The 72,089-nt window shown below is 40.9% G+C and overlaps 2 protein-coding genes across 3 annotated transcripts; both read left to right on the top strand.

Annotated features, from left to right (window-relative positions):
• Positions 1–14,154: 14,154 nt before the first annotated feature.
• Positions 14,155–29,933, top strand: LOC108430484 (interferon-induced protein 44-like). Its single transcript, XM_017702991.2, has 9 exons — positions 14,155–14,241; positions 16,817–16,855; positions 20,364–20,630; positions 21,447–21,477; positions 23,955–24,153; positions 25,782–25,916; positions 26,053–26,224; positions 27,035–27,135; positions 27,247–29,933. Exons 2-9 carry the CDS (start codon positions 16,831–16,833, stop codon positions 27,430–27,432), a joined length of 1,116 nt encoding a protein of 371 aa, XP_017558480.1. The 5' UTR covers positions 14,155–14,241; positions 16,817–16,830; the 3' UTR covers positions 27,433–29,933.
• Positions 29,934–38,729: 8,796 nt separating this feature from the next.
• On the top strand, positions 38,730–59,668 carry LOC108430464 (interferon-induced protein 44-like). 2 transcript variants are annotated; one of them, XM_037539224.1, is made up of 10 exons: positions 38,730–38,813; positions 41,232–41,339; positions 43,700–43,734; positions 45,215–45,481; positions 45,880–45,910; positions 47,586–47,781; positions 49,226–49,369; positions 49,518–49,689; positions 56,360–56,460; positions 56,581–59,668. In XM_037539224.1, exons 3-10 carry the CDS (start codon positions 43,710–43,712, stop codon positions 56,764–56,766), a joined length of 1,122 nt encoding a protein of 373 aa, XP_037395121.1. In that variant the 5' UTR covers positions 38,730–38,813; positions 41,232–41,339; positions 43,700–43,709; the 3' UTR covers positions 56,767–59,668. The 2 variants fall into 2 exon arrangements, with proteins under 2 accessions (XP_037395121.1, XP_017558455.1); XM_017702966.2 differs by lacking the exon at positions 41,232–41,339 and having other exon boundaries at positions 38,764–38,813.
• The last annotated feature ends 12,421 nt before the right edge of the window (positions 59,669–72,089 follow it).

Raw genomic sequence — 72,089 nt, 5'->3', positions numbered from 1 at the left:
CAGAGACTTTCTGGTCCGATTATATAAAAGACAAGCTCTTCATTTTAGACAGACGGACTGGGAACAGTTAGAAGCTAATTCTTCCATTTTGCAAGTTGTTAAAATAGACCACACTTTTTTCAAGTGGCTAAAATGAGAGTCACACCAAAGGACACACTTCTAATAATAAACACAATACCAAGTTATCGAAGCCTCCAATCAAGCTTTGCAAATATGCTGGAGATCACGTTGAATAATGTGTAACCTCATACTCCAGTAAAAGTATTGTTAAATCAATGAAATAATGACTGCAGGAAAAATTAAGTTTCCAAAAACAACTTAAGTAGAAATACAAATAGAAGCACCTCAAAGAACTACTTAAGTTACAGAGTAACTTATAGAATGGCAGTTCAAACTTCATGATTTCATTTCCAACTCTGGCACAATCTTTACTTTGAGTATTTGTGTAACACTGGAAAGAGTTTTAGGAAAGATGCAGAACTAATGATATTCTTTTTTTGTCTTCCAGACATTCAAACATGGGATCATCTTCAACGAAACCTGGTGAGTTTAAATGATGTAATCAGAATAGTACAGCGTTCATTAGACTACACAACACCTACATACACCTTTCATAACATTGTCTTGTTAAGATTAAACAGAATACTGTGTCCTGTAATGTGATGTCATTTTGTGGGTCTCACTTTCTTGAGTTTATCTCCATTTGTGCTGCCATCGCCATGTTTTGTTGATTTTCTAAGTGAATATTAATGAAGACATCTTGTACAAAGAACACATGTAATGCATAGAATTCAACATTATGGAAAAAATAGCAAATAAATAGTGCATTGAACTGTGCAGAAACGTGTTCTTTGTAGAAGCTGTGCTCTGGCCATGCAAAGAGGCTCTTGGGAGGTGCTGTGCTCCCTGATTAAAGTGGTACTGTTACTGTAGTTGCTGTTGTTGTTATGCTGGATGTTAGTGAATTAGAGAAAATGTGACCGAGGAGGGTGGCTTACAATGTGTTTGAGGTGTCCACCACATGTGTCTGCCTGCATTTCCCCTGGCATGTACTTCAACAAAGCATGTCAACAAAACATGTCATTTGACCATGAGCACTTAAACTTTTGCACTGCCTACAAAGTCAGTGGTTCCAACTATTTTACATGCTCCTACAATTTACTTATGTATCTCTTGCAGAACTCAATGAATGGAGGACTGTCCAGTAGAAGTAAGTCTACAGTCATATTTAAACATCATATCATTTGAGAGCAGCATACTGGATAGGCCAACATGGGCATCATGTTCATTTCCACAGGTTGCAGTTCACATTCACTTCACTTAAAAAACAGAAATCAAACACCAACATCAAGAAAGAATAATAATCGTATGATGGTTGACACCATATCGTATGATGGTTGAAACCTGTAAGCTCTGACAGCTGTATCACATATAGGTGAATTATAGTCTAATTAGTAGGTCAACAATTAAAAATTGATGGCTCTTATTTATTCTTAACTTACAGCTTGTACTTTTCAAAATCAATAATACAGATCAACAGTTCTTGGAGCTCCCATATGTGTTTAATTTGCATTGAGTGTTTTTTTTAGTGAAGCTGCATTTCCAAACATAGCATCTGAAAAGCCTTTTGGTGGCTGCTTACTTGCTCATTCTTAGTCAGTTCAGTTCATAGTGAATGAGTACGTACCAGTAAATCATTCCAAACGTCCAAGCTTTACACTTTTTTTGGGGCGTGTCTTTGTCATAGCACAATTTTGATATTTTGATATAAATTACAGTATGGTTGGTCAGTTTGTGTATCAGCGAAATGTCAGTGTACCCGACTCCTTGATAATAGCACCATGTCTGGCTTGTGGGACCAGACTGCAGTAACATTCCTTTTGACATGCTCTTGCACGTATTGCATACCTAGACACTATGCCAGTGGAACAGTGTATTAGGTACTCAGCCAACATGGCATTTCCAGATTATTCTGCCCAGCTCTGGTGATGAATGCATACTGACTGGCTTTAAATTAAGTGATACTTTTTTAATCCCACAAACGGGCAAATTCCACCTCTGCATTTAATCCGTGAAGTGTAACACCACGTACACACTAGTGAACACACACACACTAGGGGGCAGTGAGCACACTTGCCCGGAGCAGTGGGAAGCCCTATCCACGGCACCTGGGGAGCAACTGGGGGTTAGGTGTCTTGCTCAAGGACACCTCAGTCACAGACCGTCGGCACTGGTGACCGAACCAGCAACCTTCCGGTTGCTGGGGCAGTTCCCTAACCTCCAGCCCATGACTGCCCCCAAATTTAGACTTAAAGTTTAGGATTTGAGACTTACCTGTACTGACTTGGGGCTGAGGACTCACTTGATACTTACAATCCAATGACGTGTTTCCATCTCTGGAACTTTGAACTGAATATTTTGTTTTTCCTCCCAGACAAGATCCAATGATTACACCCCTAAAGAACTTCAAAGTTAGTAATGAGGAAGTCAGAGAGCTTCGCTTCCTTCTGTATGGACCAATTGGAGCAGGAAAATCCAGCATCATCAACACCATCAAAACCATTTTTGAAGGAAAACAGTTCATTAACTCTTTGGCTTCTTCAGAATTAAGTGGCGAGAGTTTTACAAAAACGGTGAGCGCATTGGTTGTACCTGCTTAATATAGTGAGAACACATTAATAAATCAATTTCTTATATAAATTTAGACACTGTAGTCCACAGTCAACTCAAATTTTTGCACTGCTCAAGCACGTACACACACATCTGACCTACAGTATCAAACTCTAATGAATTTATGATAATTCTTCTAAGATTTATGATAATTCTTATAAGATGAAAAGTTTCAAGACTGCTGCTAGGGCTGGATGACTAACTTATAATGTATTTTTACAAGTCTTGTCTGGAATTTTTAAACTATAAAGTGCTTCTATATGCATGTGGCAACCCTCAGGGTCCAAGCACTATGTGCCTTTTGAACTTAGTATAGGACTTATAGTTTTAGGATGTCTTCTGTTTATAAGAATTGTGGCGGTGTGTATCATAACAATAATACTAATACTAATAATAATACTAATACTAATAATAATATGTCCAGTGCCAGAAATACCCTGTTGATGTGGAATGTGAGCCCCCAAGGCAGCTACCCTATATGCTTCATAGTTCATTCTTATTTGTCTTTTTTTCAACATCTTTTTCATTTTCTTCTTCTTATTATTATTCATTTGCAGTATGAAAAGTTCTCTGTTGGTACCTTACCTTTCTCCTTCTATGATGTGATGGGTCTGGAAAAAGACCAGGCAGATGGACAAGGAGCATGCTCTGATGACATCATCAAGGCTTTAAAGGGCCACATAGCAAACAACTACAAAGTGAGAACACCACACACACACACACACACACACACACACACACTGAAATTTTCTGAAATGCAGAAAATAAATAAATATATGTACACCATGTATATTAATATTAACTATATATTATTATATATTATAGTATTTATGTTAACTATATACCTCTCCTTGGATCACCACCTTATCGTGGTGGAGGGGTTTGCGTGCTTGAATGATCTTAGGAGCTATGTTGTCTGGAGCAAAAGCTCCTGGTAGGGTCTCCCATGGCAAACTGGTCCTAGGTGACATGTCAGACAAAGTGTGATCCATAATAACCCCTATGAAGACACAAAAACAGGACTCGTGTACCCTGCCCGGAACAGGGTTACCGGGGCCCCACCCTGGAGCCAGGCCTGGGGGAGGGGCTCGCCAGCGAGCGTCTGGTGGCCGGGCATTTACTCATGGTGCCCGGCCGGGCCCAGCCCGAAGGAGTTACATGAGTCCCCCCTCCCATCGACCCACCACCAATGGGAGGGGCAGTAGTAGGGGTTCGGTGCGTTGTGGATCGGGCAGTGTCCGAAGGCATGGGCCTTGGCGTTCTGATCCTCGGTTGCTGAAACTGGCTTTTGGAACTTGGAACGTTACCTCACTGGCGGGGAAGGAGCCTGAGTTGGTGCGCGAGGTTGAGAGATACCGGCTAGATATAGTCGGGCTCACCTCAATACACAGCTTGGGCTCTGGGTCCAATCTCCTTGAGAGGGGCTGGACTTTATTCTTTTCTGGAGTTGCCCATGGTGAGAGGCGGCGGGCAGGTGTGGGCTTTCTCATAGCCCCTCGACTCGGTGCCTGTATGTTGGGGTTTTCTCCGGTGGACGAGAGGGTAGCTTCCCTACGCCTTCGGGTTGGGGAACGGGTCCTGACTGTTGTCTGTGCTTATGCACCGAACAGCAGTTCAGAGTACCCAGCCTTCTTAGAGTCCTTGGGAAGGGTGCTTGAAAGTGCTCCTCCTGGAGACTCTATTGTCCTACTGGGGGACTTCAACGCTCACGTGGGCAATGACAGTGAGACCTGGAGGGGTGTGATTGGGAGGAATGGCCTCTCTGATCTGAACCCGAGTGGTGTTCAGTTTTTGGACTTCTGCGCAAACCACAGTTTGTCCATCACGAACACCATGTTTGAACACAAGGATGTCCATAAGTGCACATGGCACCAGGACACCCTAGGCCGCAGTTCAATGATTGACTTTGTAGTCGTGTCATCGGACTTGCGGCCATGTGTTTTGGACACTCGGGTAAAGAGAGGAGCTGAGCTATCAACTGATCACCACCTGGTGGTGAGTTGGATCAGGTGGTGGGGGAAGATGCCGGTCAGACCAGGCAAGCCCAAACGCATAGTGAGGGTTTGCTGGGAACGTCTAGCAGAAGAACCTGTCAGATTGATCTTCAACTCACACCTCCGTCAGAACTTTGACCAGATATCGGGGGAGGTGGGGGACATTGACTCAGAATGGGCCATGTTCCGTTCCTCCATTGCTGAAGCGGCTGACTGTAGCTGTGGCCGTAAGGAGATTCTGGCAAACCGTCAGGCGACTCAGAAGGGGAAAGCAGTGTGCCACTAGCACTGTATATAGTGGAGATGGTGTGCTGCTGACTTCGACTGAAGACGTCATTGGGCGGTGGAAGGAATACTTTGAGGACCTTCTCAATCCCACCGACACGTTCTCCAGTGAGGAGGCTGAGTCTGGGGACATGGGAATAGGCTTGTCCATTACTGAGGCCGAAGTCGCTAAGGTAGTTAAGAAGCTCCTTGGTGGCAAGGCTCCAGGGGTGGATGAGATCCGCCCTGAGTTCCTCAAGGCTCTGGATGTTGTGGGGCTGTCTTGGCTGACACGCCTTTTCAACATTGCGTGGACATCGGGGGCGGTGCCACTGGATTGGCAGACTGGGGTGGTGGTGCCTCTTTTTAAAAAAGGGGACCGGAGGGTGTGTTCCAACTACAGGGGAATCACACTCCTCAGCCTCCCTGGCAAGGTCTATGCAGGGGTACTGGAGAAGAGAGTCCGGCTTATAGTCGAACCTCGGATCCAGGAGGAACAGTGCGGGTTCCGCCCTGGTCGTGGAACACTGGACCAACTCTTCACCCTCTCCAGGATTCTGGAGGGTTCATGGGAGTTTGCCCAACCAGTCCACATGTGCTTTGTGGATCTGGAGAAGGCATTCGACTGTGTTCCCCGGGGTATTCTGTGGGAGGTGCTTCGGGAGTACGGGGTACATGGCTCTTTGCTACGAGCCATTCAGGCCCTGTACAAACAAAGCTGGAGTTTGGTTCGCATAGCCGGCAGTAAGTCAGACTCGTTCCCAGTGAGAGTTGGACTCCGTCAGGGCTGCCCTTTGTCACCGATTCTATTCATAATTTTTATGGATAGAATTTCTAGGCGCAGTCAAGGGATGGAGGGTGTCCGGTTTGGTGACCTCAGGGTCACATCACTGCTGTTTGCAGATGATGTGGTCCTATTGGGGACATCAGGCCGCGAACTTCAGCTTTCGCTGGATCGGTTTGCTGCCGAGTGTGAAGCGGCTGGGATGAGAATCAGTACCTCTAAATCCGAGACCATGGTTCTCAGGCGGAAAAGGGTGGAGAGCCCTCTCTGGGTCAGGGATAGGCTCTTGCCTCAAGTGGAGGAGTTCAAGTATCTCGGGGTCTTGTTCACGAGTGATGGTACAAGGGAGCAGGAGATTGACAGGCGGATTGGTGCTGGGTCAGCAGTGATGCGGGCTCTTTACCGGTCTGTTGTGGTAAAGAAAGAGCTGAGCCATAAGGCAAGGCTCTCGATTTACCGGTCGATCTACGTTCCCACCCTCACCTATGGTCATGAGCTTTGGGTAATGACCGAAAGAATAAGATCGCGAATACAAGCGGCCGAAATGAGTTTCCTCCGCAGGGTGTCTGGACTCTCCCTTAGAGATAGGGTGAGAAGTTCAGTCATCCGGGAGGGACTCGGAGTAGAGCCGCTGCTTCTTCACGTCGAGAGGAGCCAGCTGAGGTGGTTCGGGCATCTGGTTAGGATGCCTCCTGGACGCCTCCCTTGGGAGGTGTCACAGGCGAGTCCACCTGGGAGGAGACCCCGGGGAAGACCCAGGACACGCTGGCGCGACTATATCGCCCAGCTGGCCTGGGAGCGCCTCGGAATCCCCCTTGGAGAGCTGGTGGAAGTGGCTAGGGAAAGGGAGGTCTGGGCTTCATTGCTTAGGATGCTGCCCCCGCGACCCGAACCCCGGACAAGCGGAAGATAATGGATGGATGGATGGATGTTAACTATATAACATTTTATTATTAGTCACTCATATGGTATCATTGCAGTCGCAGAGGGTATGAATGCTAATGTAATGAAGTGTAAAATGTAGTGTATTCTATTAAACATTAGAGAAGTTGTTACACTGCTGACCACAACACTGATGAAACGAAAAAAAAAAAAAAAAAAAAATATATATATATATATATATATATATATATACACACACACCAGTGCCAGTGTATCAGCCAAATTTGTCAGAAACATCAAAAGGTAAACACAACTAGAATCCTGATACATAACATTGACAATTTTATAAATATATTTTGGAGAAGATCATATGCTGTCAGAAATTGGGAACATGACACTGTTGAATTACTGAACAAAATCATCATTCATGACAGCTCAAGACAGCATATAACATCTGCCATGACATGTTTATGTCAAAATTGTCAGTGCTATTTAACAGGGTTCAAGTGAAGTGCTACTACAGTAAACATAACACAGGCGATGGTAACCTATTTAACACAAATACCAATCTATATCATCATAATAAGCCACCTAAGTGAAGTTATCCATTTCAATACATTTTAAACCTGTAAATTATGTTGCTTAACCCTTGTTTAACGTATTTAAAAAATCTGTCAAATTGACCCACACACAAAAACAAAATATCACAGTGCTAAAACTTTATGGATTCTCAGAATATTTAGAAAGATGAAATATGAGAATGTGGTATATTCACTCAACAGAGCTCAAAAGCTGATTGTATGAGGTGTAGCACGCGTATACGTAACGCAGTAACTGAATTAGCTAATTCACAGTCTTTGTGTAACAGTATATCACAATGGCTCTCACTATGGGGAAATGAAACCCATAGATTTTCTGAGTGTTAAATCTTAGGGGTTGGACCAGTATAAATCTTGTTCTAGGTACGCTAAGAGGAGGGCTTGGACAGAAACTGCTATAAAACACAAAGTATTGAGGTAAAGATTATTATAAATTATTTATTATAATTATTACAATTATAAATGTATTAACAAATGATTTGATGTGTGTAATTGTGCGTGTAGTTAGAAAAATAAAACAAAATAAAATATTAGAGTAAGTGCGGGGGTATGAAATGAGGAGGAACAGTAACAAACAATTCAACAGAAGCCAACAGTTCAACAGTTTTTCTTTCTTTCTTTAAAAGTCAATGTTCTGTTTCTTAGTCTTCGTTTCCTTTCTTTTGTGTGTAAAATTGTCCCAATGCGTCAGTTGCATGTGTTTTTATCTTCACTACCCGGGTAGGCTAGTGTTTTTTATGTGCGTGCGTCAAAGGTTTGCTCCTCTTATCTGTGGTCTCTCTCTCTCTCTCTCTCTCTCAGCGCTGCTGCTTGTGTGATCACGCAGGTGACGTCACTCGCACCGTATTCTGGGACATGTAGTCTCGAGGGACCTCGCCATCTGGGACTCAGACTTCGCGCGTTTTTCCCAGCAATAAAAAAAACAACCTGTACGACACAGTACTAACTTCAGTAAAACTGTATGGAAACCATATGAATCTTAACTCGACTCTGACTCAATAAACAGCAGTATTTTACACTTTATATCGTATATTTACACATCTAAACCAATCGCTAATGCTAATCGCTACTAGCCTCTGCCTGTTAGCCTGCAACTCGGTTAAACGAACTCCTTAACATCTTATAACTCACACATCTCATACTCCGATTGTTTCAATAACCTTTTAACTCTCTTATCAACATTTTAAACATTTTATAACACAAAAATATACACTTTATCACTCATAAGCTCTCTTTATCTGGCACTATCAGAACTCACCAGAGTTTCTCTTCACAATAGAGCAGCACAGACGAGAGTTTATCCAACTCACGGCTCATATACACTGGAAAACACTGAAATAAGGGTTCTTTATGTCCCTTTTGGAAGGTTTAACAGCATTTTTAACTTTTAATCGGCTCTAGAAAATGGCAACTCTGCACGAGCTCAGAACACACACTCACTCTGGAAGAGTGCAAGGTAGGGAGGCGGGGAGATGGAAATGTGGGAGGAGTCAATGCACAGGCTCTACAGAATGGCTCAGCAAAAGATGCTTATTTCTACAGGGTTACAGAGGTAAATATAGTGACATCATGTAGCCCCTGGAACCATTTTCATGAAATTAGAAGCTGACAGTCTGCCGTGGCTTTGTTGTGGTGAAGATTAACATGATACATTAGCATCTTTAGAATTCCATGGCTCAACTCCTCTTGACGGTAGAGTCCTTTTCACCTAAAGCAAATTCAATATCTGGATCTTCAACTATATTGTCCTCTGCATCAGAAGCATCTCTTCGTCCATTTTAGTATCACTGGTCAAAATTTATGATGAGACTTCTTGGACTGTCAGTCTTTTAGATCTTATTTTTTAGCACATCTGAGAATGACTGTTGTAGCACTGACAAGAAATGTGAGGAAGCTCCTTTTTCAGCCTTCTTGGAGAATCAGAACCAGTCATGACATCAGTATACATCAAAGACATGTTGTTATCTTAGGCCTGTGAAAGCATCTTTATCAATGATAGCAGGGTGAAAATACCCTAATCATCATCTTTGTATACAAATATTGTACAGACCTTCCACAACACATCAGTTAGAGCACATTTTGCATGCACACTAAAGTTAAAGAATTTCATGGCGATAAAGAGAAGGCAACCAGTATTTCTAACTTTTGGCTTCAGTAGTAGTCCACAACAGGTTACCTGCCCAAGACCCATGAGATTTTGCCAATCACTGGCCAGTACATGGCCCTCGATGTTGGCGCAGCATTAGTGTGTGGCATATGTGTGGGTATTATATAGCATTTCCCATGCCTACAAAACAGTGGATCTCATTCTGGTGGTATGGGTCAGATGCAGGATAGCCTACGCAGGGCGAATGGTCGATTTCTGTGTCTTTGCCCAAACTCACTCTGCCCACAGTCGGGCCAGTAGGGGCGTGGTTGATAGGTGGTGTTCTGCTTGAAACTCACAAATAAAACACTATAATTTTTTTAATATATGCATAATCTATTCAATCTCCATGCATCACTGCTGTCTGTGCTGCAGGAATCCCTCAGCTGGTTTTCATGACAAGAGTGGACCAGGTGTGCAAGATGATACAGGAGGATTTGACCAAGATCTACCAAAGCAAGAAGATCAAGTAGAAAATGAGTTACTGCTAGTTCATAGGGATGTTGTGCTAGAAAAGAAAAAAAAAAAACAAAAAAAAAAACATGGATGTCCGTGAAATTTAACGGTGCTATGTGTTTCCAGATGGAAGAGTGCAGTGCAAGACTGGGAGTCCCTATGAACTGTATCTTCCCTCTGAAGAACTATCATGAGGAGACCAACATGAACGAGAAGCTAAACTGCCTGGTCCTGGAAGCCTTCACGCTGGCTGTGCACTCAGCTAATGACTATGTGGCAAAATTTTCATCCAAACAGAAATGTGTAGAATGATTTGTCTTTATGTAAACCTTGTATTAAGAAGATCAGCATAAATAGACAGGGTGAGTCAGAAAGCACCCAAATATCTGTAAGACAATTAATGATAGAATTGATCTCATTATTATATTTGTGCATTAGATCAATGGGAGTACCTGGGATGCATGTTGCCCTATTCCTCTAGTAACTTCCACTAACTGGTGTGCAATTTAAGACTGCATCTATTTTCATGGACAGTTTATCTATCTATTACCCCATTCATTATAGGTCCCTTTCTGATCACAAAACCACTGTTGCACAGATATTATTTAGGTGATGGACCATTCCCAGCGGTGGCATGGTACTCTGTGCAGTGTGCTGGTATGAGTGTTAGGTTAGGAGTGCTCCAAAACCAAGGTACAAACTGTTTGTTGCTCTAGTGTCAACACATATCTAGTGTTGACGTTTTAATATTTGTTGCATTAAGAAAGGCACCTTTGGATTAACTGGAGGTCTTAAAAAAACTTTTTAAACCTCATTTAAAATCTTGAATTCTTAATTGCATAAAGCATGAGAAATGTGCATTTTTCATATAGGTGCTTGTATTTTAAACGAGCTTCTAGAAATTTCAATCAAAATCTTTTTCATTAATCCAGTAGTTTGCTGATTTTTAATATTTAATAATAGCAAGTTGAAATTAAATTGAACATATATGCAGAAGTGAAATTTTGGAACTCTTGGTTATGACAATAAATGATTTATTTCTACTGAACCAACCAAATAAAGATTTTAGCAACAATAGGACTACATATTTGATGGCTGCCTACTTGAGCCTTGCTGGCATAAGCTGGTCATAAATAATGAAATATTTCTTTATACATACACTGACACACCAAAAGTCATGGGACAGGAGCTAGCATCATGTAGGATCCCCTCTAGCCTGGCGAAATGCAGCAACCCGACATGGCATTGATTCCACAAGTGGACAGAAGACATCTGAAGGGAAGTTAAGCCATGTCATCTGGATAGCCACGCACAGCACCATGGTATTTGTAAGTGCAGGATCTCTGGTGTGAATGGACTTCTCCACCACATCCAATAAAGGCTCTATTGGGCTAATCTCAGGAGAATGTGACCACACCACTTTTCAGAACTGTTGCACCACTCTCATCATGACAAGAAAAAGTGAAGCACACAATGAATAAATTAAAAAAATATTTTAATAAGAAATAAACTTAAATATTTGGTGCAAACATCTCAAGGACAAAAGCTGCAGGGCAAAATAACTCCAAAATAAACCAATAAACTGAAGCATAATGCCCAATAGAACATAAGAAAACCGGCCTGAAACCCAAACTGCCAGGGACAAAGAAACAACTAACTAAAGAGAAGCTCCCACCACAAGCACACCACACAGGTGTAATCCACAGTCACAGTATATTTTAATATACATTTTTTGCTAATTTTATAAAGCAGCTAAAAGTTTTACTACTACTACTATTACTGCTAATAGTGATTATAATAACTGCAAGTGGCAATCTGTGGGGTCCAAGCAAGTAGGCTCAACACTGCTATTATGGCTGTGCCCCCTTCAGGTACATATCAGTAAAGTTCTATACATACATTTGGTCAGTTCTAAGGCTCCCTGCTGAGCTCTGATTAACCATGTTTTTTTTTCCTGATATGATGTCAACTTCATAGAACCTGAATCAAGATAGGAGGCATTAAATAGAATGAGAATTCTAGGATAGAAAGTACAATTTCACATCGGTCTGACAATCTTTTGTGGCATAACTTTCTTGTTTGTTATAGTGTCCCTAGCAAAACAGCGGCACCACAATTTGCCACCTTCCTAAACTACATGCACTGAATGTGCATTGTTTACAGTATAAGCTCCATCGCTATATTTGATTGATGTCTGACATTTATATTGTATTGAAATATAAACTTTTTTGAATGCTTATTATAGTTCTGTCTGTTTTGATTTTGTGATCTAATTACTGGTAATGGTCATTTTATACTGTTTTATATTTAGGACTGACTGTTTTGAATCATTTTGGTCATTACGGCAGCCAGTAAAATGCTATGGCTTCAGCATCTTGCCCACGCCGTATTGCCCCATGCTAGCCACCCCATGCACCATCCCCAGCACCAGCCTGTGCAACACAAGCAGCTGCCATGTATATGTCCCAGGCACTAGCTACCTCACATGTGGTAAAGCAACTTGTTGTGCATCCAGAGCCTGTCCCAGCCAGCACAAAGCACCTTGCAGGCCTGTGTGGTGCCACATCTGCCTAATCCTGTTTATGTCTTCCCTAGAGTCATCTGCATGCCCTGTATCCTCCTCCGTGGTGCAGTGAACTTCATCAAGGTTCACAGTGTCAAGTCCGGTGCTACTGGGGGTGATGAAAGAAACAGCAGCAGCTCTCTTGGTTGGCTTCTGCTTTTATTTTGGTCACCTGTTGAATAATCAGAGCTGAAAGATGCTGTTTGTGTGAGCCATCCATGACCCTTGGGGATCCATCCACCAGCACTGACATTGCATGTTCAGCTTTTTCAGCACCTTTGGCTTCAACCACAAAATGTGTGCTGCCCTCGACCTGACTGTGTACCCTGCCACCAGAGATCCCACAACTGGCTCTGACTAGGCACTAGACATCTGGTGGCTTCACTGTCAGCCATCCCCTTCCCCTTATCAGTGCTGGTTGTCCGGCCACAGTAAGATGGTGAACTGTTGTGTCTTTCAGCTTGAACCCTGCAGGTACCACTTCTGGTCAGGCCATTGTGACTGTTGACCCCATGTCCACCACAGCAGTGCATGGAACTATTTTAATATTCATGGAAATGTGGCAGAAGCCGATACGGACATTCCCCCCACTACGGCCGCTGTTTGCTTGCTGCCAGTGCTGTTTTTTATGCTTAGAGCAGCATTCATTTGAGACATGCAGGACATCACTGTGACCCCAGCATGTTTCCTGCTGACTTCACCTCTGCAGGACTGGCAACATCGGGGAACTGTAAAACTGGTCTTGGGCTAGCTCGCTCTGTACAGAAGGTGGTAGTGAGCTCAAGCCCATCTAGCTAACCTTTCAGTATCATTAGCTAGTGATTAGATATCAAATGGTTCCTTTGCCTGTCTCTGGCAGTTACAAAGTTAGTGCATCATTAGTCAAAGCAAAGCAAAGCATCAGCTGTTCATTGGACCATTCACACAACTTAGCTATTGGTTCAAATAGTTCATGGAAATCCTTCTAGTTTCAACATGTGAAATTATTATGTAAGCATTCCGTTTTGACATACGTTCGCCAGTCTTTGCACCCTATCACAGGACTAAGCACTGAACATGTATATGCAAATCTGTCTTTTTTTGTTTACTCGGTTTAGTGTTGTGAAATATGAGTAATGCCCTCCAGTGGCTGATACCTTTGATACTTCAATGAGTAGTAGACTGTCTGTACCTGCAGATAAACATGACGTTTCTTGGCAATTAACCAATTCTAAGGCTTTGGAAAAGTCTGCACACTACAGTGCATTTTGTGAAAAAATTTGAACACCCCCAGTCAACTTACTATACATATGGCATTTTTCTGCAAATATACTGGAGAGAAAAAAAAAGGAAATTTAATGGGCCACATTTTAGGTTTCATTGTTTTTTGTCCGATCTGTTAAATTCTGCAAATAAGCAGTAATTGTGCATTAAATTGTGTACAGGTGTGTTTTCTGTAGAAAATGTGTCAATTTACTGACCATTACAAAATCTATAAAACATGTTATTTGACCAGGGATGCACAAAATCAATTGACCAGTGCATTCCATTCCAAATGTTTTTCAGAGAATGAATGATGTCCACGCTTGTTTACATAGTGAGCCTCAAGGCATTATTCATATAAGTGTTTGAAGTTGCAGATCTTAGGTTTGCAAGTAATAACTGTGTGAAAACGGACAAAAGCCACAGAATCAACAACATAAGCAGTGACCACAAAGATGCTTTCAGTTTCAATTTCCAAGAAACTGGCTGTTTACAACAGCGCTGCGAGCACAACCCCCTCCCCCTCCGAGTTGAAATTGAAAGTAAAATGAGAGTGTATATATAGTCAGGAAGTGCTGCAGACGCAGCAGTAGACAAAGAAGGAGAAGGAGACACAGACCTCAGCATTACTTCTTATAAAGGTAAGAAAAGCTGCGAGATCTTCATTCATTATTTATGAATTACTATAATAGCACATGTGCTGTGTTAGGCATGGCTAAACCTGCCACACTTCCAAACCTCATGATTGTAGTTTTGTGTAATTCTGGCTTTATCTTTGGTATGGAGTTACCATTTGCAATCATTTATTCAACAAGATGCAATAAATGCAAATGTTCACTGTGTGAGGTTTGTTGGCTTGCTTACACGTGCGGTCACAGGCAAACGTTTGACCATACCTAGGTCAAATCGGCAATAAATGGAGATGTTAACACATCTTTTAGATACTTACGGATGCCATTGGCCTGCTAATGTTAGAGCACGTGTCCATTTTGTGTGTTGAACATATGGGGGAAAAAATAATAGGTTTGCACACATTTGGCACATTTGATGTTTTCTTTTTCCTAAAATATTCAATTCAGCAACACTAACTGTGCATTAAAATGTGCAGAAGTGTGTTCTCTGTATTAAATTTGATTATTTTCATAGCTTAGCAAAATGTCGTTTGACCAGGAGTGGCCAAATCTTTGCGCATGACTGTATGTACCACTTTAAGCACCCCCCCAGCCCCCCCCCCTTTTTTTTTTTGTCTACAGTTCAGGTTTTAATTTACCTCATGTTCCTTTAAGTTCTGGCAGTCTGGTACAATACAAACTTTATGGTTGGCTACAGTGGTAAAAACACAGCCTCAAAACTTTATACTTTTTACTTTACTATATTTTGTGATTTTTTTTTTTTTGTATGATATTGTAAACGTTTTTTTTTTTTTTTTAGTTTTTCTCTTACATCATCAGTCAATAAAAGTGCCAAAAACATTCCCTGGAGTGATACAGCTTTTGGTTTCTTGAAGAACCTTTGGTGCCACTTTATATTAAGTATCTCTAATAACTGAAGTAAGGCTTCCCAAGGAATCTTTCAGTTGAGGTTTCTTTAAAAACCCCATGAAAAGGTTGTGCAGGGGACCAAAAGTAATGCGTTCCTGCCAGTGGTTTCCAAACTGTGGTATGTGTACCCCCAGAGGTACATCGAATAACTTTGGGTATGTCAAAGAATTCTGACATTTATCTTTCGTTTTATCAGCTGGCTGCACAAACTTCCTGATACAGGTGACACAAAGAGCTTCCAGCCCAGGGCGAAGTCTCGCTCTAATAGAGCAACAGAGCTAAAACAAACAAAAGCACACAAATGTCTGCAACACAGAGGACGAAACAGTCACACTCAGAGGAGCATTGGGGACACTGTGACAGCTCCAAAGAACAGTCCATTTCATGAGAGGGGTGGCAAATTGTTATGCTAATTTGACAGTTTCATGTCAAAAAATCACAGTCAATAAAATATACAGCAAAATCTGCAAAAGAACAATTATAACTCCATCACACTGAACTTGTGACAGAGAGGAATGTGATGGGATTGAATATTTCAGGCTAAACTAGCTGCCATAAGGCCTGTTACCATTTGATGATTGCCTGACATTTTCTTTGAGCACTGTAAAAAAACAAAAACAACAACAACAACAAAAAAAAACACACCTCACATCGTCTATTTTGTATTGATGGACCCTGTCAAGAATGAAGAAAATGAGTGGAATAAGAACAAATTTAAAAGAACAGATTTAAAATGAATGTTTCCATGTTAAATCTATGTACGTACTGTTAAGGTATAGGAAACAGAAACCCATCTGAGCCTTACACTGCAAAGGTATGATGTTAAAACCACATTTTGTTAGTGAGATCTCAGATGCAACTTCAATGGATGGAACTACATGGACATGTAAAGATGCTAACATTCAAAAACATTCCAGCTGTAGTAGAGACAGTAAAGTATGGTGGTGGAAGCATTACGATTTCAGGCTTTGTTAGAGGCAACAGAAAGGCAGTCTTAGAGACCCTCTGGTACAGCTATTTAAAACAAAACACCTTTATTATTTTGGACAGATCATTTTCTCCATTGTTATTATAAACCATAGTCACACCAATGGACAGGCTTCACCTACAAAATTGCAGTGGAACTTCTCATCCGGCACCCATCAGCATAGGAACTAAACTTTGTAGGTGCTTATCGTCTCTTTTTTCGTCCTTTTGGTCTAGAAGAAAATGAGAAACCTCAAAAGCTGGCAGTGTGACCAATCACAAAGTATTACAGATGCTGCCATCAACATAATGAATGAAATTAAATAAAGAAAAATAAACAAAATGACAGTGACTAAAATGTTAGTGGACAACAAATACATTCATTTCCTCTGTAATATGTTTCAGTAGAAGTCATTAAAATGAACAGTTATCTGAAAATAGGGCAGTTCCTGTGTAATTATAGAGTGATATTGATCAACGTGACGTGATTGGGTGGCCTTGTTACAACACAGGAAGGTACAAAAGCATAGAACATTTTACTGAACTGAAGGTAAGTGTATACACTGATTTCTGAATGTGGTTTTTTACTAAGTGTGTATAAAAAAGACCCCCAAGTCTGATTCCAATTCCATTTCTGTCACCTCTGTCTTGCTGAAAAACCGGTTAGTGTTATAGATTCTAATCATTCTAATCTCCTTTTTGCCTGCAGTTCCAGATTCAAACATGGGATCATCTCCAACAAAACCTGGTGAGTTAAAACCTGCATGGTTTATACTGTACTAAAGGACAGTGCTCATAAGTCTACACACTGCCTACATAAGCCTTACATTACAACTGGCTACAGCTGAGTCTATATAGACCTTTATAATGGCATATTCCAACAAAGCCCTTGACATAATGACAGCAAAATTGACAAACAGCAGTCTTTCCAACATCTGACGCTTGCTGGAATAAGTATTATGAATGCTTATGAAGGTTAAAGTCAGTAGTAGCCTCAAAACTACTGTGCTAGCACTGTGTTGAAACCTTTAAACACACAAACGGAAATGGGCAAAATCACTCCATCCCACTTTATATTAAGTGTCTCTAATAACTGAAGTTACAGGTGAACAACATATGCAACAACATTGTAACTACTGATGATTTAGTCTCTGTTACAGATGGATTACTCAAGTACACCTTATGTAATTACACGTGTGTATCGACTTTGGTTTTGCTTTGTGTAATTACAGTGTATCTTAATAGTTGCTACAGCCTATTCTCTCTCATGTAATAACACAAGGATAATAACACAAATGAAATTAATTTATTTATAATTTATTTAGTTATTACCCTTGTTCCAGCAGTTCCAACAACTACACAGGAACTCATCACTTATTTGTGGACAGTGTAAGTGTAACTAACACTACACTAGAAGAAAGTTCCTGTGTAGTTGATATAAAGGTAATTACAGAATAGGATTTATCAAGGTGATGTGACTGGGTCATCTTTTTACAACACCGTTATTCCACAGTCATTATGTAAAACAAATGTAATTTTATGTAAAACATGCTTCCGTTAACTGCTGGGAAAGACTTCTAATCTGTACTGTATCAGAAATATACAGTTGTGTAATTAGATGAGGCAAAACTGAAGTTGATACGTGTGTAAATGTTTAGTAACACTGAATATGCAAAATGCCAGCAAAGTTGATGACAGCTGATGATTGTTAGAAAAACATTGAAATATTTATGTAGGTTTAATGAGAACTCAGAGAAACCTATATAGATATGATGCAGATTTATGAAGGTTTCTTCCAAAATGGATCACTTGTCATAACAATTACTCGACAGCAGATTTGGCAAAAAGAGTTGAACGACAGCTAAATTGGCAAAAGTAGACTAAATGACAAAAAAATTGGTAACACTTTATTTAAAGGCTACCTACATAAGGGCTTTATGACGCATTCATAAGCACTGAATAATGTGTTTATGAAGCACTACTTGGACATTTATTAAGTGCTTATTTCGGTTCTCGCAACCTGACATAAGATGTTTTATGAAATAAATGACATTGTACTGACATAATAAGAATAAACGTTGAACATATTTACAGCACTAAACATATTTAAACCCTATACATAATTGCATCAATCATCTTATCCATGCCATGGAGGGAAGAGGGGGTGGTTTCCAGGCATATTTAACCTGATATCAGTACAATGTCGTCTTAAGAATGCTGACATATATAGTTATGTATAGTGTTTTAAATGTTTAGTGCTGTAACTTTGTTCAACGTTCATATTATGTCAGTACAATGTCATTTATTTCATAAAACATCTTATGTCAGGTTGTGAGAACCGACATAAGCACTTAATAAATGTTCAAGTAGTGCTTCATAAACACATTATTCAGTGCTTATGAATGCATCATGAAGTCCTTGTGTAGGTAGCCTTCAAATAAAGTGTTACCAAAAAAGGTTATAAATGCTTATGTAGGTTAATGTCAGTTGTAGCCTTCCAAATGCCGCTGTCCAGTAAAGTGCTATCACTGCGTATCAAAGCTTTTAATGAAGCGTATAGTCTAATTTAGCCGCCAGTTTACTGTACTGTTTAATACAGACTTTTTGGTGGGTGGGAGGGGGGTTTCTGCTTATAGAAATGGTTTAAGTACATATGATACAGGCGGATTTGTAAAGTTCATCAAGAGCATTTGGATGTTTTGCTCTATACTGAAGCACACCGCATAAAATGAAAACTAGCCAAAACCAAAACAGATTTAAAGATATCGCAGAAGTCTAAACTTCACAGAACAGTTTTTTTTGTTGTTTACTGTGGTTCACTGGTTAATATTGTTTGTAAATTGTCACAGAATCAAGGATTAGGAATGTAATATTTTTCAACTCAACTGATCGTAATGAAGTAAAAATTGTTATCAGGCCTAGTCAAACATTATGAACACCAAATCATTGCATTTAGTCAATGGATATTTAACTAGAAAAGAATAATGGCTATCTGGTTAACCAAACTGCACTTCTTCCACTTACTCAGGTGTAGTCAATCAGCCTGGGAGTGTGATCATGATGTTCAAATTTTGTCTTTTTTTTTATTGCTAACAAATGCTAAAACATACAAACGTGTATAAAAGGAGGAATATCGTTAGTGCAATCAGATAAAGTGTTTGGAAATGAGACTGAAACTGGAGATGGCGATGCTCTGATAAACAACACAAAGCGCTGATACAATATTCTTACCTTTCAGGTTATCGCTCTTTAGTTTTATTTGACCTGTTTTACAGTTGCAGTAGCTAACGTTAGCTCTCTGGCTAACTAACTTGATCACACATTTACGGTTAACTGTGCCTGTATTATTGGTTGATAGGTAACAGACATGACAGTTGATAGTTGACTTCAATCAAGAAAGTTACGATTTCCTAGCTTGAGATAAGAAAAGATGCTGTAGGATAAGATAAGATTCCTAAATTAAGATAAAATTTGCTTCTGCCATACGAATTTGTGAAAAATCTTATCTTGACTTGTCAGATCTCAAGACACAAAGATAGGATGTTTCTGTAATACGGCCACAGGTCTTCTTTAGGGTCATTTGGACATGATGTGGTTAAGGACAGTGACTGACTGTGAGCTATAAAACTGAAAAAGCTTCACTGTAAATGGACAGTTGGTTTGCTGAACCCTGAATCTCCGTTGGGTGTACACATCACGCCGGCATACGGTGTCTGTGTTATAACATAAGAAGGGGTTGGTATAGTGTAGTGTGTAACACCTCTGCCTTCTACACTGTAGACTGGGGTTCAATCCCCTGTCTGGGTAAACACCCCACACTATACCAATAAGAGTCCTTGGGCAAGACTCCCAACACCTTTCACAATGGAAGGTGTTCCATTGTAAAATGATCAAATTGCAAGTCGCTTTGGATAAGAGCGTCTGCTAAATGCCATAAATAACCCACATCGGGGAGTGTATGGCCTTAATGAAGACCTGGATGCAGCTTGACTGACTGTTGCTGGAAATGTTAGGACTAAACTAAAGAACCAAAATTGAAACAGCAAACCCAACTTTTCTTGTTTGATCGGCTAGATCCAAAGTAAGTGGATAATTTTATAAATTTGATTTTTCCACATTCATATAAAGGTTTTACTACTGTAGCTTGTAATCAATTTGATTTGTTTCAAAATGCATTTTCAGATACATTGAATATGGACGTATGTAGATTAACAATTCCTGCTTTTCTAATAACCTCGTCCTCCTGTTTCCAATAGAATTTGTCTCCGTTTTGGCTGACAAACAAGTGAAAGAAGGAGTTGAGGTTAATCTTCGCTGTGAGGCAAACACAGAAGGAGTAACGGCAAAATGGGAGAAGAACGGCTACCGTTTAGAATGTGTGGAAGGGAAACACGTAAAGAGAGAAAGCGGAACAACGTTTTCCTTGATAATCAAGAACGCTGCAAAGGAAGATGAAGGGAAATACACATTAAGCCTGTGGAATGACTCTGGTAGTGTCTCATGCTCGGCCATGGTCATTGTGGGTATGTATCAATTCTGCACTCGAGTGAGTAAGAACTTTATTCTCACCCTAAATGACTGATACTATAAAAGACTACTCAAAGATAGAAAGTCAGGTTAATAGAAAAGAGAAAAACTCCAGGTCCATGATTTTTTAAAATCAATTCCTATTTATTTCTTAGCTGTCCACAACAGCATATTAAAATTTAAATTAAATACAGAAAACGAGGACTTTCGCCCTCCCCTTCTACCACCTCTCTGACGGCATCATTTTGATTGTTCAGCTTAGTGATGTCTTGTTTCTCTTGAACCCCTAAAAATGGGCAATCTATAAAAAAATGGTTGTAATTCTTAGACCGTTCACCAGATTTCGATGTACATACCCTGAAAAGATTCAATGCCTGGTAGCATCATATGATGGGAGAGACCTAGCTAGTGGGTGCAATACACAATTAATGAAGTGAGGATAAATTTTATAAATAAATGTACAAAATAATAAAATATAATGGATAGTAACGCCAAATAATACTATTTGATAATGAGCATTTACATGTTATTGCCAATTCCTGGCAACATGAAGCTGAGCTCAATTCCAGTGAGTCACAAGATGAATTTGATTACAGCTGTTAATTATTGGTTGTAATATCAGACGTTCACCGTGAAGGTTATGGAGAAAATATTATGGATTCTTTGGCATTAATAGTGGTTGCAGCACAGAAGCTATCTGCCAAAGACTAGTACTAAATTAAACTAAAAACTTTTAGCCATTTTCAGCTTTTTTTTTCTTGAAGTACACAGTGTTTTATTCAGTCCTACAATAACTCATTCATTTCTTACAGAACTCAGGGAATGGAGGACTGTCCAATGGAAGTATGTTCACAGTCATTCTTTCACATTATATCATGCGATCATACATAAGCATAATGTTGTCTGAACAAAACCTTGTATCTCCATTTTTGTCGTTTTTCAGTTTTTTACATGATTTGAAAGTACCTTTTACTCTTTCCACTGTGTGTAAATTTTGTAACGAACGGAACAAAGGAAATGGCCCAAAATGACTTGGAAAAAAATTCTGGTTCCATTGACCTACATTAAAAGCAAAGTATGTTTTTCCCTTCTCCTGTAAAGTTCCCATTTTGGAGATACAAAGTTTTATTCCAATAACAGTGATAAGTTGCTTGCTAGCACAGGCACCATGAGTGCTATACTCACTGCTTTAACTTGCAGTTCATCTTCACTTCACATAAAAACAGAACCTAAACAACTAAACGGTTATAATAATAATAATAATAATAGTAATAATAATAATAATAATAATAATAGTGTTGCTGTCATGTTTGGTGTAGGGGTTAAGTTACCTTTAGCCACTCTAAACAGCAACTCAAGATGTACTTAGAACCACAGTACTGGATGCACATTTCATGGTCAAAGATATGTGAACACCCCTCCTAATTACTGAGGTCAGGTGTTTCAGCCACACATTGCTCACAGTCATGTTAATGTCCATGGTTTTTGAATTGGATGTCCAACAAGCTCAAATTGGTGTGATGGTCATGTGTCCACATACTTTCTACCATTAATTTGACAATAAAATATTCATTAGAAAATGCCAACAAGCATTTGAAGCCTGTAAAATACAATCAGCCGCATTACAAATTGGCAGTACTTTTACTGCTCGCTCTAGGGTTGCCACTTGCACTTATTCTGAATTACAGCTGGTCTGGTCAGCTAAATTTAAAGCTGATTTATCAATTAGCACTAGCTACCACAACTACTGAAGTAGTCTTATGTAACGTAATTAAGTCTATACAACCTCTTGTAGTGTAAAATGGCTTTTTTATGCATTAACATGTCAAAATCTGTCAAAACACATCAAAAGACTGACCACTGCATCATGTTCTTATTTGGGAATGTTAGTGTGAAGCCAGAGATGTATGAGGATAGTGAGATAGTGAGACAGTGGTGAGGTGTGCAGTTGTAGTGACAAATGGTTTCAAGGTGAAGGTAGGGTTACATCAGGGATCAGCTTTGAGCCCCTTCTTGTTTGCAATGGTGATGGACAGGTTGACAGATGAGGTCAGGCAGGAGGCTCCATGGACCATGATGTTTGCAGATGACATTGTAATCTGTGGTGAGAGTAGAGAGCAGGTGGAAGAGAATCTGGAGAGGTGGAGGTTTGCACTGGAGAGGAGAGGACTGAAGGTCAGTAGAGACAAGACGGAATACATGTGTGAATGAGAGGTAGGCAGGTGGACAGGTGAAGATGAAAGGAGTAGAGGTTGTAAAGGGGGATGACTTCAAATATCTTGGGTCAACCATCCAGAGCAATGGACAGTGTAGAAAAGAGGTGAAGAAGAGGATGCAGGCAGGATGGAGTGGGTAGAGACGGGTGTCAGGGCTGATGTGTGACAGAAGGATAGCAGCAAGAGTGAAAGGGAAGGTTTACAAGACAGTAGTGCGTCCTGCTATGATGTATGGTTTGGAGACTGTGGCTCTGTCTAAAAGACAGGAGGCTGAGCTGGAGGTGACGGAGATGAAGATGCTGAGATTTTCGTTGGGAGTGACAAGGATGGACAAGATTAGAAATGAGCAGATCAGAGGGACGGTGAAGGTGGAGCAGTTTGGAGATAAAGCCAGAGAGGCCAGGTTGAGATGGTTTGGACATGTGTTGAGGAGGAATAGTGGATATATTGGTCAAAGAATGTTGGAGATGGAGCTGCCAGGTAGAAGGAGAAGAGGTAGACCTCAGAGAAGGTTTATGGATGTAGTGAAGGTGGACATGGAGATGGTTGGTGTGGAAGTAGAGGAGGCAGTGGATAGGGCAAGATGGAGGCAGATGATCCGCTGTGGCGACCCCTAAAGGGAGCAGCCGAAAGAAGAAGAAGAAGAAGAAGAGTGTGAAGCCAGAGAATGTTTAAGCTCTTATTTTCTGCTCTGGGCACAACCCCAGTTGTAGAACTGGTGGAGGGGCAACAAAAATATGTGAACCAATATTTACTAGATCAGTATTTTTGTAATAACTAAGTTATTTGCTGTATCATTTGTGATTTCAGTAAAAGCAACACTTATGTTTTGTTGACGTTATCAAAATGAATTACTGAGGAGTTATATGGATGTTATCATTTTTAAAGGGACACTTTACTGTACTACTGTTTAGCCATCACTTCCAGATTATTCTGTCCAGACATCTGGTGATGAATACATTCCGAATTGATTAGGACTTGAAATATAGAATTTAAGACTTGCCAGAATTGACTTGGGACTTGAATATCAAGACTTGACATTTGTTACTTGTTACTTACAACTTGTTCAAAACTCTGGTACTGATGAGTTTTTTCCCCTCCTAGACAAGATTCAATGATCACATCTTTGAAGAATTTCAAAATTAACAATGATAACATCAGACAGCTTCGATTCCTTCTGCACGGACCAGTTGGAGCAGGAAAATCCAGCACCATCAACACCATCAAAACCATTTTTGATGGACATCAGTTCATCAACTGCCTGGCTGCTTCTGATTTAAGTGGAGAGAGTTTTACAACTAAGGTGAGCCCACATGATAAATATGTGATTTGGTCAAAATACAGTCAGGCCTATAAGTATTTTGACAGTGACCCAGTTTTTTGCAATTTTGCCTCTGTACACCGCCACAGTGAGTTTGAAATGAAGCCAGCAAGATGGGATTGAAGTGTAGATGTTTAGCTTTCGTACATTGGGTTGAACCAAAACATAGTATTAACTTTTTAGGAACTATAGCCATTTTTTACACCAGTCTCGCCATTTTCCCAGGCTGGAAAGACTGGAAAGTTGACTGTTAAGCAGTTTCATTATTCCCTCATTATTAGTTGATTCCAAGTGTTGAACATGCATTTGTTAGCTCTCAGTATGCATAATTCAGAATTCTTTCTGTGGTACACATTGCTTCACAAAATCACATTCTACAGTAGAATCACTACAAAGTCTGCAATCAATGATGACTTCATGAATATTAATACAGAGGGTTTACCTCAAGATGCAAACCACTGGTAACACTCAAGCATTAAAAGACTGGAATTACATTTTGCTAGAAAACGCAAAAAAGTCTGCCTGTTCTGGAACAAGATTACTTTGATTATTTGAAAGAGAAGAGTATGGAGAAGGAAATGAAATGCTCATGATCCAAAGCAAACAACATCATCTGTTAAACATGGTGGAGGTAGTGTTATGGCATGGGCATGCATGGCTGAAGACGGCTGCAGTAAAGGCCTGGCAAAATATCTTAAGGGAGGAAACTCAGCATTTGGTCCAGCATGTCCATGGGTTATAGCCTTCAGGGAATGATTTGTGCATAGTAAAGTTGCTTTGATTTACTTGTGCATCCATGATGTTTTTCTTCAATAGCTTTTGAACATTTGGTGCACAAATATTAATGTGTGTAAATTATTGTTGATGTTAAGGCAATCAGGTAGCATGTTTTATTGTCTGAAATTAATGAAGAGCATGCTGATTTCTGTTGACTATGGAACTAAGCGACTAAGTTACACCGCAAGTTGCAATCATTGGGGTCCAAGCACGATTTGCTTTTTGGATCCAGTACAGGCGTTCTAGAATGTTTTCAGAATGTCGTTTTTTACAAGAATTATTTGTGCAGAGGTCCCCTGATGAGTCTTTCATACACACTGAACTTTTAGTATAGTAAGCAATAGATTTTTACATTTTAATTCCTGAGTTCTTAAGATCATGACAGAAAATGAGAGTGGGCTTTTTTTTTCCAGATCTGTTGCCGGACCACACACTATTTAAACCAGAAAAGTGCTCATGTTTAATTAGGTTTTCTGAAAAATCTTAAGATGGTGGTTATTTGGATAATGAACTCTGGTATGAATATGTGCCAAAATGTTCAAAAGTGCACTGTTCAAGTGAAGAAAAGTTACACATTCACTATGGAACTCTCTGAATTTGAAGGCATTTACTTGCACATATAAATATCTAGTTATGTCTAATACACATTTGGTCTTGTATGATAGTGATTAGGTTGACTTTTTTATTGGAACATTCTGGCAATTAGTTCCTTGGCAATTTTCTCTAAAAAGCCTTTTTTATTAATTTTCTTCTTCTTCTTCTTCATCTTCATCATCATCTTATTATTGTTATTATTATTAATATTAATATTATTATTATTATGTTACTTCCAGTACCAGAAGTACACTGCTGGAGCTGTACCTTTTGCCTTCTATGATTTGATGGGTATTGAAAAAGACCAACTGAAAGGGGTGCAAACTGATGATATCATCAGTGCCTTAAAGGGACACATCCCAGATGACTATGAAGTAAGAAAAACACACATGCTCACACATACACAAATACCTACACACACACACAATATACACAGAAATAAATAGAAACACATGACCTACAAAAAAAAACAACTAAAAAACTAAAATTTATTTTTTTCCTTGTGTTTAGTTCAAACCTCAAGCAGCAATGTGTGAAGACAACAGATATTACATCAGTGACCCCACTCTGAATGATCAGATTCACTGCCTAGTGAGTGTTATTGCAGCAGACAAAGTTGCTATAATGGACAATAAAGTCATCCAGAAAATGAAGACCATCAGAGCAGAAGCCAGTAAATTAGGTGAGTTCATTCATATATCTGTCATTTGATTCAACAAGTAGAACAAATAAAAAGATATGAAATATAAACAAATTAAATATAAAGCAGATAGTGTGTGTCAGTCATTCTATAACTGCAGTGGCAAATGGGTACAAATGTTTATATGTAATTCAAGTGTAAAATCTATTATATCAAACTTCAGAAAACGTCCTCTGACAAAATTAATAACTGAAGCTTTACTAAAATTGATTTAACTGTGACTAAGATTTTTATAGTTTAAAATTCAAATTGTTTGTGGAAAGTTACAAATATAGCATTCATCATACATTCACTGTACTTCAATTTACAAATAACTTAATATTTAATGAGTAATGCTGCTGACATACTTCAGTACTAAGCCACAATAGACTACCTGCACAGGGCCCATGACATTCTGTCCGTTATAGTTCTATGGTTGGCCTATCAATGTTGCCTCTGCGCAGGCAGACATAACTAAGTCTGGGTTTTGTGTGGCATTGCCGAAGTCCAAAGCTGAGTGGGCCACTTTCCAGAATGATGGTGCAGACCTAGTGTAGACTACAGCACACAGGAGCCATGGTCCATGTCCACAGTGCCCTCAGTCTACAGTGGGCAAGGTTCCAGAATGGTGGTGCGAGTTGGATGATGCAAGATTGAATTTGCATGTGATTATCCAAGCCCATACTGCCCACTGTGAGCCCACAGTGGGTCAGTAGGTGCATATTTGTTGAGTAACCTTCTACTGAAGGTGTTCTGCACGACAAATTTGAAAGTTCTTTACATCTCCATGTATCTCTGCTCTCTGTGCTGCAGGAATCCCTCAGCTGGTTTTCATGACAAGAGTGGACAATGTATGTATGCTGACAAAGGAGAATTTGGCCAAGATCTACCAAAGCAAGAAGATCAAGGAAAAGGTGAGTCACTTTGCTAGAGGTGATGTGTTTTTATTTTGTAAAAAAAAAAAGAAAAGAAAATACAGACTTCCATGGAATGTTTGATGAAATAATTCCACTGTGTGTTTCCAGATGGAAGAGTGCAGCACTAGACTGGGAGTCCCTATGAACTGCATCTTCCCTCTAAAGAACTATCATGAAGAGACCAAGCAAAATGAGAAGCTCAACTGCCTGGCACTGGAGGCCTTCACACAGGCTGTGTACTCAGCTAATGACTATGTGAAAAAGTTTTCCCGCAAAGACAAATGCGTAGAATGATTCCATATATAAAATAGATATGAAGAAGTTGAGCATGACTATACAGGGAGAGTCAGAATCCAACAAATATCTATAAAATGCTTATTGATGGATTGATCTCATTATTATGCTTGTGTATTAAATCAGTGGGTATGGTTATGACGTACATTGTTTTACCCAACTAGCTACTTCCAATCACTAGTTTATAATTTAAACCTGTAGCTCATCTCTTGCCATGAACATGAAATTAGCAAAATAATGGACATTGACACAAAAAATTCATATCATGTCACTGACCTTAATGTTTGCATGTTTGGATGTAGGACTGGTTGTAAGCATTTAAAACAATGGCAGGTTATAAACTGTTTACTGCTCTAGTTTTATCCTGTGTGTGATGTATGATGCATTACGCTTTGGATTAACTAGAGGTCTAGAAAATAAATTGGTCGAACTTCATTGAAATTCTTAAACCTTCATTACTTCGTTTCCTTTTCTGCCATTGCTTTGACTTTATACATTATCATTAAATGCTTAGCTCGGATAGTCACAGTAGCAGTTTGGTCATCCTAGGACAAGCTTGGTGAACCCCACTGGTAGGTGTTCAGGGGCATCCTGATCAGACGCCAGAACCTTAACTGGCTACTTTCAATGTGGAGGAGTAACAGCTCTTCTCTGAGCTCCTCCTGGATGACCATGCTCCTCCCCCTATCAAGCAGAATGTAACCCAACACCCTGCGAAGAGGCTCATTTCCACTGCTTGTATTTGTGATCTCATTATTTCGGTCATTACCCACAGCTCATGATCATAAGTGAGGGTTAGGATTTAGACAGAGTGGTATACAGACAGCTTTGCTTTATGGCTCAGTTCCTTCTTCAGCACTACAGTCCAGTGCAGTGACTGCATTCCTGCTGCCGCCTGTGGCCAATCTCATGATCCCTCTTCCCCTCACTCGTGAACATGACCCCAAGATATTTAAACTTCTCACCTGGGGCAGGTCCTTTCCTCTTACTTGGAGTGGGCATGCCATCTCTTTCCAGGCCAGGACCACACAGACTCAGGCTGATCCGATTACCAACTGCTTCACACTGAAAAACTCTCCAGTGAGCGCTAGGGCATCATCATCTGCAAATAGCAGAGACACCACCCTCCAGCCTGAACACATAATGCCCTCCAGACCTCGGCTATGGGTTGACACCCTGTACATGAATATCACGAACAGGAGTGGAGACAAAGCACAACCCTGGCGGAATCCAACACTAACACTGAATGAGCTTGACTTAATATCAAGTATATGAACACAACTCTCACTCCGGGACAGTCCAGAGTATTAGCCCCGGCACCCCATACTCCCGGAGGACCTCCCACAAGATATCTTGGGGGACACTGTCATAAGCCTTCTCCAAGTCCATGATACACATGTAGACTGGGTTGAAAAATCCCCTGCCCCCTAATAATATGTGAGAGGATAAAAAGCTGGTGCATTGTTCCACAGCAAGGAATCCGCAGTGTTCTTCCTCAGTCTCATGTTGGACTATCAGTCGGAGTCTCCCTTCTTTATACATTATGCATGTTTTTGCCTGTTTTACTTTTTTGTTTTACATTTTGTATCCTTTCAACACTATGAGCTGAATTTTAGATGTATTGTAAATAGTTGTTTATCATCATCATCATCATCATATTTAACCCCTATCCAGATAGGTCTTGGTGTTTTTTCTTATTATTTTTATTATTGTTATTATTACAACAACAGTAACACAACATTAAACATAAAATGTGCCAATGTTTAATTCTGCAAACAGTAATTGTGTATTAAAATGTGCTGAAGTTTGTTCTCTGTAGAGGATGTGTGTCATTTGACCACAGGTTCCACAGGTTATCTTAAAATTTAGCATTATTTGTAGCACAAAACCAGTTGATCAGTTCAGTCGTGCATCCACTGATTTTGCAGAAATAACTGATGTCCATGCATTTCTGTATAGTGAGAGAAGTTTTTATATACACACAGGCTAAAGAATAATAAAATAAACAAATATAAAATGCTTAACATTGACCTCAAAGATACTTTCAGTTTCAATTTCCCAGAAATCAGTTCCTTACAGGATATTATAAGCATCTCACCCATCCCCCTTTCTTCCTTTCTCCTCATGGAGTTGAAAGTGAAAGTAAAATGAGTGTGTATAAAGCTGCAGGCACAGAGCATCAGACGGGAAGGAGACGCAGACCTTAGCATCGCTTATCATTGCTTATTATAGAGTTAAGTAAAGCTGCTGTAAACTTGCCTGGGGTCTTAAGATTAAAGGGTCTAAATGTGAATGACTATAACAGCACATGCGCTGTTTTTCATTTCTTTGCAAAAATGCTTTCAACAAAAAACGTAAGAAATGCAGTGTTTACTGGGTGATGTTTGATGTCTTATTTACATGTGCATATGCAAAAGGTGAACACCCCACTAAAATTGCTTGCTTTGTTGATTTTCTATGTGAAGATAAGTTAACAAATGAATTAAATGTTATTAAATACATTTTGGCTCTACTTATTTGCATATTGGCTACGTATACAGATGGCAGCATCTGAGTTGCAGGCTGTTGCAGCGATCCGTGTATTGACAGTGTTGTGTTCATTGTTTTCTTGTTACCTTATCATTATGCCAAGCCTTATATATTTTCCTTGCCACTATCGCCACTGCCTTGCTCATGGGGGCTTGGACCCGGATTTTCTCTTTTCTTTTTCTTTCTGTCATACTGATTGTTCTGTAAAGCTGCTTTGTGACAACACCTTTTATAAAAAGCGCTATATAAATGAACTTTGCTTGATTGCTTGCGTATCTGAATTCACCATGGAGGCTGAACTCATTGTTTACACTTGGTAGCAGCTGCTGGCACTGCACGAGGGGACCCTGTTGCCTGGAGACTGGCCTTGAATCCCCAAAGAGCTCATGAGGAAGCACAAGGGGTGCAGGGCAGGAGCAAGAGCTAAAGCAGCAAAACGGTGAATTAAACCATTCATTCCATCTATCATCATTGGGAACATGCTGTTGCTGGCTAACAAGATGGACAAGCTTGGAGCATTAGTAAAGAAACACTGGAAATATCAGGAATGCAGCATTATGTGCTTTACAGAAACATAGCTTCATCAGGTTATCCCTGATCATTATAGGCTTTCACATAGTGATTGTGGACAGGGATACCAAACAGAGTAGGAAGGGGAAAGAAATGGAGACATTAAGTGGTGGAGATTTTATGGAGTTGTCTGGACAACAAGGACTGGAATGTTTTATGTGATCCGCATGGAGAGGACATGTGTCACGGTGTAGATTAAATACTGTGTAGACAACACACCCACTAGAATATTCCACTTTTTCCCCTAACAATAAACCTTGGTTAACTAGTGACCTGAAGGCACTTCTGAACAAGAAAGAGTGAGGCTCCAAAGCTCAGGGAGGAAATGAAGCGGGTGAAGACAGAATGAAATATCGATGCAGGAAAATGCTGGAGAACAAGCTCAAGCAAAACAACAGCATGGATTTATGGAGTGGAATGAAGCAGACTACAGGTTTTAAGGCTAGTGGTAGTCAATGTGAAGGTGATGCAGCCTGGGCCAATGAGCTGCTACTTTCAGCCCTTCATATTTTCCTTCGATGCCAGCACCCAGTATGAACCCTGGGCTAACTGTTTCTGCAGATCAGGTAAGGGCTGAGATCCCAAGGAATGGGCTAGATGGCATTAGCCCAAATGTCCTTAAAGCCTGTTCTTACCAGCTCTGGAAAAGGTTACAAAGCCATTGCTAAAGCTCTGGGACTCCAGTGAACCACAGTGAAAGTCATTATCCACACAAGGAGAAAACTTGGAACAGTGGTGAACCTTCCCAGGATTGGCTGGCCTACCAAAATTTGACAAAAAGCAGATCAGGTAAGGGCCGAGATGCCAAAGAAAGGCCTGGATGGCATTAGCCCAAATGTCCTCAAAGCCTGTTCTTTCCAGCTCTGGAAATTGTTACAAAACCATTGCTAAGACCCTGGAACTCCAGCGAACCACAGTGAAAGTCATTATCCACATAAGGAGAGAACTTGGAACAATGGTGGACCTTCCCAGGATTGACTGACCTACCAAAATGTAACAAAGCACATGGATGACTCATCCAGGAGGCCAAAAAATAACCAGACTTGCATCAGTTAAGGTCAATGTACATGATTCCACAATAAGGAAGACACTGGGCAAAAATAGCATCCATCAGAGAGCTGCAAGGCAGAAAGCACTGCTGATCCAAAAGAACCCAAATGCCCATCTCACATTTGCCACAAAACATCTAGCTGACCCACAAGACTTTTGGGATGTTCTGTGTTTTAATGAGTCAAAGATGGAACTTTCTGGAAGGCGTGGGTCCGGTTACATATGGTGTAAAGCTAACACTGCATTCCAACATATGAACATTATACCAACAATTAAACATGGTGGTAGTGGTGTGATGGTCTGGGGCATCTTTGCTTCTGCAGGACCTGGACAACTTCACATAATTGATGGAACCATGAATTCTGCTCTCCATCAGAAAATCCTGCTTGAAATTACAAATTTATCTTGTCCCTTTGTCTAAGATAAAATAATTTAAACTACTCATTTTAGTTCAAAGTTCTCCTTTCATTTTTTACTTGTACATCTCACTTGGGTACATGATACAGAATAGTTTTTTTACTCGATTTCTCCACTAGCTAGGACTGTGTGATAGAAACAACCTTCTGGTGGGGATGAATGCTCAGACTGTTACACCACTCCGAAGTTGAGCTATCCCAGCAGATTGTCAATCACAGAGTGAAACCACTGACCCTTTTTTCCAGCAATTATGGGAGGATCTTATGGGCTGAGACTGAAAAATGACTTTTCATCTTTTATTTCAACCTATCTGCTTTTCAGTATGAAGACATTGAGCCTCATTCACCAATCGTTCTTAAAAATACATTTCTTCTTAAAATCCACTTGTGCAGTTTTCACAGAGTTCTGATATTCACTGGTGTTTTCTTATTTGTGACTTGTTTTTAGGTAAAAAAAAAAAAAAATCTCCACGTACTCAAGGGCACAGAGGTGTAAACCATTCTGCAGTTTAAAAACGTCATGAATCTAACAGACATTTTCTTAGGACCTTTCTCAAGAAACAAATTTAAGGAAAACCTTGGTGAATGAGGCCCTTTAAGTATTTTTTTTTTCATTCAACTGATCTTAATTAAGAATCTGTTAATTAATACTGTCATTCTAGTTACAAACTGTTATTATGCCTAATTTTTCTAAGACTTTCTCTCTCAGTCTCGTCTTCTCTGGTAGTGGCATCACACTGATGCCACTACCAGAGAACCAGTGGCAGCCGAGGCAGCTAGCAGTGCAGATTCCCAAGGTGCCAATGGAAGATTGGGCTTGCCAGTCGTCCAAAGTGCTAACTGATTATGGCCTAGTGGCAAGCAACATCTTGAGCTTTGCTGGAAAGGACAAGGCTTGGTTCAGATAACCAAAGAGTCCAAAATGTGCTACCCCAATCTAGCTGGCTGTTAGCCTAAGCTAAGTCAATGGGCAGTTTAAGAAATGTCAAAATTAGAAGATATTTTCACCACATGTTTCATAGTATTACTGTCATTTTCATTATTTTGGGCTGATAACAACTGCAAAAACTATTGTAGCAAAAAGACTATTTGCCATTTGCTACAGAAACACCACAAAACATCCTCACACTCTTTCGCTCTCAAGTCTTTTTTTCCTTTCTCTCTCCAATTGTCTCCAAGTCCTGTTCCTTTCTACCTGCAATGCCAATGATAGTGAGTTAAGCTCATGAACCAAAACTGAATACAAAGGGCAAAAAGAATAAAGACAAATGTTTATTGATGTTGATTTAAAATATATATGAACTAATTAAATTGACAAAACCCCAATCACTGATTATTTAGAAGGGCTACGTTAACAATTACCTGATGAAGTGCCAAAAGTAGTCTTTATGACAGCTGATGCTTCCTGGAATAAGCCTTTATAAATGTGCATGTAGGTTTAAGTCAGTTGTAGCCTTACACATGTTGTCCTTTACTACAGTGTTACTGCTTCAAGAATAATTAATAAAATGTCTGTATATTTATACAGTCTGTGGGAGTATTAGGCCTTCTCACATAACAAAAGCACTAAACCAATCATGGTTGCATTTGTTCAATAAAAGTTTAACTAGAACAAAATAATAGATAATGTTTCAAATGTGTACAATTCGTACAATTTTCCAAAATGGTTATGCAATTTTTCCACTTTTATGCAGTTTTCCACATGTAGACAATCAGCCAAGACATGATGTCCAAATTTGTCTTGTTAAGTGTAGCACTGGAGCTATGAGGCTAATATTACTAACAAATACTAGAAGTCAATAGACACCCAGTTCTTTTTCCTAAATACATCCAAAAACCTCTCCTAATCCACTCAAAATGCATCCAGGTCTCCATTAGGATATCACTGACCTGCCAATGTGGTTTAAGGCACAGGATGTCTTACAAACTAAACTGCACCATCAATGGGCAAGTCATTTGCTGAATTCTGACTGTACACTGTGCGTGAACGACTCATGCTGGCATGTGGACGCTGGATTCCATTCACTATTCCTGTATCGTCTATATATAAGCATTTATCTTCAGTTTGAAAATTCAAGATTACTTGTATAGATTTATTTATAAAGAGAATCAATAGAAACTGTGAGCATAATTGTGAACAAAAGGCCTCTCTTAGCATCCAGCTCCACAGTGAACCTGTGTTTACAGTAAGTCATATTGTGTCCTCAACCACATCAGCAAGTCTGCATGACCTTAAGGGACAGCTGGATTTTTTGAGAGGGTTTTTTACGGAAAAGATCTGGGTGACTATTGACTTGTTTTGATGTTAGCAAAGTCAGCTTCCCAGCTCCAGCATTAAAGTGAGGATCTCAACTTTGAATACCAAATGTGTTGATCAGCTTCTTTTGATGTGAAATGAAAAAATGAAAATCTACATTTTGCTGAACTTGATTGTGTTCATTTCCAAACATTTTCAGATGCTGAATATGGACAAATGTAGATAAACATTATTTTTTAATAAACTCATCCACCTGCTTCCAACAGAATTTGTCAATGTTTTGGCTTATAAGCAAGCAACAGAAGGAGATGATGTTATTCTTCACTGTGAGGCAAACATAGTAGAAGTAACCGCAACGTGGGAGAAGAACGGTCACGCTTTGGAATGTGTGGAAGGCAAGCACTCAGTGACACAAAGTGGGACAACGTTTTCCTTGATAATCAGGAACGTTGCAGAGCAAGATGAAGGGAGCTACACATTAAACCTGTTGAATGAGGCTGGTAGTGCCTCATGCTCTGCCATGGTCACTGTTGGTATGTATCAGTTCTGCAGTCCAGTGGCTAAGGCCTTTATTTACACCTGCTCACTGAAACAGACTGCTCAAATCTAGAAATTCAGGCTCATAAATATTTGGATGTCAACAACGTTATTGCTATTTTAGCTGTTTAACAAAGAATATGTTAGTTTAAACAATAAGGCAATGAAAATGAGCAGACTCTCTGCTCTACGTTGTGGGTATTTATATCCAAATCAGGTGAACAATGTCGGAATTACAACCATTTTCATAGAAATCCCCCAACTTTAAGGGGCTTGAAAGTAACTGGACACACTAAAAGTCATAAAGTAAACTCGTTTTTAATTCTTGATTGCAAATCCTCGCAGTCAATGACTGCCTGAAGTCATTATGTAACCCATAAACAGTAGTGAGTGGGTTTTGGGTGATACTGGAGCTTGATTACTGACTGATTGTAAGGGCAGAGTGTGATGAGTGATCTGATGTGTGAATCATGTCACTGTTTTAACCCTTTGATGGAATATGAAGGCCATACAGCAGAGCAATAATATCAGAATTTGAGGTGATTTTCCAAGACAAATAACTCACTGATGCTGATGTCACAGCTCAATGACATCATGCTTGTTAGTTTGGGCCAGATCTACTGAATGTCCTGATATGTGGTCCATGTTTGTATCGTAAACTGTTCAGAAGTTATAAAGGCTAGAAATGACCTACACTTTTGCACACAAATTGCGGTCTTAGGGTCCTAATCTACAGTTTAACTAAACCTTGTGTGGAGTTAGATTTAAGCCAAAAAGTATGTGAGTAATTCTGGTGTCTTAGTTAATTCATATCCAATTTCACATGCGCAAATTTGTATTTCCCTACATTTTGTACTTCTGATTTAAACAGATCAAGGTGTACAAGTTTGGGTTTCAGTTGTTCACACATACTAGTGGGCAGTGAGCACACTTGCCCGGAGCGGTGGGCAGCCCTATCCACGGCGCCCGGGGAGCAGTTGGGGGATTAGGTGTCTTGCTCAAGGACACCTCAGTCATGGACTGTTGGCCCTGGGGATCGAACCGGCAACCTTCCGGTCATGAGGCTGGTTCCCTAACCTCCAGCCCACGACTGACTGTTGTGTGTGAACTGTTGGCCGTATCGTTGCACTGCTACCACAATCCCAATCGTACAGTGTGCCATCAAATATGTAACTCATAAAGTCTGCATTGCAGATGTGTTACTGTTTAGAAACATGATGGTAAAAACGCAGATTTGAACCTCACACTCAGTCTTTGTGGTACCTTCTGGATTAACTTGCAAAACTTTGCATCCCATTTGCTTATGTGCAACTTTTGTTACACATTTTCAAGAACTGTAATCGTACAGCCCAAAGAAGTGTTTGAAGCTGGCAATCATGGTCACTTATGTAAATCTGTATTCATCACAAAGATTGTGAGTGAAGTTCAATTTAGATTCTGATGCTAAGTCTCACATAACTCACTTTCTAGTTTTCATTTTTATACATTTACAATCAAAAGCTGATGTACGCCTTTAAATTCATGAACACCGTACATTAGGGTTTAAATCCAACTCCACAACCTTTTTAAATCTACCTTCCCAACTTTGACTATTCAAAACATGATTGGGAAAATGTACAGGGGGAGTCAAATGTTGCAGGACACAGTTTCATTTTATGTTATTTTGTATGCTGGCACCAGCCTCCACGATGCAGTGCTGAAGGTGGTGCTGAAGGAAGCATACACGATTTGATTTGAGATGACCCCTGAGATAAAAGTCGATAATAAAATAAAAAATTAAATTAAATAAAACATGTCCTGTGACTTTTGACTCACCCTGTATAATGTTCTGATCAAACTCAGCTTTATTTACTCAAAAAGACCCTGCATGGTGTTAAAAAGTGTACCGCATACCATGAAAACATCCCAACTAAGAAGCATGATGACGTGAGCTTCATGATTTGGGGCTGCTTGGCTGCCTCTGATGCTGATGTTTATCCATGTGTCTCTACTGTCTGTGCTGAAGGAATCCTTCAAGTGCTTGTCATGACAAGAGTGCACAGAGTGGGCAAGGTGTGCATTCTGACACCTGACGATTTGACTGAAATCTACCAAAGCAAGACAATCAGGGAGAAAGTGAGTCTGTTCCAAGAAGAACATGTAATGTTATAGCTGATAATCAGTTATGAGTGCATTACTACCTCCTGATGCTGGAGGTCTTCATGCAGACTGGGCATTCTGTTCATAATTACTTGAAAGCCTGTGTCTAATTGTACACCAAGAAGGTGGAGCCACAAGTCAGGTGTTTCTAATAAAGTGGCCAGCTTGTATATTGGTAATGTTTAAAGCTACACAATGTTGTTTTTTGGTACAACTGAAAGTAGCATTGAGTCAGGATGATATAAACAGGCTAATATGGGGTGTGTGTGTGTGTGTGTGTGTGTGTGTGTGTGTGTGTGTGTGTGTGTGTGCGCTACTGTGAGTCACCTTCTAAAGCCTGAAATACTAATTGAAAAGTCAGACGTTGTCAGGTGTTCTAGGAGTCTTCAGACTCCTTCACACATCATTACTTGTTAAAGCCACATGCACAGGCTCAAAAAGGAGGTGCAGCACGATTTTTTCCCCTTCAAACGCAAAACCATCATAGAGATGAAGACATCATGACACCAGGTGATGATTCAATTTGCAAACGGTGCCAAACATTATTCCACATTTTGTGTGTAATTGCACATTTCCACCAGAGAGGTCTCCAAATCCCCAAGTCTTATTTATTTATTTATTTATTTATTTTTACTGAGTGGCCAATTGCTAGTAGCTTTTGATCAACAGTGCTGCATTATGTTCATTAATGAATGTCTGCAGTGGCTCTCAGGACACACACTACCTCCTTTCTGTCTGTGTATTCTGGATATGTTTAGATGTTTGGATTAATGCTACATTTCCAAAGTTGGCAAGGATGGATCCGTTTTTACACTTTATTATTTCATTTGTGTAGTGTTTACATTTCAATGCGCATGTGTCGTGTGTCACGCTCCAGTCCTCGCAGGCCAAAACACAGCATACTTCAGCAGCCTGCCTCATTAAACAGTCCTGATTCAGCTCATTAGCTAACTCACAAAGCCTAGACTTATTTCAGAGTTAGATGAGAGTAAACACTACTTTCTGCAGTGCTTTGGCCTGGAATGTCCAAGGTTTGACAAGCCTGTTGTAATGTGTAAAAATCACTGACGGTCATGAAAATGTTATTAAAGCACTAAAAAAACAAAAACAAAAAAACTACGTTTTAAGACATAAATACTAGAGACCCTCTGGTATTTCAACTGGAACTAAAAAGTCAGAGATCACCCGCTTTTTTTTTTTTTACAGATTTCCAGTCCACTGACTGGTAAGTGCCATTTATTGATTTATATGACGAAGCAGAAAGTGAACAGACAATGATTGAAAAAAACAGGAGTTCAAAAAAGAATGAAAAACTACAAATTGGACTCCTAGCAACCACCCGCAAGACCTGGCAGACACCACAACAGCCACATGAGTTTCTGTCCATCCTTCCACTGTAATAAGACAACTCAGCGCTATGAGACTAAAAAGACGTACCAGTGTTTAGAAACCCGTACTTAGACAACGAAATGAAGCGTTAAGCAAATTACACTGAGTTTGCTCAACTTCTTTATACATCCTGTGAAAATAGCAGCATATTTACGCAAAGTACAGTCTCTTCTGGTGTGTATCTGCGAGTCTGTTGTGCTTAGTTGACCTGGACAAAGCCCACATGTCCTGGAACATCATAGCTATTTTAACACATGAAAAAACTGTTAGGAATTAGCTTCAATGCTAAATTCACAGTATTAACAAGAGAACAGATACACATGCTTAAAGTTATGGCCTACAGTCAGTAACCAGGGTTTTCTCTACCCTCACACAAGCCCTCCTCACACGCACTGCATACAACTGAAAGTGAAAGACTGTGTATATATACAGACAGAGAGAGCAGCAGGCACAGATCAGCAGACAGAGGCCAACACTTCACACATCTCATACAGGTAAGTCAAGCTGCTGGGAATTCAATTTAGGTTTAAATACTTCATGCATGGATTTATGCAAAACACTTTCTTTAGTGCAGATTAAAAAGGAAGTCCACTGATATTTCACAATGAAGTCAACATACAGAGGGTCATTCAGAGCTCATTGGTGTCGAATGCGTTCTTCTAAGGAAATGACAGGTGGTGATAGGAGCAATATTTAAGCGTTTTCACCTCGCAGAAAGTTGTAAACATGAAACGGTGACAAAAACGTTACCTGATATCTGGGACACTGTTTTATGCTAGCTCTGAGATAAGATTTTGGCCTGAGACATTTTTTTAAACCCTTTAGCGGAAGAAAGTTACACAAGGACACCCTTTTTTCAGATTTGATATCAGCAATCAACAACATTACATATAAAAAAAAACACTGTATATAAAAAAAATCTTCAAAAACTTTAAAAAGTTAGCTTTAAATTTTTAGTTAGTAGAATGTCAAATGGTAAGCTTACATAACAAGAATCTGTTTTGTGCCCTGCCAACAAGCAGTAATTCACGGGTAAAGGGTGTTATTAGGCACAACGTGCTATTGTTGTCTCATCTGACGACGGAATCCAGTGCCAGGAACATGATGCAAACTTTTTTTGGACACTTTGTTCATTAAAACACCAATTTTAGTCTTACAATTTTAGTGAACATGTAGGTTCAGCTGGAACTTTGGATAGTAAATCGAAATAAGTAAGTAACTGCATTTGAAATGATAAAACATGGTAAATGTGACCATAACTGACCACATTTACATGCAAAGGACTGGTTTCAGCATTTGTGCCCTGTAAAGTTTTGGGTACTTACTACATTAGCTCAAAAAATAAAACACATCATATTAGTTGAAGTAGGTTCAGAATTCAGATTTCATATTTTATGCCAGCTGTTCATTTTGAGCTTATTTACTTGCTTTATGTGGGTCCACTGTCTACTGTGTCGATTATAGCCTTCAGAAACAACTGGTACATAAGTAGAGGGAGATAAGGATCAAAGTCAAAGTCCAAGTCTAGTGTATACATGCTGGCATATCTCCCTTAGCATGCTGTGCTGGTGTACAGTAGTAAAGTAACAGAAACTTGGACACCAAAGAAATAGAAATCATCAGTCCAGTACTGAAGGTTTTTCTTTATGGATTTTGGTGTTTGTTCAGGGCCTCTATTAACAGGACCTGTTCTCGAAGGGCGTTCTCTCCTATACGGTAACACTTGCAGCTCAAGCCAAAGCCAGTTTAGTGAATGATTTACTCTTCTAGGTGAGGCTAAAGTCACCAAGCAGTATTACATCACTCAATGAGCACCAGCACATAAAGCTAGAATGATGTGTTGGTGTCGATTGCTATTTTAGTTTGTAAAGAGCTCACTAAGCTAGTTGGGAAGCTAATGCTAACATCATTAACTCTCAAACCTTCTCATATTTTCACAAAACATAAGCAGACCATTGTTTCATGTCAGCAGTTAGATGATTAGCCAGATTAGATATGTTAGACTGGCATTAAAGGACTAAAATGACAACCAAGTCATTACATTTGTTTTTTAACAAGGTTCCAGCTGTATCTCAAGCAAGCCGGAAAGTGATCTAGAACTAGAACCGTAAGTGCCATTGCTTCCTGCTTGGGTCAGTTCTTGTTTTTCAATGTTTTGAAGGTTTAGAGACTGTAGTCCATATTTTGCCATGCACTATTTGTGTTATCCACATGCTACACTCAGTCGCTCACTTGATAACTACTGGCACCTTGTTAAAAGTTCAAAAGGTCATGAAATATTCTCTGTCTTGATGGTTAAGACGTCAGTCTAGAAGTGGCTATATCTTGTCATTTTAAAACATAAGGTAGGGATGCCGTACATTATGTTATTGCTCATTTATGAGGTAAATTTGGCCTAAAAAAGCCTCAAAACTATAACGCACCTCTAGTAACTGAAACATGTTCCCATTTCTGTTGTTTCATTTTTATTCCGTAATAGCAACACATTGTGACACTAAGAAGTTTTAAACAACAGGGGAGCTGTATTGAAAACTTACAGGTAGGAGGATGGCTAGAGAGGCAAACATTTCTACAAGGATCACGGTTGGATATTTGTAGAAGATGGTACCATTTTGGGATCACCAAGTTCCCAAAACCACATTCAGACACACCAACAAACCATTTTGATGATGTATACCTGGAGTTTGCTTTATGTTACTAGAACTGGATTCTGTGGTCAGATGAGAGAAAAATAGCCCTGTGCCTAATAACACTCTTACCCGTGACTTACCCATTGACACACCTCAGTTCAAAATTCGCAAAAAACGCATACAGATCAAAATTCTTCTCCTCACCTATGAAGCTCTTAACGGTCTTACCCCTTCCTACCTGTCTGATCTTATTCTTCCCTATAAACCCTCTCGCTCTCTCAGGTCGTCTTCAGCTGGTCTACTTACCGTCCCTCCATCTAACCTCCAAGGCTTGGTGACCGAGCCTTCTCCAGATCTGCCCCTAGACTCTGGAACTCTCTTCCACTACTGGTCAGACAATCCAATTCACTCTCCATATTCAAGTCTAACCTGAAATCTTATCTTTTCACACTTGCCTATAACCTCCCTCATGCCTTCAATGTCTGACCAGTCTATTATCCAGCATTTCTTATATAACTGGTCTGCCCCACCACACTCATAACCTGCCCTGAGTCTGCTATGCTCTTTCATATGACCTCCCATACACTGCCTTGTCTTTTTGTTTGTAGTATTGTGCTCTTGTCGTCTGTGTTAGTGTGTTATTTATGTACTTTGAATTGTAAGTGTCTTTGGGTCCTTGATAAAGCGCTATATAAAAATAAATAATAATTATTATTATTATTATTATTACCTCTATGAGCTTACTGGAGATCTCATTCCAAAATCATGGATATTAATATGGAGTTGGCCCCTCTCTGCAGTTAAACAGCCATCACTCTTTTGGGAAGGCTTTCCGCCTGACTTTGGAGTGTATTTATGGGAATTTATGCCCATTCAATCAAAAAGCATTTGTGATCCCAGGCACTGATGTTGGAATCACATGATTATCTACCATGTTTTAACATTACCCTTCCCTAAGAAGCCTAGCCAGAACCCGGAAAAACAGCTCCAGACAGTTTTCCCTCTTCCACTATACCTTACTATTGGTACTACGAATTGTGGTAGGGCATGTTCTCCTGGCATCTACCAGGTTCATCATCAGAGTGCAAGATAGTGAAGTGTGATTCATCACTCCAAAGAACACCTTTCCACTGGTTCAGAGCGTAGTGGGGTCGTACTTTACACTAATCCAGCTGACGCCTGGCACTGCGTAGTGATCTCAGGCTTGTGCACAGCTGCTCGGCCATAATTCATATTTCATGAAGTTCCCAATGCACAGTTCTTCAGCTGATCTTGTTTCCAGGGGCAATTTGGAACTCTGTATTGATGGCTATTCCCTGTGAGTTTCTGTGGTCTACCACTTTGAGCTGTTGTGGCTCCTAGACACTGGCAGATGCACTAGTTCTGCATAAATCTGCATTCACCATCTGTAATTTAATATGACATAAAATGCAGATTTGACCTGCAGTATTCCCAGAGGATTCGAGAACAGAGCAGGGCTGAGACGCCATTCTCACCAAACAATTAATGTAGCAACGAGAAAGTGTCACACACACACTCACACAAATACGCACAATCACACAGTGGAAGTTCCAGCTGCTTCTCAATTTTAACCAGAGTACAAAAACAAGAAAGGGTTTCAAAACATCATCAAAAAATGCTTTTTGTGTTGATTTACTCTGGAATTCACCGCTGTGATCATTATTTGAAGTTTTAATATGAACCTAGTCCATTTGTTTCCTCTGCATTACCTTATAGGCCTTAAAAGACCTTAAATGCTTCTTAAAATAGAATTTTTTTTAGCTTGTTTGTCACAAAATTTAAAATGTAAAAGTGTTACCTTTTCTATTTCTATCCATACCAAATGCTTTTTTTTTGTATTATTATTTTAACACATAGTGACAACCATCTACACACTTGGGGGGCAGTCATGGGCTGGAGGTTAGGGAACCAGCCCTGTGACCAGAATGTCACCGGTTTGACCCTCAGAGCCAACAGTACGTGATTGAGGTGTCCCTGAGCAAGACACCTAACCCCCAACTGCTCCTTGGGCACTGTGGATAGGGCTGCCCACCACTCTGGGCAAGTGTGCTCACTGCCCCCTAGTGTGTGTGTGTGTGTGCGCTCACTAGTGTGTATGTGGGGTTTCACTGCACAGAAGCGTCAAATGTGGAGGTGATTTCCCCATTGTGGGACTACAAAGGGTCACTTAATCATAATCTTAAGTAATCTTAAGAAAGTCAGTAATCTTAAAGAAAGTCAGAAAATCTCACTTCTCATAAAATATGTTCCACTAATGCAGGACACCCTGAGTCTTAAGTTGTCTTTTGTTGCACAAAACTATGTTACATTATGTATGTTTCAGTGATTCGGTAGGAAAATAATAAAAGTCTTTTCATATAAATTCTTGGGATCACTTAAATCGCTTAGAATGGAAAGGAAATTTTGAACAGGAGGCTGGCAAATAAGTTCACATTAGCTCAATTTTGCATTGTATGCACCGGTGTGTATATTTATAATGCACTGAATGAGTGTTGTTTAAAAAGGTGTTATAGTCAAAGTAATGCCCTCTAGTGGTTTCACTGCTCTATCTCTATAATGCATGTTTAAAAATATGCTTTATTGCGTTTTCCTTTCATCTAATATCAGTGTTATTCCTTTCACATAAAACTTGCCCTGGCCACCCAATGCCCACCACATTTACACAGTCCTAGAACATCCACTGTATAATAGAAATAATTTATAAAACTTTCTTTTTTCTTCATTTCCAGAGATTCAAACATGGGAGTATTACAGACCAAGCCTGGTAAGTTTAGATCTGAATACTTGGTTTGTTAAAGTTTTATATATATATTATATATTTATATATATCATTTTTTTTAAATCAAGCAGTATAATATATAGTGCATAATGTGGTTTTAGTCTGCACTAAAATTGGACTTAAAACATAAGTGACATTAACAGCAAATAAGGTTGTAGTAATGCACTTATGTTCATGAAGCCCTGTTTTAGTTTGCAAGACACATGGTCCAACAACCATTTTCCCTTATTTGCATATAGTCTGCCCCTAGTCACAGGAGAACACCATCCCACAAATACTAACATTCGAACTAGTTTGATGGTAAACATCCACAGCAAAATGCTGACGTGGACTGAAGTATTTTTTTTCCATATTATCTTTCATAATAATGTGTTTGGTCATACAGGCAAGTCATCAGGAAATTGTACATGCACTCACTCAGTTGATTAGCCAATGAATTTAGTCTTTGTACATGCTAAAGCTTATTATTCAGTTACTACAAGGCTTCAATGCAAGCTGGCTGGGCTATTCTTAGGTTATAGAAGTGTATAATAAAACCAGGTGTATAAAAAAAGCCAAAACTATAACTGAACTCATACTGTTCATTTGGGTTTTTTCATTTCAGTTTCTTTGTTAAATATGTCCTTGTTTATGCTTATGAACACAATGCATGTTAAGTTTATATATTTGCACTATTTTATAAGATAAGATGAGGCATTCGCATTACATGTGGTACATGAGGTGGAACGAAATAGTGTACTCAAGGTCTCAGTTAACTCCCAAGAACAAAAGTAACAATAAATAGTAAGATGCAAATAACAGCAGCATGAGTACGAGGTAGAAAGTGTACATCTTAATACTGGTAACGTATAAAGTGACGTGTAGGGGTGATATAGTGGAGGCACTGATTCAGTACAGCAGCAGCAATAAATAAGTGGACATGAAGTGCCATTGCATTGATTGTCTAATTGGAATTTAAGAGTCTTACAGCTTGAGGGAAGAAGCTGTTTCTCAGTCTGGTTGTTATACTCTTAGTGCTTCGCAGCCTCCTACCTGAGGGGAGCGGGACGAAAAGTGTGTGTGCTGGATGATTTAAATTTGAAGTGGCATTACAAAAACAAAAAGTCTGAATATGTATTTCCCATCACTGTTTCAAAAGAATTGAAGATGTCAGCTCAAGCAGGTTTTGTCAAGTGCTGGTACATTTAATACCATGTTGATATGTTGCACAATTGCTGATGAATATTGCTGTTGTTTCGTTGTTGCTGTATTTTTGCTAAACATGAAGATGCCGTCTATTTGTGTTGTTGGAAACTTGGATAGCTCCATGACTACATGTATACAGAGCAAGTTTTTCCTCTTTGCAGCAGGTTCAACTTAACGTTTGGTGTACTTGTAGATATAGAGGTAGCAAAGTTTCCAGTGTTATCTGAAACTTTATGAATGCATTCTCTGTTGAATGTGTTTTTCTATTGTTTTTCCATAGAATTTGCCACTGTTTTGGCTGAAAAACAAGTAAAACCTGGACAAACTATCACTCTTAACTGTAAGACGAACACAGAAGTATTCATTCCAACGTGGGAAAAGAATGGACAAAAACTGGAATGCGTGGAGGGCAAGCATAAAATAAAGCAAATTGGCAAAACATGCATCTTGGAAATTGCAAATGCTCAGGAAGGAGATGAAGGGAACTACACATTAAACCTGAATAATAAGGAGGGTACCGCCTCCTGCTCTGCCATGGTCACTGTTGGTATGTAAGAATTCTGCACATCAGTCAATCCGATTAGGGAATTCAGTTCTTAAACATCCTGTAAGACTTTTTAGGGTCTCTTCCCTAAAATCAGGCTGATTTCAGGTTATATGAATTCCTATAACTTACAACTGTTATTTATTGATTGTAATATTTTAATGTTTTTTAAATTGTAAAAGTAATAAACTGTACTGGACTTTTCACTGGTTACCACAGAAATGACATTGCAAATTCTGTGGTACAGAAGATGCCAGCCTAAAACAACCTCTAAACATAGCCATTAAAAATGGGTACAAACACATCTCAGGCCATTTTTTGTTAACATATTTTGAGTCAAGTTCTTCTTGAGGTACACCATGTTTTACTAGCTCCTACAATAACTCATGCATTTCTTACAGAGCTCAATGAATGGAGGACTGTCGAATGGAAGTAAGTTCACAATCATTCTTTAATATCATGTGATAAGATCAAAAATCATGCTAGCAAATGTATTTATTTATTTCTGCAACTACATGATAGGCTGGCATTTGCCAACAAAGCTTGTAGTCACATAAACTTAAGGGAAAGGGTTTCAGTGAATTAGGATTCGATGATTGGTTGTATATTATCAATGTTATTGTGTATAGATTATAAGAATATAAGTGATGTAATTGATAATGGGTGTGGATGAGCTTGTATGCAATGTTTGCGCATGCTACCAATATGCCACTGGGTGGAACTGCCCTTCTAAGACTTGGGGTGGGAAAATGCAGAAAAAGACAGGCAAAGGAGATGCCTAAATGGTGTGCTCATACAAAGGCAGATCCTCTTAATAACAATGAAAAATGTTATGAGAATCCTTTTTTTAGTGGCTCTCTTTTCCCTGTTTTCCAGTGGTTTGGAGCATTTTTCATTTCAGCCTCTTTCATGTTTTTAGTTTTGGGGCTGTTTCTCTTGTTAGCCCTGTTTAAGTCTTTTCTTTTTACTCAGAGAACGGGTACTCAACAAGTCACCCCTCTTCAAAGGTGTGAGGCTGGGTGACAGGTGTGCCTGGTTGACACTAATTAGTCTGTGGTTTTCTGTGAACTGGAGTTTCCTGGACTAATAGCACCGGAGGGCAATGTTGGCACAGATTGGAACTTGCAACGTTATTTGGAACGCCATTCTAATACCGGGCAAGACCCCCTTTACTCTCAGAACAGCCTGGGTTCTTCATGACATGGTTCAACAATGTGCTGGAAAAACATTCCTTGACTGATTGCATTACTTAACAGCTGCAGATACCAAATCCCAAAAGTGCTCTATTGAAATCAGATCTGGTCACTGAAGAGGTCACTGATGCACTGAGCTCATCCTGTTTCTGGAACCTGTTTTAGATTACTTGTGTCAAGACACATCATGCTGCCATTACAATATTGGTAAAAAGTGGCCATCAAAGGATGCACAAAGCGCAGATGTGGCATTCAAGTGATTGTATCAACTTGTATTAGGCATGCAAAGAAAACTTTTCCATATCACTACACACCACCACTTGCTTAGCCTGTTGACACAGGCAGGTTGGGTTCATTCATTCATGCATTTTACTATAGATTCAGACCCTATTATCTGCAGGTCACAGCAGAAATTGAGATCCACCAATTGGTGGATCCACCAATGTGGTCTTCTGTTGTAGCCCATCCACCTCAAGGATTGCCTTTGTTTACTGTGCATCTCATAATGCTTCTATGATCACCAGTGTTGTAAAAAAAAAAAAAGTGGTCATTTGTGTAACTGCAGCAATCTTACCATTAACTTTTGTGTAGTACTTTGTATGAATTTTAGAGATTGTTGTGTGCAAAAATCTCAGGAGACTGGCAGTTTCTGAAACACTCAAACCACCCTGTCTGGCACCAACAATCATACCAGGCTCAAAGCTATGCTCATGTTTGATACTTGAGATCTTGCATTGCATTGCTTTCACATTATCGGCTGAGGTGTTCCTAATCAAGTAATATTTAATGTCTTATTCTTGCCTAAACCACTTCCAAATTTCATACTCGCCAGAAATTGTGTTTAGATTAAGAATTGGGTACAGCAGACTGTAGGAGTTTGAGTAACTATGCTTGATTTCTACTTTTCTCCCCAGGGAAAAGCCAATGATTGAGAACCTGAGGTCCTTTAAAATTGGCAGTGACAAAGTCAGTGAGCTCCGCTTCCTTCTATATGGACCAGTTGGAGCTGGAAAATCCAGCGTCATAAACACCATCAAAAGCATTTTTGAAAGACGTCAGTTCATCAACTGTCTGGCTTCAGCAGAGTCTTCTAAGAGCTACACCATATATGTGAGTACACAGTGCAATATCAGAGGTTCTTTACAATATAAGAGGACATTCTAATTTATGCATAGAAGAAGGAAAGAAAAATAACAAACAAATGTCTCAGATTCTGTTTCCAAACAGAAGTTTATTGCTGAGATGTGGAGTAAGGTTTAATGGACTGATTAGTCTATGTGTGTATTTAATAATTATTTGGCTTATGAGAAGCAAAAAATGCAACCAAGTTTATTTTGATGGCCCCTATAGATGATAAAACTACAAGACAGATTTAAGAGAAAACATGATAAAACCTTAAATGAATAATTATTAGCAAACATTTTGGTAATAGTTGATTATCAACAACATTATAGTGAGTATTACGTTCAGGAGTAGATGTAGGTTCTGTGTTGAAGTTAAGGTTAGGGTTAGGCTTGGTGCAGGTTTAGGTTTAGGGTTGATGTTAGGGTTAGGAGTAGGTGTTGACTTAGGGTTGAAGTTATTGTTCCGGTGAGGTTTAGAGGTAGGTGCAAGTTTAAGGTTGAAGTTATATCTATGGTTAGGTTGAGGTTTAGTAGTAGGTGTAGGTTTAGGGTTGAAGGTTAGGGTTAGATTTGGGAGTAGGTGTAATTTTAAGGTTGAATTTATGGTCATGGTGAGGTTTAGATTTAGGAGTAGGTGTAGATTTAAGGTTGAAATTACAGTTATGGTGAGGTTTAGAGGTAGGTGTAGAATTAGGGTTGAAGATGCAGTTATGGTTAGGTTTAAGAATGGTTAAGAATGAAGTTGAGGTTAGAGTTAAGTTAGGTGTAAGTGTGGGGTTGAAGTTAAGGTTGGGGTGAGGTTTAGGGGTAGGTGTAGGTTTAAGGTTGAAGTTAAGGTTATGGTTAGGAGAGGGTGTAGCTTTAAGGTTAAAGTGAAGGTAAAGTTTAAGGGTAAGTGTAGGTTTAGGTTTGCAGTTACAGTTATGATAAGGCACATCTCCCAAAAACAATGGAAGAATCTGTAATCAAGGGTGGACAATTTTTTTTTTTTTTTAAAGTAAAAGAAAAATATCATATATATTATTTTTAGTTGTTGAGGCTTCTGTGTAATTTTCTGTGGTTTTTTCTTGCTCTTACCTCATACTGACAAATAAGTAAGTTGTACTTAATGGCTTGAGTGAAAACTTTTGCACAGTGCTGTAAATTATTTTAATTATTCAGATATTGAACAGAACATTTCAAAGAACGTTAATATGACTAAAATTCAAACTTCACATTTTTATAATCTAATTTTAATCTTAAAATTACAATTTTTGTGCTTAAAAAGTTATCTTCCAAGAACTAACCAGCACAACAGCTGAAATCTTTTGAATGATACAGATTGACAAATATAAACACAAGGTGTTGAACTTCAGCTCTTGCCCGTGCATATCATGTACATTGCAATTCACAAACACAAATGCATTTCATTTTTCATTTTCATTTTTCAGTATCAAAAATATTCAGTGGCACAAGGTAAATTCTTTCCTTTCGCCTTTAATGACATCATGGGAGTAGAAAAGGAGAAGTGTGAAGGGGTCCTCACTGATGACATCATTAGTGCTCTGAAAGGACATGTGAAAGAAGACTACCAGGTAAGATCAAAGGTTTTATTTAGGGGGTAAAAATTCACTTTCTTGGAGTTGGCTGTGGTAACAAGGTGGGGAAAATGGTTTAAAAAACTAATTTTCAAGCCAGTGACCAAAGAGACGTGTCATTCTGCTCTTTGATTATTTCCTTTAGTTCTTTTCTACGCACCCACTGTCTAAAGACAGCACATATTACCTGACAAATCCCTCCCTGAGTGACATGATGCACTGCCTGGTGAATGTTATACCAGCAGACAAGCTTGTACTGATTAAAGGAGACTTCATTCGGAAGATAAAGGCTGTCAGACAAGCAGCAAGAAGAATGGGTGAGTCAGCTCATTAGAAAGCATCACTACTTTTGTTTGTCTGAATGGCTGGAGTATATCTATTTACTGAAAGGTTAAAGCAAACACACTAAGTGGCGTGATTGGTAAGTGCTTAAACATTGCATAAGTGCCTGTTCACACATACATACCCCATACACAGCCAAACTGTGACCACCATACACAGCCAAACTGTGACCACCATGCACAGCCAAACCGTGACCACCATACACAGCCAAACCGTGACCACCATACACAGCCAAACCGTGACCACCATACACAGCCAAACCGTGACCACCATACACAGCCAAACTGTGACCACCATACACAGCCAAACCGTGACCACCATACACAGCCAAACCGTGACCACCATACACAGCCAAACCGTGACCACCATACACAGCCAAACCGTGACCACCACCATATACAGCCAAACCGTGACCACCATACACAGCCAAACCGTGACCATACACAGCCCAACCGTGACCACCATACACAGTCAAACCGTGACCACCATACACAGCCAAACCGTGACCATACACAGCCAAACCGTGACCACCATACACAGTCAAACCGTGACCACCATACACAGCCAAACCATGACCACCATACACAGCCAAACCGTGACCACCATACACAGCCAAACTGTGACCACCATACACAGCCAAACCGTGACCACCGCCATACACAGCCAAACCGTGACCACCATACACAGCCAAACCGTGACCATACACAGCCAAACCGTGACCACCACCATACACAGCCAAACTGTGACCACCATACACAGCCAAACCGTGACCATACACAGCCAAACCGTGACCAACATACACAGTCAAACCGTGACCACCATACACAGCCAAACCGTGACCATACACAGCCAAACCGTGACCACCATACACAGTCAAACCGTGACCACCATACACAGTCAAACCATGACCACCATACACAGCCAAACCGTGACCACCATACACAGCCAAACTGTGACCACCATACACAGCCAAACCGTGACCATACACAGCCAAACCGTGACCACCATACACAGTCAAACCGTGACCACCATACACAGCCAAACCGTGACCACCATACACAGCCAAACTGTGACCACCACCATACACAGCCAAACTGTGACCACCACCATACACAGCCAAACCGTGACCATACACAACCAAACTGTGACCATACACAGCCAAACCGTGACCACCATACACAGTCAAACCATGACCACCATACACAGCCAAACAGTGACCACCATAAACAGTTAAACCAGGACCACCACACACACAACCAAACCGTGACCACCACACACAGCCAAACTGTGACCACCATACACAGCCAAACCGTGACCATACACAGCCAAACCGTGACCACCATACACAGTCAAACCATGACCATACACAGCCAAACTGTGACCACCATACACAGCCAAACCGTGACCACCATACACAGCCAAACTGTGACCACCATACACAGCCAAACCGTGACCATACACAGCCAAACCGTGACCACCATACACAGTCAAACCATGACCACCATACACAGCCAAACCGTGACCACCATAAACAGTTAAACCAGGACCACCACACACACAACCAAACCGTGACCACCACACACAGCCAAACTGTGACCACCACACATAGCCAAACTGTGACCACCACACACAGCCAAACCACGACCACCACACACAGCCAAACCAGGACCACCACACACAGCCAAACCAGGACCACCACACACAGCCAAACCGCGACCACCGCACACAGCCAAACCGCGACCACCACACACAGCCAAACCGCGACCACCGCACACAGCCAAACCGTGACCACCATACACAGCCAAACCATGACCACCATACACAGCCAAACCATGACCACCATACACAGCCAAACCGTGACCACCATACACAGCCAAACCGTGACCACCATACACAGCCAAACCGTGACCACCATACACAGCCAAACCATGACCACCATACACAGCCAAACCGTGACCACCATACACAGCCAAACCATGACCACCATACACAGCCAAACCGTGACCACCATACACAGCCAAACCGTGACCACCATACACAGCCAAACTGTGACAACCATACACAGCCAAACCGTGACCACCACCATACACAGCCAAACCGTGACCACCATACACAGCCAAACCGTGACCATACACAGCCCAACCGTGACCACCATACACAGTCAAACCGGGACCACCATACACAGCCAAACCGTGACCATACACAGCCAAACCGTGACCACCATACACAGTCAAACCGTGACCACCATACACAGCCAAACCATGACCACCATACACAGCCAAACCGTGACCACCATACACAGCCAAACTGTGACCACCATACACAGCCAAACCGTGACCACCACCATACACAGCCAAACCGTGACCACCATACACAGCCAAACCGTGACCATACACAGCCAAACCGTGACCACCACCATACACAGTCAAACCGTGACCACCATACACAGCCAAACCGTGACCACCATACACAGTCAAACCGTGACCACCATACACAGCCAAACCGTGACCACCATACACAGTCAAACCGTGACCACCATACACAGCCAAACCGTGACCACCATACACAGCCAAACTGTGACCACCACCATACACAGCCAAACTGTGACCACCACCATACACAGCCAAACCGTGACCATACACAACCAAACTGTGACCATACACAGCCCAACCGTGACCACCATACACAGTCAAACCGGGACCACCATACACAGCCAAACCGTGACCATACACAGCCAAACCGTGACCACCATACACAGTCAAACCGTGACCACCATACACAGCCAAACCATGACCACCATACACAGCCAAACCGTGACCACCATACACAGCCAAACTGTGACCACCATACACAGCCAAACCGTGACCACCACCATACACAGCCAAACCGTGACCACCATACACAGCCAAACCGTGACCATACACAGCCAAACCGTGACCACCACCATACACAGTCAAACCGTGACCACCATACACAGCCAAACCGTGACCACCATACACAGTCAAACCGTGACCACCATACACAGCCAAACCGTGACCACCATACACAGTCAAACCGTGACCACCATACACAGCCAAACCGTGACCACCATACACAGCCAAACTGTGACCACCACCATACACAGCCAAACTGTGACCACCACCATACACAGCCAAACCGTGACCATACACAACCAAACTGTGACCATACACAGCCAAACCGTGACCACCATACACAGTCAAACCATGACCACCATACACAGCCAAACAGTGACCACCATAAACAGTTAAACCAGGACCACCACACACACAACCAAACCGTGACCACCACACACAGCCAAACTGTGACCACCATACACAGCCAAACCGTGGCCATACACAGCCAAACCATGACCACCATACACAGTCAAACCATGACCATACACAGCCAAACTGTGACCACCATACACAGCCAAACCGTGACCACCATACACAGCCAAACTGTGACCACCATACACAGCCAAACCATGACCATACACCGCCAAACCGTGACCACCATACACAGTCAAACCATGACCACCATACACAGCCAAACCGTGACCACCATAAACAGTTAAACCAGGACCACAACACACACAACCAAACCGTGACCACCACACACAGCCAAACTGTGACCACCACACACAGCCAAACTGTGACCACCAAACACAGCCAAACTGTGACCACCACACACAGCCAAACCACGACCACCACACACAGCCAAACCAGGACCACCACACACAGCCAAACCAGGACCACCACACACAGCCAAACCGCGACCACCGCACACAGCCAAACCGCGACCACCGCACACAGCCAAACCGCGACCACCACACACAGCCAAACCAGGACCACCACACACAGCCAAACCGCGACCACCACACACAGCCAAACCGCGACCACCGCACACAGCCAAACCGCGATCACCGCACACAGCCGCACACAGCCAAACCGCGACCACCACACACAGCCAAACCGCGACCACCGCACACAGCCAAACCGTGACCACCATACACAGCCAAACCGTGACCACCATACACAGCCAAACCATGACCACCATACACAGCCAAACCATGACCACCATACACAGCCAAACCATGACCACCATACACAGCCAAACCGTGACCACCATACACAGCCAAACTGTGACCACCATGCACAGCCAAACCGTGACCACCACCATATACAGCCAAACCGTGACCACCATACACTGCCAAACCGTGACCACCATACACAGCCAAACTGTGACCACCATACACAGCCAAACCGTGACCACCACCATACACAGCCAAACCGTGACCACCATACACAGCCAAACCGTGACCATACACAGCCAAACCGTGACCACCACCATACACAGCCAAACTGTGACCACCATACACAGCCAAACCGTGACCATACACAGCCAAACCGTGACCACCATACACAGTCAAACCGTGACCACCATACACAGTCAAACCGTGACCATACACAGCCAAACCGTGACCACCATACACAGTGAAACCGTGACCACCATACACAGTCAAACCGTGACCACCATACACAGCCAAACCGTGACCACCATACACAGCCAAACCGTGACCACCATACACAGTCAAACCGTGACCACCATACACAGCCAAACTGTGACCACCACCATACACAGCCAAACTGTGACCACCACCATACACAGCCAAACCGTGACCATACACAACCAAACTGTGACCATACACAGCCAAACCATGACCACCATACACAGTCAAACCATGACCACCATACACAGCCAAACAGTGACCACCATAAACAGTTAAACCAGGACCACCACACACACAACCAAACCGTGACCACCACACACAGCCAAACTGTGACCACCATACACAGCCAAACCGTGACCATACACAGCCAAACCGTGACCACCATACACAGTCAAACCATGACCATACACAGCCAAACTGTGACCACCATACACAGCCAAACAGTGACCACCATAAACAGTTAAACCAGGACCACCACACACACAACCAAACCATGACCACCACACACAGCCAAACTGTGACCACCATACACAGCCAAACCAGGACCACCACACACAGCCAAACCAGGACCACCATACACAGCCAAACCGTGACCACCATACACAGCCAAACTGTGACCACCATACACAGCCAAACCGTGACCATACACAGCCAAACCGTGACCACCATACACAGTCAAACCATGACCACCATACACAGTCAAACCGTGACCACCATAAACAGTTAAACCAGGACCACCACACACACAACCAAACCGTGACCACCACACACAGCCAAACTGTGACCACCACACACAGCCAAACCGTGACCACCACACACAGCCAAACCAGGACCACCACACACAGCCAAACCAGGACCACCACACACAGCCAAACCGTGACCACCGCACACAGCCAAACCGCGACCACCGCACACAGCCAAACCGTGACCACCACACACAGCCAAACCGTGACCACCATACACAGCCAAACCGTGACCACCACACACAGCCAAACCGCGACCACCACACACAGTCAAACCGTGACCACCACACACAGTCAAACCGCGACCACCACACACAGTCAAACCGCGACCACCACACACAGTCAAACAGCAGTGCTGGATTCTAAACCCACCATTTAGTAAACATCGAAGCTTCAATCCAGTTTTTAAGTGTTAAACAGCACTGCTGACAGAGAGTAGCTAGTTAGCTTAGCTAGCATGCTACCAGCCCTGCTCACCACAAAACAGGTTTGAGTCTGATGACCAAAAGCATTACTGACAAGTTTAGATCATAATGACTCAAATCTGAGGAAGCAAAGTCAAGTGGGTGGTATTAAAGGGACAGAATACTAAATGAATACAGTTCTGTGGAATGAAATGTGTGCTAGTCTAGGGTATCTCATCTTAGCTAGAGATTCAAACACCAGTACAGATTTGACTTGACTAACTGGTGCTCCGCTAACACAAGTATAGATGATAAAAATGTATTTTTTATCGGGAGCAAAGTCAATTGATTGTGTTGGAGTGACATGAAGCTGAAATCAAACCTGTTTCACAATGTTTCAAGATGTAGCCTGCTAAGCTAAGCTAATGTGAGCATACAGTACCTCCCACTGCAGTAACTTACAGGCTCAAATCAAGCAAACTGATCTTAAAAACATCCATTCAGAGGATAAAGTCTCATGTCTGAGATCACAAATTTGAATGTCTCATATTGAAATGAAAACAAAAACAGACCTGTTCTTTGATGATTTGAGCTGTACCTTGCTGGGCTATGCTAATGCTAGAATAGTTAGCCAGCTACAGGTATAACCAACCATATTACAGCCTTGTTTTCAGTAATTGATGCTCATAAAACTCCTGTTTGGACGATAAAGAATCTGAGAGCGTGCAAAGAGACGGATGTAATGACGGATAGACTCGAGATCAGCTATTAGCCTGTTAGAAGTTAGCTTATCTTTTGTGTAGTTTTCTTCAGTAAGTCCTGGTTCTGATTTAGCAGCACAGCAGATGGAAAAAGAAACTGCAACCACTTTCACAAGCATGACCCAGCCTGCAACACCACAGTACAGCCCCGAGAACTACTTGGCTCTACATTGGATAAGAGGTTGATGAAATAACATGTACATGTATCTGGACTGTCTATGATACAGGTATGCCTCAAGTGGTTTTCCTGACCAGAGTGGATCGTGCATGCCCAATGGCAAAGGCCAATTTGCGCAATGTCTACAAAAGCAAGAAGATCAGGGATAAAGTGAGTTCGTTTTTAGCTTGTGGGTGCATTTATGGAGAGATTCTATATCATGGGACTGTAATACAAATCAATGAGAAGAAGGTAATGAATGTGTATGTGGGTCTATCTTTGTACATCCAGATGTATGAATGCAGCAACCTACTGGGTATCCCATTAAACTGCATCTTTCCTGTGGGGAACTATCATGAGGAGACTGGGATGAATGAGGACATCAACTGCCTGATGCTGGACGCCTTAACAAAGATCACAGACTGGGCTAATGATTACGTGGTCAAATGTTCCAACAAACAAGTACATGTAGAATGAGGAAAATCGATACATTCAATATTGAGGGGCAAATGACCCTAAACAATTTGAATGTATATAATTGAATTGTCCTGTTGAAAGGTAAGCTTTGATGTGTTACTGGAAAAAAAATCAATACTGAGGAAATAAGAGGAAATCTGTCATTACATAATGATATAGTTACTGCAATCATTGATGCACAGGTTCAGGATGAAATGTACAGTTAATATATGTACAATGTCATATTGGCAGATAATTGCTAGGCACTGATGCTGGACTACTGTATAGACAGGTCGATTATCTTATATCTATTCTGTTCAGAAATATCTATCAGAACTGATTCATGTGTGTTCAATGGACATTTTTACTGGCAATTATGTACATAAAAAAATGTCATATCAATATTGGCCCACAGTTCCCATATTGGCCCACCCCTAATATATTTAATAACATATACACATTTTTTGTTCAGTATTTAGGTTTAATTATTCATCTTTAGTTTTCTTTTCTGAGTTTATGGTAGTTATTCTCATATTAGGTAAGCATGATGTGCGTGAAATAGAAAGCAATAAAGATTCAAAAAACAACATAATATGGGTCATTTGGACGCTTGGTCACACTGCGTTAAACTGGCTCAGCAACAGAAACGCTGCCCCCTTCTCTGGGCCTGAGCTCATTTAAATTGGATTGAGAGGAAGTGGAAAACTGTCCTGTGGTCTGACAAATCAACATTTGAAATTCTTTTTGGAAATCATGGACACTGTGTCCTTTGGGCTAAAAACCACAGCTTGTTATCAGAGCACAGTTCAAAAGCCAGTATTCATAAAGGTATAGGGGTGCATTAGTGCACATGGTATGGCGTGCACATCTGTGAATGCATCATTAATGCTACACGGTGTAAATGTTTTGGCAAGATATGCTGCCATCCAGATGACGTCTTTTTCAGGGAAGGCCTTGATTATATCAGCAAGACAATGGAAAACCACATTCTGCATGTATTACAACAGCAGTGCTCTGTTTTAAAAGTGTCTGGGTGCTAAATTGATCTGCCTGCAGTCCAGACCTGTCACCACTGAAAATATTTGGCACATTATAAAATGAAAAATGTAACAAAGGAGACACTGAACTGATGAGCAGCTGAAATCCTGTATCAAGCAAGAATGGGGAAACATTTCACTTTCAAAACCTAGCTAGTCCCAAATGTCCCAGCTTGCAGAGTGTAAATTGAGACCAATAATTTTACTTATGTCATGGCTTTTACAATATTTTATTTCCCACCAGGGGTGTTGTTAGTCTTGGACATTTGGGGATTAATTCCTGAATATTCAGATGCCAGCTCCAAGTTATTACTACAGTGTGCTTTCCTTAACCACTACCCTCACTTTAAAAATGGCATTCCATCACAGCAAACCATGTACCCACAAGGCCCCTCTTTGGAACATCCTCTGACAAAACAGCAGGAACAACAATTATCCAAAGAAAATAAGCAAGCAATGAACTGCACTGCAATTATTTCCATTCCTGCAGCCCAAGCAAAACTCCCCTCATACAAATACTTAACCCTCTGATGTCTGGGGGCATTTTCTGGATTTTTGCATATATTCTTAAATCAACCTTTAAAGGCACTTGGTTATAACATAATACCCACATATGATAGTCCACAATTTTCAGAGCAACTTCAACTCACTCTATAATTAGGCCCTTTTGACCTGGAACACTGTGTAAATAGATGATTGTGCCCAAAACATGAAAGAAATAGTTTAAGACGTTTTTAATATCACTTGTTAAAACAGTTTTACTCATGTGGATGAATTATTTTGGTGTAAAGACAATTCAATGGGTTTACCAAAATCTTTGACAAAAGTAGTGCAGTGCATGAATGAAATAGTAGTTAAATGTTTTCCTCATTGCTATTTTCTAAAATTTTACACACACCACGTGTTTTCAATGTGATGGGTAAAACTTAAGTTCCTAAGTGTCCATTGGTCAATTTCTAACAAACACTCAAATCCACCAATTACAGGCAAGAGGTAAATGAGGGAACACACAACTCTACTAGTTACACACAGTGCGAGGCAGGTGGCATGTATTTCAACTAGCGTTTATTGACTCATAACCTCGGCTGTGATTCACGTACTAATGCTTAACCCACACTGTATTAGAGTCAAAGGGCGACTCTACAGATTCAGGAACTGTTTGAACTGTATTTCTGCACGGTATTATTGTCAAGATGTTAATAAAAACACTAAGAAACATTTTGTTTGATGTGCCAACATGTATGTTGACCCCAGAGGGTTAAACATTTAAATGCCATTTTATTTATTGCAGCAGCTATACATGATTTGTTTGAGATGAAGAGGCTGTCTGTTTTAAATGGTCTTTGTTAAGAGGTCTGAATTGTTTTTTTTCACAGCAGGGGTTTCACAGCCCTCCCTTTCACCCCTCATTGCTCACTAGCAGCTCAATGCGGAAACATCTCACACACAGAGAGACAACAGTTAATCTCACAATGGGGAAAAATATTTTATTTGATTATATTGATTCAAAATATCCAAGTCGATTTCCATTCCGCCAGTGGAACGGCCAACAGGAAGCCTGCAGAAAGAGATGACACTACTTTTCAGACCACTATCATCATCCATGTTTCTTTCCAAGAAATTCCAAATTTCTGATTCTTATACAAATACTGTACTCTATGCCCACCGTAAGGCCTCTTATTCCAATTATAACATCCATCATTAATTAAAAGCTAGTACACTTATAGAAATAAAGGTTCTGTGCAGGTACTTTTCATTTATCAAGGTACACACAATGCAAATGTACCCTGAAAGGTCTAATTTTGTACGTTAAATGTTTTTTTGCAGATGAAAAGTACATATCTTCATAACCGAATGTTTTAAAACACAACAATAAAATTAAAAGCCTGGAGATAAGACTGGGTGTGTGGAGTCAATACAACTAACTACAGTTGTTGCACGACTACAACAATCAAGAAAACTGTGGTACAGTTATGTTCCCTGACTAAAGGTATTGAGATGTACTCTTGAGGGTACCACCCCAGTGACATTAGGGGTCCTGCCAGTCACAGTTTCATACCTTTATTTCTTATATATAAGTTAAGTTAATAAGGTCATGCTAACTCATCTATAAAGGCTTTCACTCATTTTATCCGTACTATGTTTTGGGTGAATTATGCCTTTAAAAAAATCCATCTCTAGCTCTTTGACTGCTTCCATTGTGGAGGATTAATGACATTGATTATGTGTCAGGGCTAACCTCCAAACTGGAGGAAGGACACTGAGGGAGATTGAGGAACAAGGGAAGGAAAACAAAAGGATCCTGGCTATTAACACTGTTCATAATCTGTGCTGCTCTACAATTGTTGTTGTCCATCATGTCTGATGGATTTCTGATGGTGACCTCCAGCCCTGCTTCAGCAATGTCTCTCCCTGTGCAAGTTCAAGGGGTGATGCACCCTGTCTTGCTTCTTCTGAAGCTGCTTTGTTCTCACACCTTCAAAAAGCCTCGTTGTCTCTGCCAGCACAAGCATCATCCGTCTGCTCAAAGGCCGTGTCTTCCTGAGGAGGTGAGCTCAGCCTGCAATTCTCTGTGGATGAGGATACTGATTTGGGCTAAACCGATAATATGAGACACAGATTATACTTCAAATTTAACATATTATCTTTTGACTTTGTACTTATTAACAAAATGTATAAGCACACATGCATGTTTTTAAAAAGAAACAAATTAATAATAGTATTTTGTTGCGCAGCTATTTAGGCAATTACAGCTTCAAGATGCCTACAGTAAGAAGTAAATAGCTTCTTTGCAGCATTGTGGTCAACCATCTTCACTGAAGGTCCCTCTGATATATTCACAATTTCTAAATCCTCTTGATATTTTCAATGTGATTAAACTAAGAAGCTTGGCCAGGCCATAGAAGCACCTTCCCCTCCGTTTTAGAAAACAGTTATTTTGCCTGTATGTTTGGAATCATCTTGTTGGAACGTCCATCTTCTCCCAGATTTAATTTCTTGGCTGATGTGGTTAAATGATCCTCTACACTCTATTGATGTTTCCTTAAATGAGAAGTACTATCCAGTATCATATGTGGAAAAGCAGCTCTATAACATGATACTACCACCTTCATGCTTCACTGTGGTTGTGCTGTTCTTGTTGTTTATATGTGTAAACCCTTCTTTCCCCAAACATGACAGGTTGAATTATAACCAAAAAGTTATATTTGTTGTACCTGACCAGAAAACGTTGTTCCAGACCAGCTCTGATTATTCTAAATGCAAATTTTCCCCAATAGCTATGCCCCTACTTTAAAAGTTTGAGTGATCACAATACATCTGACCCAAGAATGATGGCTATTACTCATGTAGCACAAGCAAGATTTGACTCAAAAAGGAAAGAGCTGTATCCTCTATTCATAATGCATTATAAGTGTATTAACAAAGCATTATAGGGCATACATTACACCTATGAATGCCTGGGATTAGCTGGTAGTAGTTGTAGCCACATGCATAACCCTTTATGAAATTGTATACAACTTTAAAATGACAGGTTGCATAACACATAATATCTGTTCATAAGACATTGTCAACATAAATGTGGTAATGTCTCAGTACCATTTGCAGAGAAGCAAGCCCATATCATGATGCTACCACCTTCATGCTTCACTGTGGGTGTGTTCTTGGGATCACACAAGTAATCCCTTCCTTCTCCACACAACAGACTGAATTATTGCTTGATTTTCCTTATGACTGACCAGAAAAAAAAAAACATTGTTCCAAACCAGCTCTGATTGTTCTGAATGCTAAGGGGAGTTCATTGCTTATTGTTCTCTACCCAACTGATGGTTCAGCAATTTCAGATCATCCTGCAACTCTTTTCAAGTGACTGCTGCCTCCTCTCTTACCTTCCTTATCATTAATCCGCAAGAAATCTTTATGCACCCATCTGAAGATGGTTAGTTGTGGTCACATGAACTTTCCACTTGCATATTATCAAACAAACTGCGCAGGCAGGGATATTTAAGGCCTTTAAGGCTGAGTGTGGTTTATTACTGTTGTCCCTGAGAACTTAAGCTCCTTCACCTTCATCATTATTGCGATTTGTTCTCATTTAAAAATACAAAGACATGTTATACGTACATTTGAAATGAACGCATGCACTGTAAGTACTCATAGATACAAAGAACACAAGCACACCGCTCTTCAGAGGCAATTCCAGCACATCAATATTGCTCTATTCAAGAGACAAGACATGCCTGCGAGCGAGATCGATGCTCATGCATTCTCTCCTTTTTCACCTCTCTGTTTTTTCCCCTCCGTTCTTGTCTTTCAGCTCAGCATCTGTCAAAGTGTTTACAAGGCACAGCTTGTTTTGCAGAATAAATGGCTCATGCTCTGTGCGCATATGCGGCAGAGAGAGAGAAAGAGAAGGAGAGAGGGAGAGAAAAGCGGCAGGGCACTTTATTGATAAGAATGTTTTGTGTTATGCTATTAGTGAGGTGGGTTAAATGGCCCGGTGTGATTATGCGGCTATTTTGTTTTAAAGGAAAAAGTTATTAAGTATGCCTCACGGTATAGGGGAGAGCAGGGCTGGTTGGTATACAGGGCTGCCATACCATACAATGACCCATCAAATGGCCAAGGACCTCCTGGCAGGCCCTTTTATACACACTTTTATAACCTAAGAATAACTCTGTTAGTTTACATTGAAGTCCCTGTAATTACTAAATAATAAGCCTTAGTATAATTATAATATGATAGCCTTAAGCCTTAGTATAGTGAGTATAGGGAGTGACAAGGATGGACAAGATTAGAAATGAGCAGATCAGAGGGACAGTGAAGGTGGAGCAGTGTGGAGATAAAGCCAGAGAGGCCAGGTTGAGATGGTTTGGACATGTGTTGAGGAGGAATAGTGGATATATTGTAAGAATGTTGGAGATGGAGCTGCCGGGTAGAAGGAGAAGAGGTAGACCTCAGAAGGTTTATGGATGTAGTGAAGGTGGACATGGAGATGTTTGGTGTGAAAGTAGAGGAGGCAGTGGATAGGGCAAGGTGGAGGCAGATGATCCGCTGTGGCGACCCCTAAAGGGAGCAGCCGAAAGAAGAAGAAGATGCCTTAAGCCTTAGTCTAGATTGAGAGGTTAAGATAATGCAACTAGCAGGAGATGAAAGCTGGACATCTTAAGGACAAAACAGACACTCTCATTGTCCAGGCATTAGTGCAGTAATGCTGTCAAATTGTGCCAGCCAGCCCCAAAATGGTCACAAAACCATGGCATGTAGCTGGATACATGTTATTATGGTAGTAGCGCCTGACAAAAAGTGATGATGATCTAAGGAGAACTGTCTCTTATTCTTTTATGTCATGAGAACACAAGAAAACAGCATCTTTGCCCATGATGACCTTCGAATTTTGAAATTTTTTAAACATTCTAAATTTTAAACTTAGGGGCTTTTGAGTGTGAAGGCATAGGCCCCCATAGCTATACCCCTATTTCAAAGGGAGTTTGAATGATCACAATATGTCTCTGACCCAAGAACTGTATCCTGCATTCATAATGCATTGTAAGGGTATTAATAAAGCATTATATGACATACATAACACCTTTGTATGCCTGAAATAAGCTGTATAAGTAGTTGTAGTTAAACGCATAACCTTTTATAAAATTGTACACAATCCAGCCGGACACTGAAGGACGATTGACTGTCGAGCTCTCCAGCTACCTGCTTCAGACCAGCTGTCCACCCTACATTGAAGTTTTCATGGACCCCTAGGTATTACTACCACTAATACTACTACTATTAATATTACTAGTATAGTTACTTTGTTAGTAGCTTGACCAGAGGAGGATGGGTCCCCCCCCTTGTGAGCCTTGGTTCCTCCCAAGGTTTCTTCCTCAGCTCTTCTTGTTAAAACGGTCTTTTCTGGAATTCTGTGAAGCCGCTTTGTGAGACCATCAGTTATAAAAAGTGCTATACAAATAAATTTGACTTGGCTTTATAATGTCAGGTTTTATAACACATTATGTATCTGTCCATAAGAACATTGTGAAAATGAATGCTGTAAAGGGCTATAACACATGTATAACAATCTTCTGCATTTTCTGCATCACAACACACAAGCATACATCCAGATAAACGTGTGTAATCACTTCTAACCCTAAAAGCTATGGGAGCCATGGGAGAAGGAACTATAAGGAATGCAGGAAAAAGAGGTTTGTGAGGAAGACTCTCCAGACTGATTAGAATCCATAATCCTGTTTAATCCAAAACACAAAAACCAGAGTCAGAGTCAAAAACAGTCCAAAAGGTCAAAACACTAGAAAAGTTCAAAACCAGCAAAAGCACCAAAGGGAGATCCTGCAGCAGAGCCAACGGGTCAAGGCAATCCAAAAAACATCAACCATGCAGAGACAGGGCTTGGTATGCAGGTAAACTGGCAATACTTCACACTGAGTCAGTGCACTGAAGGTCCTTAAATAGGCAGGTGAAATGAGCTGCAGGTGAGGGGGTCAGGATGCAACTAGGGAGTATGTCAGTATTCAGGTGAGGCTGACCTCTGGTGGCGAGGACGGGTATTACACCTGACAAGGTTATTTTTGTTAGACCTGGTGCTGCTTTAAATTCTACATTTTAAATACGAATTAACATTTACAAAAGCATAATTTATATATGTAGTGTGAATTTGATTGACTTCATTTATTTTTAGATAGCTGCTGACAGTAGTGGTAGGCTAGCTATAACAAAAAGAGTCCTTGGGCAAGACTCCTAACACTACCTTCGCCTACCTGTGTAAAATGATCAAACTGTAAGTCGCTCTGGATAAGAGCGTCAGCCAAATGCCATAAATGTAAAATGTAAAATGTAGCTAGCTAGCTAGGAGCTAGATTATTAGCGGTTAGCAACCAAAGCTAAATGGTTAACAGCATAAAGAGCTGCTTTGTATTAGCCAATGGAAAACGACGCTGACGACAGTTGCCTTGTTCAGGATTACAGCCAATGGTAACATTAGCTTTAAGCTGGCTTTGGAAACTTAAGCCTTGAACAAAGTTTGCATTAGCAGCTTGAGCAAAGCAACATATTCACATCTGATGTTCAGAGTTTGAGCATTAAAATTTTAGCCCTGAAAAAGTAATTTTAACGCGAAAGTATTATTTACTGATATGAAATTTCCTTTAAAAGATGTTTTAAAAAACTCACTAATTAAAATCTGTAATAAAGCTCTACTAAGCATTATATGTATAGTTAAAAGTCTCCACAATGTTCTTATGAGCAGATATTATAATGCATTATAGGACTTGGTTTATAGAATTATATATAAAGTCATATATTCTTGCTTTATAATGTGTTATGCATGTCATTTTAAATACTGAAGAGCACCTACTGAAGTGCAAGCATAAGACAAGTATTATAAGGCATTATGTAAGCCATATGATGCCTTATTCATGCATTTATAATGTGATATGAGTACAGGACTCAAACGTGTTACCGAAAGACTGTTTTTAAACAATAATACAAACAAAAATAACAAATACAGAGAACATCCCTGCAATAAGAAAGGAAACCTGCAACACTTCAGCTCTTTGGTTATGACGAGCAAGAAAGACAAAGTCGGGCAAGTTCACAGAGACTCATTGCAAACGTCATTGTGGTCAGAATCTGAATATTTCATGGCACAAAATTACACACACCATCAGCTTTTCAGAGATTGAAACACAACGTGCTCGCATTGTTCATGCAAAGGCAAACACCCATCCCGGTGGGCCAGCTTTCGGAGTCCCTCGATTCTTCTCTACATGGAGGCTGTCTGATTGGATCCTTTATCCTCCTGCATCCCATCCATTCTGACCCTGGAGTCAGATCATTTCATTCCTCATTACCTCCGAGATACTGTCATCTAAAACACTGTCTCTCTTTCATACTGTCTTTGACGCTCAACCCATTTCTCCCACACTTCGCTCAACTCTACTGGCCTGCGAGGTTTTAACTGCAGAAGAAAATAACACGCTATAAGAAGACAGAAAATTGTCATATAGCATGATTCAGTCATCAGACTCCTTGACGACTAAGCAACATTGAGCCAAGCAACATTAGCATAACTGGAGCACAGTTTAACACTTCTTATCACAAATCTTTGCTTAAAATATGGCATTTTTGGGATATAAATATTAAAGTCAGCATGTGAGCACATCCCACACTAACATCCTTGACTGCTTGGGGTGTTATTAAACCAATTAACTAACTAAAACCCAGCTAATCTCTGCAATCTGTGCCATCATGCTGCACCTGATTCCTGCCCAGCTTCTCCATTTGCTTTGGCAGGGGTCCTCCCACAAGGTCTGGGTTCAACTGGCCTGCAGATGCCGGTTTGAATTTGGTGTGAACTGGCACTTCCATGGGTCTTTGGACCTGTGCCCATGCCAATGCCAATGCCAATTCCACTTCCTCCTGAGATCTTAAGCCAGTGGTTTCCACCCTCAGGCCTCTCCTTCCTTAAGGAGAGCCTGATGCACTATGTGGCCAAAAGGATGTGGACAACCCTCCCAATTACTGAGTGTCTCAGCCACACTTATTGCTAACAGGAGGATAAAATCAAGGACATGGCCTTGCAGACTCAATAGACAAAAACTGGAAGTAGAACGGGTCTTGCTGAAGAGCTTATGACTTTAAATATGGCGTTGTAATATGATACCCTATTTGCCACAACTATGTTTGCGAAGTTTTTCCATTTGAAATGGATAAAGTCAAGAGTGGCAGCAATGGTGGTGTAAAACATTCACTTTTGAGGAAAAGAGGAAAAAACTGTCAGTTCTGGCAGTGAAGTGGCCATTACTGCACTTAGCATTCTACCATTGCAATGGAGCGGTATTGCAGTGGTCATGCTGTACTATAACTTTGTTGGTGGTATGAGATGAAAGTCATTAATGATGTGGGCTTATAAGCTCAGCATTAGCAGTGCAGGCTCATGAACTGCTACGTTTGACTTGTCTGGCCAAAAACTTGACAAACTGCTGCAACCATTCAAATGTTTCATCCTTCATCATTCCTCATTCAAAATCTTAAGGCAGTGAACAGTCTAGACTTCCCATTGTGCTGCCACATCAGAAGAGGAGGAAAAATATATAAGAAAAAAAGACAAGCAGGAGGAGAAGGCATGGGAGAAAACAGGACTGATTTCATCATGTAATGATTGTTGTAGATGCGATTGGTGTAGAGAATAGGGCCAAATACGTGTTTCCAGGTTGCAACGACTTTTATACACGTCACACGTCAGATTTCTGCAAAAAAGCTGGCGATGAACTCACTGACACAATGACAATGGCCTTTTTTCACCAGGCACTTTCTTCAATAAGAAATCATTTACAGAAACAAGCACATTCACAGATTGGACCATGCTGAATGAGGTATAAACTACTGGATTAGTAAATTGATTAGGACTTGGGCACAAATGATCAATCAGCTTCAGCGCGTGGAAGCAAGTCCTGGAACTTAGGACCAACTTATTTATATATTATTCACAATGCATACACCTATACATATAACTAGGAGTTAGTTATCATGTTATAAATCAGGTTATAAATGGACCTCAGGGAGAAAAATAGGAAAATCGTCGAAATGTAGGATATGGGTCTTTAAATTTCTTTAACTTATGGATTGAAAAACAATAAAAGACTCAATTCAAAGTGCATGCGTCATTACACCAATGCCAACTCCTAATTTCCTTATAATGCAGTACACTCTGGGCTTACTTCATTAGCTACATACATATATATTTGCTGCTCCTTTAAAATATCTTTCCCCCTCAATGAAGTGAGTGAACACTGCACCACACCCACCGTAAAGGGCTTTGTATTCAAGTGAGTGTGGAGAAAACAAGGCTGCATTAATGAATTCATAGTCCACTACATGTTTTGACGGAAACCATTTAGCTCCATATTGATTAGCCCCTCCAGCAGTGAAAGTTTAATTTTTGGTATGGGTTGGTGTGTGTGTGGGCGTGCTCATGTGTGTGTGTGTGTGTGTGTGTGTAGGGCAGCAGAGTACCTTAATGAAATTGCTTAATGATTTCCTTCTATCTGGAGTTTGCCCGTAACAGCTGGCTACTGGCTGTTTGCTTTCCTCTGAGGATGCAGCCATCATTAGAAAGTACAATTACAAGCAATTACCTCCTCCTTCAGAGGGACCAAAATAATGCAAGTGGCCTTTTATGTGGGGCTGAGCGAGAGGCATTCTCCATTAAGGGCCTCCAAGACGAGGAAATGGAGGAATCTGTGACACGCTGTAATCTCGGAAGCCAGTGACACTTCTGAACTAAAAGCCTCTCCGGACCCTGGCGCTCAGTGAGAGACTGGATATTGGTTCTCAAGTTTGAACAGCTCCAGGCCTGGTGGCATGGGGAGCGAGGGGGGGGGGCAGTGACCCTCAGTTGAAATACTGTGCCTTCTCTTGTTTATTCCTGGTCATTTCATACAACTTGTACCTGGATTGTGTCCTGATAAACAAACAATCTGATTGTAATATGTTGCATTATTGGCAAATCAGCTATGAACATGACAACCAACTGCCTGTGTTTGAACTCAGTTCCTGTGGCCTGTATTGTAACAGTTCCTGTTCTATGCAAAACACGACTGCAGACTGGAATTTTGCATGCGCTTGTTGTCCACTGGTTATTTTATGGACCAGTCATAATTCGTTCCTGAATGACTTTTCAATGGGCAAGACGAAACTTCAGTAGGCTGATTGTGAGGGGCAAAACTGAATTTGTTGGCTGAATAGGTGGAGGTGAACTGCTGTAAGTTGAATGGGCAAGACTAAAGTGATGTAGGCTAAAAGGGTGGAGTAAAACTGCTGTGGGCTCAGTGGGCAGGTCTAAACAGCTGTGGGCTCAGTTGGCAGGTCTAAACGGCTGTGGGCTCAATGGACAAGTCTAAACGGCTGTGGGCTCAGTTGGCAGGTCTAAACGGCTGTGGGCTCAGTGGGCAGGTCTACACGGCTGTGGGCTCAATGGGCAGGTCTAAATGGCTGTGGGCTCAATGGGCAGGTCTAAACGACTGTGGGCTCAGTGGGCAGGTCTAAATGGCTGTGGGCTCAATGGGCAGGTCTAAACGGCTGTGGGCTCAGTGGGCAGGTCTAAACGGCTGTGGGCTCAGTGGGCAGGTCTAAACGGCTGTGGGCTCAGTGGGCAGGTCTAAATGGCTGTGGGCTCAGTGGGCAGGTCTAAACGGCTGTGGGCTCAATGGGCAGGTCTAAACGGCTGTGGGCTCAGTGGGCAGGTCTAAACGGCTGTGGGCTCAGTGGGCAGGTCTAAACGGCTGTGGGCTAAGTGGGCAGGTCTAAACGGCTGTGGGCTCAGTGGGCAGGTCTAAACGGCTGTGGGCTCAGTGGGCAGGTCTAAACGGCTGTGGGCTCAGGGGGCAGGTCTAAACGGCTGTGGGCTCAGTGGGCAGGTCTAAACGGCTGTGGGCTCAGTGGGCAGGTCTAAACGGCTGTGGGCTCAATGGGCAGGTCTAAACGGCTGTGGGCTCAGTGGGCAGGTCTAAACGGCTGTGGGCTCAGTGGGCAGGTCTAAACGGCTGTGGGCTCAGTGGGCAGGTCTAAACGGCTGTGGGCTAAGTGGGCAGGTCTAAACGGCTGTGGGCTCAGTGGGCAGGTCTAAACGGCTGTGGGCTCAGTGGGCAGGTCTAAACGGCTGTGGGCTCAGGGGGCAGGTCTAAACGGCTGTGGGCTCAGGGGGCAGGTCTAAACGGCTGTGGGCTCAGGGGGCAGGTCTAAACGGCTGTGGGCTCAGTGGGCAGGTCTAAACGGCTGTGGGCTCAGTGGGCAGGTCTAAACGGCTGTGGGCTCAGTGGCCAGGTCTAAACGGCTGTGGGCTCAGTGGGCAGGTCTAAACGGCTGTGGGTTCAGTGGGCAGGTCTACACGGCTATGGGCCCAGTGGGCAGGTCTAAACGGCTGTGGGCTCAGTGGGCAGGTCTAAACTGCTATGAGCTCAATGGGCAGATTTTGCCATGTTGGCATATATGGCAGTACAGCAGGGAAAATGTGGTCTACAAACTGCCTTAGAAGAACTTTGGACATGCTACAATAGCTAGTGATAGAGGCCAGGATGCTAAATCAGTCATTTAGCAGTTGCATGTTCAATCAGACCTCTAAAAACTATAATACAAAAAAAAAAAATAAACGTGCCTACAAAATAAATTCCATTTTAATGAAAAATCACACTTATGTGCTACAGCTCCTCATTACATTGAATGGAATGTTTTACCAATGGTCTCTCAAGCAACAGGTCCTAGGAAAGCGTGCATTTGTGGGCAGAGCATGGATAGGCCAATTAATCCTGCCACCACCTTGTTTCCTGTCATCCATCAGGCCTGCATTTTATTCCATGAGTGACCTCGAAAGACTGCCATGTCTCACCATTTCTCTGCTCCTCATTACTTTGCTGCTTCCGAATGCCATCCATGCTGCTGCAACCCTTCATGTCACTCTCTCGATTTCCATCAGCCTCTCACGCCAAACACAACCTGACTTTAAAGGCCATCAGGCTGTCAGGACTGTTAAGAAAAGAAATAAATAAACACGAAAATACAAAAATGAGCAATATCTGACGTCTCAGGTGCCACAGCGACAGAGTGACACAGCATCTACCTTCCTTTGATGCCTCCACAAAGCCAACAAACCGACAGGAACGCTGCAAAACTCCACATCTCGCTTCACTAAGGGGGACGGAAAGGGAGGGGAGGTGGAAAAAAAAGCTGAACTTTCCAGAAATTGCTCTGTCGCGGCGTCTCTCGTCACTCCGTCTTGCTGTCTCATCTATCTCTCGTTCTTCTCGCAGCTTCACAGCTCGTATCTCTTCCTCCCTGCACTGTCTACGTCGGCGTTTTTTCATTTATATATTTATTTTCGTCAAACGTCTATTCATCAGGCTTTGTTTTGTTTTGCTCTTTTTCCCTACAGGGAGTGTTTTCTCTTTGAGGTGCCACTGGAGTAACTAAATTTGGCGGGAGTTAAATCTGCCTGCCCACAATACAGCACAAATCATTTTGCATAGGCAAAAATTTACATATGAAATGTGTTCCGAGGTGGGGATTTGCCTTTCTGGCAATTCCAGTGTAACTGTGTACAAAAGAAAGAAATACCCTGCCCATGCTGTATATAAGGGTCAAGAGTCCAGAGGAACTTGGTATACAGTATACAGGGTCTGAAAGGCCTCAATGCAGCATACAGGATGGATCATTTTTCCCACAGCATCTCACTGCATGACACTACTACTGTGCTTGATCTCTGCTGGCCACTAGTGGACGTTTCTGTGGTGTTGCCATTAAGGAAGTGAAGGAAAAGAACAGGAACCATATCCAACATATCTGGGGCAGTGAACAGTCTGGGGTGTGTCAAAAATGAATGATTAATACAACCTGTTCCTTACTCAGAAAGTGCTCCTTTATTGGACTGTTGCCTACAGTTTGATACAAAACACCACAGGCCACTAATTTGAGTGCATGCTACTACCACCACCACCACCACCACCACCACCACCAACAATAATAATATAAAATACCAACAAAAAACTAAAGATGAGTGCAAACTATCTAAGATACAATGACATTTTGTAAGTAATAATAAAAATAGGAATAATAACAGATCTACTGCTTCTACTTCTAGTACGTCTACTAAAAGTAACAGTAGACAATCATATTTAAATATTGTATTATCCGTTTAGCTTAATAATACATACAGCTTTAAACTACAATGTTATTATTTATAATAACCACAACAATAATAATACATTTCACTTATATTATGATTATTGGTAGCAGTAGTAATAGTAGCAGTAGTAATAGTAGTATTACCAAAAACTCCTTATAATAATAATAATAATAATAATAATAATAATATAATAATAATAATAATAATAATGATCATAAGAAGAAGAAAAAGAAGCAGCAGAAGATTGTAGAGTGTATTAAAGTATTGTATACATGCATCATTATAATCGTATTTCTTTATTTACTTTTTCCTCCCGCTTGCCTGGTTATATTTAATTGTGTAACGTTGATTTTTTCACATTGATTAGAAATAAATCTGTGGTCCAGTTTTTGGATCATTTTTGGTAATGTTTTTTCTGCTGTTCCTCATTTAATGTTTATAAAAAGAAACAAAATGCAGACTTTCTTAATCTACGGTGTTCAAACGGGTCAGCAAATTAGCTCGCTCCATCTCGGTAGCAAGCTAGCTAACTTAGCAAGTAACCTACAAGCTCTCAAAATTTTGCCTTCGCACTCTAAAATTAAATGAAAACTACATCCCGTCGAAAATGTTCTCTC

Source organism: Pygocentrus nattereri, chromosome 6, assembly GCF_015220715.1.
Source record: "Pygocentrus nattereri isolate fPygNat1 chromosome 6, fPygNat1.pri, whole genome shotgun sequence".
In the NCBI taxonomy this organism is placed as follows: Eukaryota; Metazoa; Chordata; class Actinopteri; order Characiformes; family Serrasalmidae; genus Pygocentrus; species Pygocentrus nattereri.
Note: the sequence above shows the minus strand (reverse complement) of the source record. Positions and strands in the feature narration are given on the sequence as shown.

Bases quoted from the DNA above. Each gene is read 5' to 3' on its own strand.
- LOC108430484 (XM_017702991.2), top strand. From the start codon at position 16,831: ATGGGATCATCTCCAACAAAACCTG. The intron at 16,856-20,363 runs GTGAGTTAAAAC...TGTTTCCAATAG, and splicing joins ATCATCTCCAACAAAACCTG to AATTTGTCTCCGTTTTGGCT. The intron at 27,136-27,246 runs GTGAGTCACTTT...GTGTGTTTCCAG, and splicing joins GCAAGAAGATCAAGGAAAAG to ATGGAAGAGTGCAGCACTAG.
- LOC108430464 (XM_037539224.1), top strand. From the start codon at position 43,710: ATGGGAGTATTACAGACCAAGCCTG. The intron at 45,482-45,879 runs GTATGTAAGAAT...CATTTCTTACAG, and splicing joins CTCTGCCATGGTCACTGTTG to AGCTCAATGAATGGAGGACT. The intron at 49,370-49,517 runs GTAAGATCAAAG...TATTTCCTTTAG, and splicing joins ATGTGAAAGAAGACTACCAG to TTCTTTTCTACGCACCCACT.